Source organism: Hordeum vulgare, chromosome 6H, assembly GCF_904849725.1.
Source record: "Hordeum vulgare subsp. vulgare chromosome 6H, MorexV3_pseudomolecules_assembly, whole genome shotgun sequence".
Taxonomy (NCBI): Eukaryota; Viridiplantae; Streptophyta; class Magnoliopsida; order Poales; family Poaceae; genus Hordeum; species Hordeum vulgare.
In genome coordinates this window covers 445,886,936-445,959,024 of record NC_058523.1, presented here as the reverse complement: position 1 = coordinate 445,959,024, position 72,089 = coordinate 445,886,936, and the positions used below count along the sequence as shown (strand labels likewise).

The following is a 72,089-nucleotide window of genomic DNA, read 5'->3' as shown; positions in this document are numbered from 1 at the left end:
ATATATATATATGAATGAAACTTAACACAGTTGATGGTAATAAAATAAAAATGTGAATATTGTTTACATACTTCAAGTTCTTTAAAAGATCTGCCTTTCTTAGAGATCGTCTGGTGAATCTACTAGCAAACGTAGTATCCACATAAATTATTTCCGGATCCCTGCCTCGAGATTACTTTATGAGAATAGATTTCAATTAAAACAATAATCAAGCATGATAATGGTATTGAAACTAGAATGAATGAGAGATGCGCGGAACTAGCCAGTACTACTTACTTTGCAGAAGAAAAATCGCAACTCCTTATTCCATTCACCCCTAGCGCTGTGGGTGAACTTTTTCCAAACCCTGCATGGCAAAGAAAATAATTACTTAATATCGGGGAATGATATAAAGTTACCGATATGGTGCGATAGTGATTGAACTTACTTCTAGAGCATTTTCATAGTCGGCCCTAACTCTGTAAGGTCTTTACGTAATGAGTCCAAGACAATTACTAGTCCCTCTTCAAGCCTAATGATTAGCAGAGCAAGTGAAACCTGCACATGCATAACTCATCAATTATACTTAACCTCGAGTAAGCGAAACAGAATGTGCAGAAGACAACTAGTAACACTCACCTGAAGTTGTAAGGAAACAATATTTTCCTTTTGTGATGTTGTCGAAGTGTCGCATTTAGCAACACTTTCTCTGTATCCACAGGGATCTTCAGTACTGTATGTGCATTAATGGTATTTGGGTTAATGAACCCAATATCGTATATTTGTCCTCTTTTGCATTAGAGGATCTTCAATCTGCATAATATAGTGAGGATAATTATACATGCAATGAATGAGCTGAGCTAGAGACTTAATTAAAGGAATAATACTTATAGACAATAGGAACTGACGAGCATTATGTCGAGGCCGTCTTGACTGTATAACTGAAAGAATTGTTCAAACTCAATGTACAGCGAGTCATCTCCATTGAAGTAGTGCTCATCTTTAATTCCCACGTATATACTGTTGGTCCAATCCTTGCAGGTTTTCAAGTACCAGTCATGTAGTCTTCTCATCATCATTGATAGTTTCGTCCACTGCTCAGGTTTGATGAGAGGCTTCCCGTGCTCGTATCCAAGGGCTATTGCCTCAGTAGTTTCGAACTATACATCATCGCTTAAGAAATCGCCAAGAGTGAAACCAAGGTTAGCGGCTCATGAAGAGTTGATGGATATACTTCTCGCCCCTCGTTGGTAACCCCAAGTGGAAGGTGGAGATGTAGTCAGCAGCAGATTTCCCTCAGGCGGAGACTGTAAGGTTTATAGAACTAGGAGGACTCCTAGGCTCAACAATTAGGTGTCTTCCACCCTGGCGCTAGCAGAAGACGTGGACCTGCACACACAACAAATAACTTTGCTCCCAACGAGTACAAAGAGGTTGTCAATCTCTCCGGCCTTGTAGTTTGCAAAGGATCAAAACACAAGCGGGAAAGTAATAGTGATTGCAACGGAAAAGTAAATGAAAGCGGTAAATGATGGAGGTGTAAACAATGATGGTGATATGGACCGGAGTCACATGATGTTCACTAGTGATGTCTCTCTCCCAAAATACGATAAACAACTATGATTGGGTAAACAAATCACAGTTGGGAAATTGACAGAATTATGACCGCACCGCAATGCTAATTATGCTACTTGATAGTTAGAGATTCAATAGTAATGGGCAGTATGCCAAGACAATTAGACCGTTTATTCATTAGCATCTACTTACTAATCATCCACCTTGAGATATCTATCCAGAACATCTCTCCGGTATTAAGTTGCGAGCCCCACGCAAAGTGTAAACTCAAAGCAACATACAACTACATTAACGACCTATGCGTAAGGTACACAATCCTTGCAACCGTGGTCACAAGCATCGTTGTTTTCTCGCTAGTGGCAACAAGCACAACCCCTAGTCTCATGTTTCTGTCACTCAAGATAGACATCGAGGGCCATGAACCCACAATCATGCATAACGCTCCCTCTTGAAGTTACAATATACTACTTGGCCAAAGCAATAAAAAGAAACAGAGAACATGCATGAATCACTAAGGAACATAATATAACAGGATAATCAAATATATAACTCATAACAATCTGAAAATAATCTCATAATCCATCGGATCCCAACAAACCAAGCATAGCAAGAGCAACATAATTACATAGATGCCTTGATCATGTAGGGCAGCTCACAAGGACTAACCATTGAAGCACAAGATTGGAGAGAAGACATCACATAGCTACTGGTCGTGGACTCATGGTCCAAGGAGGACTACTCACGACACGTCCGGGAAGCGTCCATGAAGGTGGAGAAGCTCCCGGAGGTCAATCCTCCCTCCGGGAGGGTGCCAGGAAGAAGTCTCCTGACGCTCCTGATCTCGGAAGCTCTGCGGCGGCGGAACGATGGAGAAATTCGTGATTCCAGATAGTCTACGAGGGTTTCCTCTCGGGACTCTAAATATAGGCCAAAGGAGGGCACCGGAGGAGGTGGGACCCACGCAGGCGACCTCCTGGCGCGGCCTAGAGCCTGGCCGCGCCAGCAGGCCACCTGGGAGGCCCCTAGCCCCCCTATGGCCCTCCTTCGGTGATCCGGAAGCTTCTGTTTCGCTGATTTTTATATATTTTTTCTGGATTTTTTGGGCTTCAGAAAATTGGGTAAAAGCCCGTGCAAAATAGACATCAGCAGACAGAAACTGGCACTGGGTGCACTGAGTTAGTAGGTTAGTCCAAATATGTGTAAAATGATATAGAACTTTAGCAAAACATATAACAATGTCACCCAAAAGATCATGGAACAAGCATAAATTATAGATACATTTGGGACGTATCAACATCCCTAAGCTTAATTTCTGCTCGTCCTCGAGTAGATAAATGATAACACAATAATATGTGCTGACATGCTAACACACATATAAGAACTTCAAAGTGAAGCAAGTGAGATATGAAATTAAAGTTAAGACAATAACAAGCAAGAGTCTATATCTAGTATTGAATTTAGCAAAGTAAGAATATAAAGGTGCAAGAGCTCTCGCTGTCCATGACTCGAATGTCTCCAAATGGTGTTTGCGTGCAAGAAGTGGGAGATGGGTTGAGATCATGAAATATTTTTTTAATTGAGAAATCAATCTACTAAACCTCACACTTAGTCTCCTTTGGAATCTTATTTTGACTCATCCCCAGACCACTAGTCAGGCACAAGTCAAAATGATCCTCTCCCTTTCGACTTTGAGCACTCATGCAATGGATGAGCGTAATCAAGATATGTTGGCACTTAGGATGGCAAATAGAATAATGATGGGGAAGGAAGACAAAAAGGTGTGAAAGGCTCACATCAATGAGGACAACCATAGGCGAGAGAAAGCCAAATGGTAGATATGATGTGAGGAGTAGGGATTTCCATGTAACGGATGCACATATGAGCTAAGGTAAGCTCTACAATGGAACTAATGGGGGTGCATCCAACTTGTTTGCTCATGAAGACCTAGAGCTCATTTGAGGAGGATCATCATTGGAATATGCAAACCAAGTTCTATAGTGTAAGGATCCCCACATAGTTATGCATGAATGATAATCTCTATGTAGTACAAATATAGCAATGGAGTACGAGTGTGGATCTTTCAAAGGAATAGTAGTGTTGCCCCTTCTCTTTTTTTCTCTTTCCTTTTTATTTTTTGTGGCCTCTTTGGCTCTTTCTTTTTATCTCTCATTTGTCCTCTTTGGTATCTTTTGTTTTGTCCACTTTGGGATCTTTTCCTCTCTTCAGGGCAACACTCTATGTTTTACATGAATAAAAAGAAAAATCATCACACTTTATAAGAAGTACTCAACATAAAGACAAGTGAAAACTATCATGATGTATGCAAATGTATGCCTCTGCCAGTGTAGTAGGATATGCAATGATACTAGCGCGTCATGTAGCAGTAATAAGGGCAAGGCCCAACTAGCATGCGGCTCTATGATCAAGCAAAAGCATGTATGACATGAATATCAAGTCATGAGATGGTGGATGTTGCATGGCAATGTATCTCGAAAAGGCTATGAAAATGCCTTAATAGGTAGGTATGGTGGCTGTTTTGAGGAAAGATATAATGAGGCTTATGTATGACAGAGCGTATCATGTCATGGGATTGGATGCACCGGCGGAGTTTGCACCAACACTAAGTGTGAGAAAGGGCAATGCACGGTACCGAATAGGCTAGCAAAATATGGATGGCGGAAGTGCCAACAATCGAATACTCACATTACTCCGAAGAACTCATACACTTATTATCAGTAACTCTCTATCTAGTTAGGAGGTTCACAAAGAGACAAGTACCCCGAGGAGGAGTGTTTGGGGGTTTGGTTATCCTTGAGCATCCTCGACTCATGGTAACATGAGGGTACTCTATATATTCCAACCCCTCTAGAGGTTAGCGATCAATTTAGTAGCTAGAGTTCTCAACTAATTTTTAGTTTTTGAAAAACACATAGTTTTCCCAAAATACGACACCTATCACTAATAGGCTCAAGTCTTGGCACCAATAGTCCAAACATTACTCAAATCAATACCTCAAAACTATTGCAAGTTACTACTATACTTAAATAGCAACCTCAATTACCTACTCATGCAAGACACACAACTCAGTGCAACGAGCCAACTTTCTAAACAGGATAAGCATGATAATTCAAGAGAGATCCAGAAGCAACCTAAATAATAGCTCTTAAAAAGATAAGCATGAAAACTAAGAGCTAATCATGATAGTAGCTATGAAAGGATAGAGAACACACAAAAAGATAAGCATGAAAACCTATGTTGTGTTCTAGAGTGGAATGGAGCGTGTCTCTCTCCGAAACAAGGTAGGCTAGGTTCCGACTTGTTATGAACATCAAGCAAAACTAAAAAAACTAAAAATTAAAGAGCAAGACGCTCCAAGCATAGCACATATCATATGAAGTGATGAAAATATAGCATGGAGATGGATGAACTAATGATTGTTGATAGAGAAGGAGATGCACGGGGGAATCCCCAAGCTTAGACGCTTGAGTCTCCTTGAATATTTCTTGGGGTGAATGGGGGCATCCCCAAGCTTGAGCGCATGACACTCCTGTATCTTCTTTCATCATCTCTCCCATCGCATACTTGAAAACTCCCTTCATACGAAACTCATCATAAGCTAATTAGAGTGGTTAGTACCCTTAATAAAATAATTCAATACCTTATGGGAATAAAGATTTTCATGAAAATCTACTGCTTATAATGATTTCCAAAAGATTTTTGCAAATAAAAAGCAAGCTTAGGATTCGCAAAACAATGAAAACACAAAACATGGCAGAATCTGTGAAAAACAGAACAACAGGTAGTAAATAGTTTATTAGGGGCACTTATGCAACTCAAATCAAAAACCTCAGAACATATTATAGAAAGGAAATTATATAGATCATGCTGTAAAAAAAATTAGATCAAAAAGATGATCTGGTGATTTTTGGCGAATTTTTCCGTCAAGCAGATTGAATCTGTTTCTGGACATCATGTCACAATTTTTGAACTTTCTTGCAATCGGAAGCTATAACTTAACACAAAGCTTAAAAATAAAAATACAATGATGTTTATACAGTAGTAACAAGCATCAAGACCACTAAAACATAAAGTAAAAACAAATTGGGTTGCCTCCCAATGAGCGCTTTCTTTTATGCCTTTGAGCTAGGCATAATGCAAGAAGATCAAGTGTTATCAACTCCAAAAGAATAACTTCCCCAAGTAACAGACTCATAAGGTAACTTAATCTTCTTTCTAGGGAAGTGTTCCATTCCCTTTTTAAGAGGAAATTGTAATTTAATAATTCCCTCTTTCATGTCAATGATAGCACCAACGGTGCGAAGAAAAGGACGTCCCAAAATAATTGGACATGAAGGATCACATTCAATGTCCATAAGAAGAAAATCAACGGGCACATAATTATCATTGACAACAATAAGTGATACGTCTCCATCGTATCTACTTTTCCAAACTCTTTTTCCCTTTTTTTGGTCTCTAATTTGCATGATTTGAATGGAACTAACCCGGACTAACGCTGTTTTCAGCAGAATTGCCATCGTGTTGTTTTTGCGCAGAAATAAAAGTTCTCGGAATGACCTGGAAATCTACGAGGATTTTTTGTGGAATATATAAAAAATACTGGCGCAAGAATCAACTGGAGGGACGAAGCGAGGAGCTCAGAAGCCCACCAGGCCCGGCCCCCCTGGCCGGGCCTGGCAGGCTTGTGAGCCACTCGGGCCTTCGCCGCCTGCAATTCCAGCTCTATATATCCTCCTTTGACCGAAAAAATCAGAGAGAAGAGTTCATCGCGTTTTACGATATGGAGGCGCCGCCAGCACCTGTTCTTCCTCCGGAGGGCAGATCTGGAGTCCGTTCTGGGCTCCGGAGAGGGGAGATCATCGCCATCATCATCACCAACCATCCTTCATCGCCAATTCCGTGATGCACTTCACCGTTCGTGAGTAATCTCATCGTAGGCTTGCTGGACGGTGATGGGTTGGATGAGATCTATCATGTAATCGAGTTAGTTTTGATGGGGATTGATCCCTAGTATCCGCTATGTTCTGAGATTGATGTTGCTACTACTTTGCTATGCTTAATGCTTGTCACTAGGGCCCGAGTGCCATGATTTTAGATCCAAACCTATTATGTTATCGTCAATATATGTGTGTTCTTGATCCTATCTTGCAAGTTGTAGTCACCTACTCTGTGTTATGACCCGGAAACCCCGGAGTGACAATAGCCGGAACCACTCCCGGAGATGACCATAGTATGAGGAGTTCATGTATTCACTAAGTGCTAATGCTTTGTTCTGGTTCTCTATTAAAATGAGAACCTTAATATCCCTTAGTTTCCATTAGGACCCCGCTGCCATGGGAGGGATGGACAAGAGATGTCATGCAAGTTCTTTTCTATAAGCACGTATGACTATATACAGAATGCATGCCTACATTACATTGACGAACTGGAGCTAGTTACATATCTCCCCATGTTATAACTGTTGCATGATGAATGTCATCCGACATAATTATCCATCACCGATCCAATGCCTACGAGCTTTATCCTACTGGTCCTTGCTATGTTACTTTGCCGCTACTGCTGTCACTTCTGCTACTGTTACCGCTACTGTTGTCACTGCTGCTACTGTTACCGTTGCTACCGTTGCTATCACACTACTCTGCTACTGAAACTTCGCTGCAGATACTAAGTCTTTCAGGTGTGGTTGAATTAACAACTCAACTGCTAATACCCGAGAATATTGTTTGGCTTCCCGTTGTGTCGAATTAACAAATTTGGGTTGAATACTCTACCCTCGAAAACTGTTGTGATCCCCTATACTTGTGGGTTATCAATAAGAACATCATCAATTCTCCCTAAAGGTTTCTTTATGGAAGAATCAACAAGACGAACACCAAAAGAACATGGATCATAAAGTTTCCAATCAAGCATATCATACATTCTTTTGGGCACAACGGAGGCACTAGCTCCAACATCACACAATGCAAATCAAGAGATATTATTCAATTTAATCTTGACCATAGGATCCCAACCATCTTCTAGTTTCCTAGGAATAGAAGTCTCTAGCTTGAGATTCTCATCCCTAGCTTTGATAAGAGCATTGGTAATATGCTCGGTGAAGGCAATATTGAGTGTACTAGTGTGGGAGTCTTTAGCCATTCTTTGCAAAAGGTGATAACTTTAGAGAGACTACAATTGTGAAAATCAATAATATTGCTATTAAGTAAAATTGTAGTGTCATCCTCTATGTTTGATTTGCTCTCTATTATAAGAGTTTGGACGTTTTCCCAAGTTTGGGGACGTTTAGGAGCAACTTCAAACCAAAGATCTTGTGTCTTCCCAACGCAACCATGCCAAGGGCCTAATTCTCCATAATGACTAGTATAGTCACATGGTTTACTAGTAAAAAGACCCTTAGTGGTAACTGTAGCAATAAATGAGAAGGTATAATCATTGTTGTTGTGACTAGTGGAGTCACCCAACATGGTGTTCTCAGCGGAACCCATAGCAACGGCAACAAGCAAGAACAAAGCAACTAATTTTTTTGTGGTTTTTGGTATAAGACTCTAAAGCAAAAAAACTAAAAACCAAACTAACAAGACTAAAAAGCAAAGGTAAAAGATAGCGTGCAACTCCCCTATCTTGAAGACTGGAGTCCCCAGCAACGGCGCCAGAAATTTGCTTGATGATGAGTTGATGGATATACTTCTCGCCCCTTGTTAGTTACCCCAACTGGAAGGTGGACATGTAGTCAGCAGCAGATTTCCCTTACGCAGAGACTGTAAGGTTTATCAAACCAGGAGGACTCCTAGGCTCAACAAGTAGGTGTCTTCCACCCTGGCGCTAGCAGGAGACGTGGACCTGCACACACAACAAATAACTTTGCTCCCAGCGAGTACAGAGAGGTTGTCAATTTCTCCGGCCTTGTAGTTTGCAAAGGATCAAAACACAAGCGGGAAAGTAATAGTGATTGCAATGGAAAAGTAAATGAAAGCGGTAAATTATGGAGGTGTAAATAATGATGGTGATATGGACCGGATTCACATGATGTTCACTAGTGATGTCTCTCTCCCAAACGGCGATAAGAAACTATGCTTGGGTAAACAAATCACAGTTGGGCAATTGACAGAATTATGATCGCACTGCAATGCTAATTATGCTACTTGATAGTTAGAGGTTCAATAGTAATGGGCAGTACACCAAGACAAGTAGACCGTTTATTCATCAGCATCTACTTACTAATCATCCACATTGATATATTTATCCAGACCATCTCTCCGGTATTAAGTTACGAGCCCCACCCAAAGTGTAAACTCAAAGCAATGGACAACTGCATTAACGAATTATGCATAAGGTAAACAATCCTTCCAACCGTGGTCACAAGCACCGTTATTTTCTACTTGGTGGCAACAAGCACATCCCCTAGTCTCATGTTTCTATCACTCGAGATAGACATCGAGGGGCATGAACCCACAATCATGCATAACGCTCCCTCTTGGAGTTACAATCTACTACTTGGAAAAAGCAATGGAGAACATGCATGAATCACCAAGGAACATAATATAAAAGGATAATCAAATATATAACTCATAACAACCTGAACATAATATCATAATCCATCGGATCCCAACAAACCGAGCATAGAAAGAGCAAGAGAATTACTTAGATGCCTTCATCATGTAGGGCAGCTCACAAGGACTAACCATTGAAGCACAAGATTGGAGAGAAGACATCACATAGCTACTGGTCATGGACTCATGGTCCATGGAGGACTACTCACGGCACGTCCGGGAAGCGTCCATGGCGGTGGAGAAGCTCCCAGAGGTCAATCCTCCCTCCGGCAGGGTGCCGGGAAGAGGTCTCCTAACGCTCCCGATCTCGGAAGCGCTGCGACGGCGGAACGATGGAGAAATTCACGATTACATATAGTCTGCGAGGGTTTCCTCTCGGGACTCTAAATATAGGCAAAAGGAAGGCACCAGAGGAGGTGAGAGCCACCCAGGCGACCTCCTGGCACGGCCTAGGGCCTGGCCGCGCCAACAGGCCGCCTGGGAAGCCGCTGGCCCCCCTCCGGCCCTCCTTCGGTTAGTCCAAATATGTGTAAAATGATATAAAAATTTAGCAAAACATATAACAATGTCACTCAAAAGATCATGGAACAAGTAGAAATTATAGATACGTTTGGGACGTATCAGCGGCTGATACGTCTCAAACGTATCTATAATTTTTGATGGTTTCATGCTGTTATCTTGTCAACTTTGGATGTTTCATGTACCTTTTATATCTTTTTTGGGACTAACTTATTAATTTAGTGCCAAGTGCCAGTTCCTGTTTTTTTGTGTGTTTTTGACTCTTTTCAGATCTGATTTTGGAACGGAGTCAAAACGGAGTAAAATCCCCGAAATAAATTTTTCAGAACCGAAGAAGATCACGGGACTTGAGGGCCTAGGAAGGAGAGCCACAGGGGGCCCACAAGCCCTGTAGCTGCCACCAGGGGGGTGGCTACCAGGCTTGTGGCCTCCCTGGCGCCCCCTGACCTAGCTCCTTCGCCTATATATTCCCTAAAATGCAGAAAAATAGGGGAATCCACGAAAACACTTTTCCGCCGCCGCAAGCTTCCGTTTCCGCAAGATCTCATCTGGAGACCCTTCCCGGTGCCCTACCGGAGGGGACTTTGGAGTTGGAGGGCTTCTACATCGACATCATCGCCCCTCCAATGACTCGTGAGTAGTTCACTTCAGACCTACGGGTCCGTAGTTAGTAGCTAGATGGCTTCTTCTCTCTCTTGGATCTTCAATACAAAGTTCTCCATGATCTTCATGGAGATCTATCCTATGTAATCCTCTTTGGCGGTGTGTTTGTCGAGATCTGATGAATTGTGGATTTGTGATCAGATTATCTATTATATATATTTGAGTCATTGCTGATTTCTTATATGCATGATTTGATATCCTTGTAAGTCTCTCCGAGTGTTGGGTTTTGTTTGGCCAACTAGATCTATGATTCTGCAATGGGAGAAGTGCTTGGTTTTGGGTTCATACCGTGTGGTGACCTTTCCCAGTGACAGAAGGGGCACCAACGCACGCATAGTGTTGTTTCCATCAAGGGTAACAAGATGGGCTTTTATCATAGATATGAGATTGTCCATCTACATCATGTCATCTTGCTTAAGGCGTTACTCTGTTCTTTTGGACTTAATACACTAGATGCATGCTGGATAGCGGTCGACGTGTGGAGTAATAGTAGTAGATGCAGAAAGTATCGGTCTACTTGTTTTGGACGTGATGCCTATAGATATAATCATTGCCATAGATAACATCATGACTTTGCGCAGTTCTATCAATTGCTTGACATTAATTCGTTCACCCACCGTCTACTTGCTTTCCTGAGAGAAGCCACTAGTGAACACTACGGCCCCCGGGTCTATTCACATCTATCGTTTCCACTTTCACTTTTACTTTGATTTGTTTGTTTTTGCTTTCAGTTCTCACTTGGCAAATAATCTATAAGGGATTGACAACCCCTTCATAGCGTTGGGTGCAAGCTCTTTGTGTTTGTGCAGGTACTTGTGACAATCCTTCACTGGATCGATACCTTGGTTCTCAAAACTGAGGGAAATACTTACTGCCGCTGTGCTACATCACCCTTTCCGCTTCGAGGGAACACCAACGCAAGGCTCCAAGGCCACGGGGGAATCCTTTGGATATTTGCCAAGGAAGTCCCTAAAGGCGTAGTCGTAGTAGAAAGATTCCTGGTGCCGTTGCTGAGGAGTATCAAGACAAGAATATTCTCCCGTCAGCACGCTTGTTTCTGGCGCCGTTGGAAGGTCTTTTGTTGGAGTAGCAGAAGTATTTCTGGCGCCGTTGCCGGGGAAGGAGAGATCTATCCAAGTAGATCTCACAAACTCATCTCTTGCATTTACCTTTTTTGCCAGTTGCCTCTCGTTTTCCTCTCCCCCACTTCACATTTGCTGTTTTCATTTGCCTTTCTCCTTTGCCGTTTTCTTTTGCCTTTTGCCTTTTTGCCGTTTTCCTGTGCCGGTTTTCTTGCTTGCTTGTGTGCTTGTTTGTTTGTTGAAGTCATCGTGGCTGAAAACACCAAACTTTGTGACTTCTCGAGTACCAATAATAATGATTTTATTAGTACTCCGATTGCTCCCGCCACTAGTGTGGTATCGTATGAAATCAACGCAGCATTGCTGAATCTTGTTATGAAAGAGCAATTCTCTGGCCTTCCTAGTGAAGATGCCGCATCCCATATCAATACCTTCATTGAGCTTTGCGATATGCAAAAGAAAAGAGATGTGGATAATGACGTGATTAAGTTGAAGCTTTTTCCTTTCTCGTTGCGAGATCGCGCAAAAACTTGGTTTTCTTCTTTGCCTAAAAATAGTATCGATTCTTGGGATAAGTGCAAAGATGCTTACATATCCAAGTATTTTCCGCCAGCTAAGATTATCTCCTTACGTAACGATATCATGAATTTCAAGCAACTTGATCGTGAACACGTTGCACAATCTTGGGAGAGGATGAAGTTAATGATTAGAAATTGTCCCGCTCATGGCTTGAGTTTGTGGATGATTATACAAATCTTTTACGCTGGCTTGAATTTTGCCTCTCGCAATATCTTGGACTCCGCCTCAGGTGGAACGTTCATGGAAATCGCGTTAGGAGACGCTACAAAACTCCTAGACAATATCATGACCAACTACTCTCACTCGCACACTGAAAGGTCACCTGCTAGCAAAAAGGTACACGCTATAGAAGAAATTAACTCGCTTAGTGCTAAGATGGACGAGTTGATGAATTTGGTTGCTAGTAGAAATTCTCCTTTATATCCTAATGACATTCCACTATCTTCCTTGATTGAGAGTAGCAACGCTAGTTTGGACGTTAATTTTGTTGGTAGGAACAATTTTGGCAACAACAATGCTTTTAGAGGAAACTATGTTCCTAGGCCTTTTCCTAGTAACTCCTCTAACAATTATGGCAATCCCTACAACAACACTTATGGAAATCACAAAAAATTACCCTCTGATTTAGAGAGTAATATCAAAGAGTTCATCAACTCTCAAAAGATTTTCAATGCGTCCATAGAGGAAAAACTACTCAAAATTGACGATTTGGCTAAGATCGTTGATAGGATGTCTTGTGATATTGATGCTTTGAAAGTTAGATGTGCTCCTCCCAAGGTCAACTTGGATGAAACTTTAAAAGCTATGCGTGTCTCCATGAATGAGAGCAAAGAAAGAACCGCCCAAATTCGTGCTAGGCATGAATGGTTTAAAAGGGTGCGTTCTAGTGATGTAAATCACGAAGATCTTAAAGTGCTTGGTGTGACTCCTCTTGAATCTTTGTTTTCGCGTGTCAAACCCATTGATGAAGGGGCTGGATATGAATCCACTTTGGTTGAAAAACACCCCAATGATTCGGAGTCCACCTATCTTGATGATAAAGGTGTGGAGAGTGGAGTAGAAGAAATCAAAATTTTGGGTAGTAATGAAACTCCCACTTTGGATTTCAAGGAATTCAATTATGATAGTTGCTCCTTGTTTGAATGCATTTCTTTGATGCAATCCATTGCGAACTCTCCACATGCTTATAGCCAAAGCAAAGCCTTTACCGCGCATATCGTAGATGCTATGACGAAATCTCTTGAAGAGAAGCTCGAACTAGAAGTTTCTATACCTAGAAAACTTTATGATGAGTGGGAACCTACTATCAAAATAGAGATAAAAAACTATGAATGCAATGCTTTGTGTGATTTGGGTGCTAGTGTTTCCGCGATTCCAAAGTCTTTATGTGATATTCTTGGTTTTCATGAGATTGAAGAATGTTCTCTTAATTTGCATCTTGCGGATTCTACTGTCAAGAAACCCATGGGAAGGATCGATGATGTTCTTATTGTTGCAAATAAGAACTATGTAACCGTGTATTTCATTGTACTTGACATAGATTGCAATCCTTCATGTCCCATTATCCTTGGTAGACCTTTCCTAAGGACTATTGGTGCTATCATCGATATGAAGGAAGGGAATATTAGATTTCAATTTCCTCTAAATAATGGCATGGAGCACTTCCCTAGAAAGAAAATAAGCTTGCCTTATGAATCTATGATGAGGGCTACTTATGGTTTGAGCACCAAAGATGACTATACGTGATTCCATCACCTTTTGCCTAGCTAAGGGCGTTAAACAATAGCGCTTGTTGGGAGGCAACCCAACGAATCTATCCTTTTTCTTTCTGTTTTGTGTTTTCCACACTTTCATAATTCTGTTATGATTGTGTTTTTTGTGTTTCTTGTTGCGTTTGTGCCAAGCAAAACCGTTATGGTTAGTCTTGGGGATGATCGTTTGGTCATGCTGGAAAAGACAGAAACTTTCTGCTCACAAAAAGAATTTTAATTTTTTTTCTGTAATAGATTTTGAGTTGATTCTTTTTTCTGCTGCTTGCTACGCAAATTCTTCAGACTGTCGTAATTTTTCACAATTTTTGAAGTACCAGAAGTATACAGAGTATACAGATTGCTACAGACTGGTCTGCTATTAACAGATTCTGTTTTTGTTGAGTTGGTTGCTTATTTTGATGAAACTATGGATAGTATCGGGGGGTATTATCCATGGAAGATTGAAAATAGAGTAACCCAAAATCAACATAAGTAGAATTTAAGTTTTCTACAGTACCAACGAAAGTGGTGGTTTGCTTTCTTATACTAATGTTATCACGAGTTTCTGTTTAAGTTTCGTGTTGTGAAGTTTTCAAGTTTTGGGTGAAGTTCTTATGGACAAAGAGATAAAGAGTGACAAGAGCTCAAGCTTGGGGATGCCCAAGGCACCCCAAGATGATTCAAGGATGCCGTAAAAGCCTAAGCTTGGGGATGCCCCAGGAAGGCATCCCCTCTTTCGTCTTCAATCCATCGGTAACGTTACTTGGGGCTATATTTTTATTCACCACATGTTATGTGTTTTGCTTGGAGCGTCTTGTATCATAGGAGTCTTTTATTTTTGTTGTGTCACAATCATCCTTGCTGCACACCTAGAGAGAGAGACATGCACTCACCGTGATTTTGTCGAGCTTCACTTATATCCTTTGGTAGACAATTAAGCTCACATGTGCTTCACTTATATCTTTTGAGCTAGTTGATTTTGCTCTATGTGCTTCACTTATATCTTTTAGAGCATGGTGGTGCGTGGCTTGGCAGTTGATCTATGCTTTGAAAGTGGTCTAAAAAGGGGTAGTTATCCAAAGGGATATGAAAACTTCCACCTTCATGTGCATTGAATAGTTAGAGAAGTTTAATTCATTTCAATTAGTTTTGAGTTGTGGTTGTGGTAATATTTAAGTTATGCTAGTAAGGTGTTGTGGATCTAGAAATACTTGTGTTTAAGTTAGTGATTCCCGTAGCATGCACGTATGGTGAACCGCTATGTGATGAAGTCTGAGCATGATTAGTCTATTGATTGTCATCCTTTGTGTGGCGGTCGGGATCATGCGATGGTTTATACCTACCAACCCTTCCCCTAGGAGTATGCGTTGAATGCTTTGTTTCGATTACTACTAAATTTTTTTGCAACAAGTATATGAGTTCTTCATGATTAATGTTGAGTTCATGGTTTAGATGCACTTTCACCTTCCACCATCACTATCTTCTTAGTGTCGTGCAACTTTCGCCGGTGCACAAAACCCACCATTAGCCTTCCTCAAAACAGCCAGCATACCTACCTACTATGGCTTTTTCAAAGTCATTCCGAGATATATTGCCATGCAACTACCATCATGACATGTGCCACCACGTCTACATTGCCATTGCATGATCGTAAGGTAGCTAGCATGATGTTTCCATTGATGTCCATGCCATGCTAGATCATTGTCACGGTACACTACCGAAGGCATTCCATATAGAGTCATCATTGTTCTAAGTTTTGAGTTGTAAGTGTGATGATCATAATTGATGGAGCATTGTCCCATGTGTGGAAATAAAAGAGGCCAGCGAAGCCCATATACAAAAAGAGGCCAAAGATGCCCACCAAAATAAAAATATAATAAAAAAAAGAGAGGCCGAAGAGCCCACCAAAAAAATGAGAGAAAAGAGAGAAGGGACAATGCTACTATCCTTCCACACTTGTGCATATTAAGCACCATGATCTTCATGATTGAGAGTCTCTCGTTTTGTCACCACCATATAGCTAGTAGGAAATTTTCATTATATAACTTGGCTTGTATATTCCAATGATAGGCTTCCTCAAATTTGCCTTAGGTCTTCGTGAGCAAGCAAGTTGGATGCACACCCACTAGTTTTCTTTAAGAGCTTTCACATACTCTTAGTTGTAATGCATCATTTGTATGGCAATCCCTACTCATTCACATTGATACCTATTGATGAGCATCTCCACAGCTCATTGATATGCCTAGTTAATGTGACCATCTTCTCCTTGTTTGTCTTGCAACCTCCACCACACTCCACACCACTTATAGTGCTAAAACCATGGCTCACGCTCATGTATTGCGTGAGAGTTGAAAAGGTTTGAGAAAGTAAAAGTGTGCAAAAAATTACTTGGCCAATACCGGGGTTGTGCATGATTTAAATTTGTTGTGCAAGGATGATAGAGCATAGCCAGACTATATGCTTTTGTAGGGATAACTTTCTTTTGGCCTTGTTATTTTGAAAGTTCATGATTACCTTGCTAGTTTGCTTGAAGTATTATTGTTTCCACGTCAATAGCAAACTATTGTTTTGAATCTAATGGATTTGAACATTCACGTCACATACGAGGAGTTACAAAGGACATCTATGCTAGGTAGCATGAAAGCATCAAATATTCATTCTTTATCACTTCCCGGCTCGAGGACGAGCAGGAGTTAAGCTTGGGGATGCTTGATATGTCTCAAACGTATCTATAATTTTTGATGGTTTCATGCTGTTATCTTGTCAACTTTGGATGTTTTATGTACCTTTTATATCTTTTTTGGGACTAACTTATTAATTCGGTGCCATGTGCGAGTTCTTGTTTTTTCTGTGTTTTTGACTCTTTTTAGATCTGATTTTGGAACGGAGTCCAAACGGAATAAAATCCACGAAATAAATTTTTCCAGAACGGAAGAAGATCAGGGGACTTGAGGGCCAAGGCACGAGAGCCACAGGGGGCCCACAAGCCCTGTAGCTGCCACCAGGGGGGTGGCGGCTACCAGGCTTGTGGCCTACCTAGCGCCCCCCCGACCTAGCTACTTCGCCTATATATTCCCTAAAATACAGAAAAAATAGGGGAATCCACGTAAACACTTTTCCACCGCCGCAAGCTTCCGTTTCCGCGAGATCTCATCTGGAGACCCTTCCCGGTGCCCTGCCGGACGGGACTTTGGAGTTGGAGGGCTTCTATATCAACATCATCGCCCCTCCAATGACTCGTGAGTAGTTCACTTCAGACCTACGGGTCCATAGTTAGTAGCTAGATGGCTTCTTCTCTCTCTTGGATCTTCAATACAAAGTTCTCCATGATCTTCATGGAGATCTATCCGATGTAATCCTCTTTGGCGGTGTGTTTGTCGAGATCCGATGAATTGTGGATTTGTGATCAGATTATCTATGATATATATTTGAGTCTTTGATGAGTTCTTATATGCATGATTTGATATCCTTGTAAGTCTCTCCGAGTCTTGGGTTTTGTTTGGCCAACTAGATCTATGATTCTTGCAATGGGAGAAGTGCTTGGTTTTGGGTTCATACCGTGTGGTGACCTTTCCCAGTGACAGAAGGGGCAGCAAGGCACTCATCATGTTGTTGCCATCAAGGGTAACAAGATGGGATTTTATCGTAGATATGAGATTGTCCATCTACATCATGTCATCTTGCTTAAGGCGTTACTCTGTTCTTTTGGACTTAATACACTAGATGCATGCTGGATATCGGTCGACGTGTGGAGTAATAGTAGTAGATGCAGAAAGTATCGGTCTACTTTTTTTGGACGTGATGCCTATAGATATAATCATTGCCATAGATAACGTGACGACTTTGCACGGTTCTATCAATTGCTCGACAGTAATTCGTGCACCCACCGTCTACTTGCTTTCACGAGAGAAGCCACTAGTGAACACTACGACCCCCAGGTCTATTCACACCTATCGTTTCCACTTTCGCTTTTACTTTGATTTGTTTGTTTTTTCTTTCAGTTCTCACTTGGCAAATAATCTATAAGGGATTGACAACCCCTTCATAGCGTTGGGTGCAAGCTCTTTGTGTTTGTGCAGGTACTTGTGACAATCCTTCACTGGATCGATACCTTGGTTCTCAAAACTGAGGGAAATACTTACCGCCGCTGTGCTACATCACTCTTTCCGCTTCGAGGGAACACCAACGCAAGGCTCCAAGGCCACGGGGGAGTCCTTTGCATATTTGCCAAGGAAGTCCCTAAAGGCGTAGCCGTAACAGAAAGATTCCTGGTGCCATTGCTGAGGAGTATCAAGACAAGAATAATCTCCCGTCAGCACGCTTGTTTCTGGCGTCGTTGGAAGGTATTTTGTTGCAGTAGCAGCGGGCACTACCTCCGGACTAATATTAGCGACATCGGTAAACACCTTGAGCAGGGGACACGATTGCTTCTCGTGTTCGCCGAGCTGGGGAATTGTTTTCCCACTTCTTGCACAACTGGTACTTAAGCTTCCCGACTGCTTCGCTTGAACATATGTCTTTTGAATAGTTCGCTCATAGTGTGATAGAAGCGGACGTGGTGGTGGTCGCTTAAGGGCATTGAGATAGCGTGTCGCTTTTACCGGATCAGTTTTCTCCTTTGGAGGTGGACGTTTTGGTGCAAAATGAGCCTTATTATAGGCATCCATGATTTCCGTGTTTTCCTCATTAGTCATGTTATAGGGCTCTTGGGAAGAGGCTTCTGTACTCTTGGGAGTGCTTTGTATTTGTTTGTTTGTGTACTGCTAGCTGCGGAAGCGGCGACGGGTCTCTTCCGTCGTTGCTAATGAGGTGGAGTCAGCTCACGCCGTGGAGGAGGTGGAGTCTGCTGTCGCGGCGGAGGAGGCGGAGTTCGCTAACACGGCAGAGACAACTCAAGTAGAGGAGGATTCTGTTGAGGGGCCTCCTCTGGTTTGGTCTGTTGACGCGGCGGAGACAGCCGAGGGGCCTCCTCCGCCTGAGTGTGCTGACGAGATGGAGATAGTTGAGGGGCCTCCTTCGGGTGAGTCTGCTGACGCGGCGGAGACAATTGAGGGGCCTCCTCCGGCTGAGTCTGCTGATGCGGCAGAGAGAGCCGAGGGGCCTCCTCCGCGTGAGTTTGCTGAGGCGGCGTCCATTTTGGAAGCAGGATGTTTTCCTTTCTCCATAGACAGGTAGTCCTTAAGGTATTTTCCAGATGAATCTCCCCTTCACCTATAGGGGATTCAAGCTCCAACCCCTCAAATCCGCTCATCACTTCATCCACCCCGACAACAGCAAAGCCATCTGGAATCAGATTGAAATGGAAAGTTCGATCAGGCCGATGAGGTAAGGCATAGCCGATCGCTACCTTCAATGTTAGGTTTTGGCATTTCGCAATTAGCTCGCAATGTTCCCTATCCGTGATACAATCCATGGGGTAGCGAGGAGCCATGATACCAGGTTGAATGAGCTGAGTGGAAACCATGCTGCTTTTTCGGTGAGATGGTGGTGTAGCTTCATGGGCAGTATTGAATGAAGGAGCTTCGTGTTGTTGAGAAGCTCGTTGACTGGTATATGCCTCTAATTTCTTCTCCTGCAGCAGCGATAATCTTTCTTCCATCTTCTGCATCTGGTGTGCTTCCTATTTCTTCTTTCTCCTCGACTTCTACAATCAGTGCTCGCCAAAAACCCATACTTCGACGAAACGAAGCCTGATGTGACTCATGTTCGCCGAGGGTGTTCAGGATTCCCAAGGGCATTTGACAGCTCTTCCTTCTCTCTGTCGGGATGGAACCTCCCTTTCTCCGCGTCCTTGATTGCTTCGATAATCTTTAAGACAGGTGTTTCCAGTTAAGCTTTCGTGAAAACACACTTCCCTGCTTCTGGGTTCAAAGCTCCCCCATGCTCGAAGAACCAAGTCCTTGACCTACCGGGCCAGTGCAATGTCGTTGGCTAGACCCCTTTATCAAGTAGGTCGTTCTCAGCTTTGTCCCATGTAGTCTGGGCAACCTGGTAGCCACCCGACCCCGTAACATGGTGATACTTCTTTTTTGTAGTATTTTCCTTATTTACCTGTGACCTTTGCTTAGCTTTATCCAATTTCTTGTACGCCACAAATGCGGCTGAGTGATGTTTTATCTTCGCATATTGACTGGTGAATTCTGGAGTCTGGTCTTTCTCGACAAATTCGTTCAATATTTTCTTCCAGTTCTTGAATAGTTTTGCCATCTTCTTAAGAGCGAACGCCTTGACTTGTTGCTGTATAACTGGGTTATTTGGATCCTCGTCTGGCGGTAGGCTAAATTTTTTCATCAGTGAGTTCCAAAGCTCATCTTTCTTTCTATCATCGACATAAGAAAGTTCACCGTCCTTCCTCTTATTTCATTCTTGGATGCTGATTGGGACGCTCTCCCTAACAATAACTCTGCACTAATATATAAATTTCTTCCATCATGAACCGTTCATCCCAGCCCAACCTTTTCTTCGGGCCTCGTCTCCTAAGAGAAGTTTGGTTCGATTCGGAGGGCTAAAAGAAGAAAGAAGTGTTAATTTATGCACATACAAAACGACTAATGCATCTAGTCAGCACAGGCTTTATATATATATACACACACACACACACACACACACACACACACACACCTCGCTGGACTTTGCAACAGTTAAGGCTCCAACATCAGCGGATCCGTCACCTCATCCCTCCTCCATTCAATCACCGGAGCCGTCATATCCTGCCTCCTCCATTCGATCGATGTCGTTGATATACGACAAGGTGATATCATCATCAGCTCCGTCGCAGATTATATCCCCCAACAACTCTTCTTTTTCTAAGTCTCTGTCCATAGTTTCTACAAATATTACAACATGGCCATATACAACCATGAGAGATAGATTAGTGGCAAAATAGACCTAATCACAACAAAGGAATCATATGCATATGAGCAATGGATAGTGGCAAACATCATGCGAAGTTGACAAGTTTTATAATAGTCAGTTTCACACGATTGTCGAGGACTCCTCCCCCCTCGTGCGTGATGAATCATCCTATCTTTCGGGAGAGGATACTTTGCGGATCGCATCTCTCATGCGTGTCCGACATGCAAATCATGTTTTCATATGCCTCAAAATCAAAGTTATCGGGGTTATATTTTAACAACCCCCTCATGTCAAAGTTATCGAGGTTATGTTTAACGACTCCCTCTCTCATGTTTTCATATGGCTCAAAATCAAAGTTATCGGGGTTATGTTTTAACAACAAGATGAATACAAGATTTGTACACAAGATGAATACAAGATTTATACACATGGATGAATACACAACTGAACACATGAACCAACCATCATCCTGTGAAAAAAACTCAACATACAACAAATGGACACCTTTTGTCGAACAACGGAGGGACGATCTGGGACCAACTCCACGGAGATGCAACACCACAACCTGTAATTTCACCGATTGAAAAAAATTTAGGCAAAACCCAAGTATAGTAGTGCTTGCATCGCAGAAAAACTTGACAGAAACTTGACAAAAACTTGACAAAAATTGCATTGGAACTTGTCCATGATCTCAACGATCTTGAACGGAGTAGAGTATATGCTAGTCCCGTCAACTCGCAGCAACCACCTCGATCAATAATTCTTGATCCATGATTTGCGAATGATGCCATGAATAAAATTATTAATAAAGAAATTATAAATATCCCATCAGAAAAAGATAAGGTAGTGCCTACTAGTAGCTGATTGCTAACACTTCTTCAAAAATATATTTCAAACGGCTTGTACACATAGCAAAGACAAAGATTGCTTTGACATCAAAACACAACAGATTGTGAGATAATTTCCTTGAAGAAATAATCTTTCGTCCTTGTAAGCACGATAACCAGTTTATTAACGTATACAATGTGCGCTAATATTCGTTGATACCATTCATTGCACCATACAAACATTCAAATTGGAAAATTAAAGGGTATATGTGGTGCTTTAGGGTATTCAGTCCTTCGCTCTACGCGGTATGTGAAGATAACTTCTTGTCTTTTTAATTGCCAATGTCGCACCGTAGTGAACCAACATGGGAGAAAAAAGAGAACCTCGGTAATTGGATGTGTGTGCTCTCGTTCAAGACGCCAATCTAGCCCATTTTATATTCTCAGGGCCAACCAGTAGTATTTGTTCCCTTATTTTCATTGGCAAAATATCTTTGACATGCGAAATTGCTACTCAATTATATATTTCCATTACAATTTACTCACAAAAAGTTTGTTGTCGACCCAGTGCCTTATACGGCCCTAAAAGATGGATGTGTGGTGTCTCTTTAAATATTCCGGCCACAACTGTTCAGCCGCTATAAGTTTACTAGTCATTACCACCGGCCAGGTTAATTAGCCTCGTTCATATTTTGTACTAAACTTTAACCTTAGATTTTATTAGCAAAATATAAGTTTGTAAATGCATCTAGTGCCCTTAGTGATTTTTCTGGTTTGAAGACTTATAGGTTAAGAGACTAATGTGTTTGTAAGTGTACACATGCTCTATAAGTCGCTGAGGAGTTTGAGTTATACGATGAACATCGAACCCTAAAAGTGTATGTCTTCGGCTCAAGACTTTGGTCTTAACCTTGAAGACTTTGATCGCGAAGAAATTGCAATGAAATTGATATTCCTCATGAAGATATTGAAGATGAGGAATTCGGTGTGTCCTGAAGAAAAACAGTCTGAAGACTTTGAAGCGTGAAGATTTATTCTTTCTGTTTCATTTTCTTTACTCTTGAGTCATAGGAACATTGTACTGTTAAAGGGGGTCGAAGTAATACTACATAATAAATTTCCTCATGATGCTCGACCAAAGCCTAAACCTACCAAAGCCTCAAAGTGAGGAATATGAGAAACATGAGGACTTTCACAGTTGAATGTTCCGACTGTTGCCGCGACACGCGCCACCTCATTGGTCTTATCCACCCAACGGTCACATTATTTAAGGGCATTTATGTCAAATCATGTCGGGATGCTCCTAGGCTATAAATAGCCCCCCCCCCCACAACCACTAGCTGGTTGGCTGCTCCGAGAGAATCTCACACTTGTCATTTAGAGCAACCCAAATTCCTTAGAGTCTTCGAGAGAAAATCATCAAGTGAGGAAATAGTCCAAACACCAAGCCCCAAACCAAAAACCAAGTGATTGAGCATCACTTAAGAATTTGGTCCTGTGTGGAGCTGAAGCCTTTTACCTTTGAGGACTGTGCATCCTCCATACGGTTAGGCGTCATGGTCTAGAGCATCCAGCAGTCAATTGTGGATCGCCGGGCGATCGAGTTTGTGAGGGTTTGGAAGTCTACCCTAAAGACTTACCACACGTGTTGGGCGAGGATTGTGTGTCCTTAGCTCAAGGAGAATACGATAGGGACTGTGTGTCCCGGGACTGTGTGTCCTTTGGTTTCAATACCAAGCCGCTCCAAACCACACGTACGACTGTCACATCAGTTGGAACTAGGTCATCAACAACTGTCTTCATCGTGATACAGGTTCTATTTCTTCAACTCTTTCATTTACTTAGAATTTTATGTTGAGGACTTTCATCTGTGCTGTTTGAAGAATTTGTCTGAAGACTTTCTCTGAATTTCCTCAACCTCAAATTCTTCATTCGAGTTAATCTTCACCTGCTTTCTATGTACCTGCGTACTGTGCAAACCGATTCAAATAATCTTCATCAAGAAACTATTGTAGTAGTCTTTGCACTTCCGATCCTGCGCTATTTCCGCTACACGTAATTTATCATTGAGGAATTTCCTCAGCGACGAAATTCTAAAAATCACCTATTCACCCCCCTCTAGTCGATATAACACACTTTTAATTGGTATCTGAGAAAGGTACTCCCTTGTTCTGTGTGATTTTGTTTTAACCACCTGGAGTTTTAGTTATGTCGACTGCAGGTATGATCAAGGTTACTGCATGATGTCTTACCTTCGAAGGAAAGGACTTTCCCTACTAGAAGAACAAGATGCAGATGCATCTTCTGGCTATTGACAATGATCTCTGGTACATTGTGGAACATGGTATTCCCTCCATCACTGCTACTATCTATGTCCCTGATGTGAAGAAATTCAAGCAACTTGATTCTCAAGCGAAGAATATCATCTGTGGCCATCTGAGCAAAGGTCTGTATGGGAGAGTGAGTGCTTTGGGCACAACTAAGCTTATCTGGGATAGGCTGTCCAAAGTCAATGAAGGAATTTCAACTCAGCATGACTCTCGTGTTGATGTTCTTCGCAATCTCTTCAATCGTTTCAAGAGGCTTGACAATGAAAGATGCCAAGATACCTTTGATCGCCTCACTGACATCTCAAATGAACTACAAGCATGGGGAGCTCGAGACATCACTGGCCATGAAGTTGTGAAGAAACTGGTAAGATCTCTTGATCCATCATTTCATACACTGGTTCTTATGATTCAAGAAAGAGGAGACTATAAGATGCTTGATCCTACTGATATACCTGAAAGACTCAATACTCATAAATTCCAACAGGAAGAAAAGAGAGATCTATATGGACCAAGCTACTTAAGACCTCGTGCGATGAAGGCTAAAGAAATTTCCTCATCTGAAGAAGAAGACTCAGATGGTAGCATTGCTAATCCTGAAGACCTTGGAGAGGAGCTTGCAATGCTCGTGAGGAAATTCCAGAAGTTTACAAGGCATGGCTAGTTTGGTAACTCTTCAAGAGGAAATCAAAATCTTCATCTGAGGACTACAAGAAAAGAACCTGTCACAAATGTAAGAAATCTGGTCATTACATAGCTGACTGTCCTTGCTGGGTGAAAGAATCAAAGAAGAAGAAATACAAGGATGAAAGTTCTGATGACTCAAAGAAAAAGAAGAAATCTTGAAAGTCCTCATCCTGAAAGTCATCATCGCACAAGAAGACTAGTTTCAGAAAGGCTCGGGCACTCGCTCATTCACTAGTAGAAAATGGCCCATTTGTCCCGGTTCCAGAGGCCCATTAGCCCCGGTTCTTGAACCGGGACTAAATGGTTGGGACTAAAGAGCATAACCTTTTGTCCCAGTTCCCTTACTAACCGGCACCAAAGGGTCTCCACGTGGCCTCTACGGGTAGCCCGGGCAGGAGGTTGTTTAGTCTCGGTTGGTCACACCAACCGGGACAACATGACATCCACGTGTCAGCATCTGGTCGGAGTTGGATTTTTTTTAAATGGGGAGGGGGTGGGGGGGTTGGAGCGTTAATTCAGTGGTTTCATATTGTGTTCGCTAGCTAATAGAGAGAAGTGTCCTCTGTTTCTCCATGCTTGGTCGAACAACAAGTTCTCGTATATCTATCCGACGCTATTACATATATACAATATAACATATTTTACAATTTATCCAAAACATCATCTAATTAAGATCCAATGACAAATCCACATGGCATTCTCCGTCTTTAGGTATGACGTGGTCAACAAAGAATCCCGCCAATTCCTCTTGAATTGCTCGTATGCGATCATATGATAGGAGTTGATCCCGCATCTCGTAGATCTAATTTAAAGAAGAGGGTCAATACATGCATATATATGAATAAAACTCAACACTATTGTGAATATTATTTACGTGCTTGAAATTTTTTCTCACAGAAGACCCGCTCAGAGATCGAGTGGCGAATGAACTCGCATACGTAGTATGCACATAAAACAGTGCCTTCTTTCTGGTACATACACTTTACGAGAATAGAGTTCAATCAAACTGATAAGCAAGCATGGTAATGATATATTGATGAAAATTTCAATCAATTAGAGATGCGCAGAACTAGCTAGTACTACTTACTTTGGGGTGCGTAAATCGCAACTCTTTGTTTAGATCGGGAACCATATTGGTGAAATTCGTCAAAACCCTGCGAGGCAAAGAAAATGATTACTTGATATCAGGAAATTAACGAAAGTTGCATGCTGATATGGTCTTGGTATGTTGACTGAACTTACTTCTTGAGCATTGAAGTAATGTCCTCATAATCCTCTTTGGATTTATGTCTCGAGTCTAAGACATTTACTACTGCCCTGCCAACGTCAATGGATAGCAGAAGTGGTCTCTGCGCACGCATATATAAGTCATCAATTACATTACTTAATTAAACTCGAGTAAGCGAAACCAAGTTTATAGAGAAGACAACAACACTCACTTGAAGTTGTAACGAAAGATCATTACCTCTTTTTTATGTATAAGGAACGAGTTTAGCAAGTTCTCCTCGGTCTCTCTGATTGAGTTTCATACCGTCAATTCATTTACGGCATTTGGGCTAATGAACCCAACGTCGACGATTCCTACTTTTTTAATTCGACGATCTTCAATCTACATAATATATATATAGTGAGGATAATTATATATACATGCAATGAATGAGCTGAGCTAGAGACTTAACTATAGAAGTAATACTTATAGACAGTAGGAAGCCATGAGTTGTTTCTCGAGGGCCAGTTGATTGTATGACTGAAATAACTCCTCAAATTGAATAGTAATCATGGGAAGTCCAATGAATTCGTGCTCTGGTTTCACTACCACATACATAGTTTTTTTCTCAGACTCCCTGCAGGTTTTCATGTACCACTCATGCAATATGTGCATCATCGTTGTTAGAGCAGGATGACCAGGTTTGACAAGAGGCTTCCCGTGCATGTATTTATATTGTTCTTTTGTTACATCATCCCCCAAGTAATCATCAGGATTGGTACCAGCACCATCTCCGGATGATTAGCGACGACGATATCGAGCCCGGGAATTGTTTTCCCACTTCTTCGTTCTGCTAACCTTGCATCACTAGAAGTAGTTCCCAACCACATCGCTTGTCCATATGTCTTTTTAAGAATGCGGTCATAGTTTAAATCCGGCGGAGGCGATGGTGGACCCTGCAGTTGATTAATAGTGCGCTCCACTCTCACCGGATCTAGCTTCTCATTCGAAGGTGGAGTTTTCTTTGCAAAATGGGCCCTCAATTCGGGACGACATATCTCCTCATTTTCCTCCTTGGTCCTCTCATATGGTAACTTTTCCAGAGGCTTCAGAGATGGACCGAATTTCCCGCCTCTGCTTGTACTACTAGCCGCCGGAGAGAAGGAGACGTATCTCTTCTGCTTGAGAGAAGGAGGCGGACTGCTCTGACGCGTTAGACGAGCCGGAGCGGCGACGTTTGTCTTCCGACATTGTCGACGAGGCGAAGGAGGAGGCGGACTACTCTGACGCGCCGGAGTAGGCGAAGGAGGAGGCGAAGTGCCCTCATGCGTCGGAGGAGCTCGAGAAGGAGGCGGAGTGCCTTGATCACTCGCCGGAGGAGGAGGAGGAGGAGGAGTGGGAGGAGGCGGAGTGCCCTGACTAGTCAGAGGAGGAGGAGGAGGAGGAGGCGGAGGCGTCCAGTTTGGAAGCTTGATGAACTCCTTCTTCCATAGACATGTACTCCCCACAACATGAACCAGCTGAATCTCCCCTTGACCTGTAGGGTGGTCAAGCTCGAGCTGCTCAAAATTCTCCATTACTTGATCCACCATGACAACAACATAGCCATGTGGAATCGGAAGGCAGTGAAAAGTTCCGCTGGGTTGAGGAGGTTCAACAGAGTCGACAACCGCCATGAAAGTGAGGTTCCGACATTTCATCATAAGATTGCAACGTTGAGCCTTCGTCATAGTATCCACGGGGTAGCTAGGAGCCGTGAAGTCATGCTGAACGGGGTCCGTGGAAGCCACGCTGCTTCTCCACTGAGATGGTGCGGTACCTTCTAGGATAGCTTCGTGCCGCTGAGATGGTTGGCCGAGAGCTCGCTTGCTCTCAAGTTCCTCTAGCTTTTGCAGTCTTGCCTTGATCTGCTGCATGTCGCTCAGCTCCACTTTCTTCTTTCTCTCCCGGCTTCTGTAACCGCTTACGTTAGGAAACCCAAACTTCCACAGAATGGAGCCTGGTGTGCCTCGTGTTCATCCAGGATGCTCAGCATTCCCTAGGGCCTCAGTCAACTCGTCATTCTCTCTATCTGGAATGAACGTCCCTTCGTGCGCTGCGGCGATACACTTCTGAAGCTTGATCATGGGTATTGAAAGTTGCTCGTCCGTCCAACGACACTTCCCTGTTTCAGGGTCCAAAGTTCCCCCAACCCTGAAGAACCAAGTACTTGAACGCTCTGGCCAGTTCAATGTCTGTGGTTGGACCCCTTTAGCAATCAGGTCATTCTCAGCTTTCTTCCAGAACGGCTGTGCTTTGAGGTAGCCATTTGACCCCGTGTGATGGTGATACTGCTTCTTTGTGGCATTGTTCTTGATTGTCTCTGACATTTTCTTATTCTTCTCCGATGACTTGTAGGCCACAAATGCGGGCCAGTGATCTCTTATCTTCTCAAATCGGCCGTCGAATTCTAGAGTCTTCCCTCTGTCGACAAACATTGATTTCAAATCATTCTTCCACTTCCCGAATAGATGTGCCATCTTCTTAAGAGCACACGCCTTGACAAGTGGCTCTATAACTGGCTTATTCGGATCTTCCTCTGGCGGTAGGGTGAAATTTGCCTTCAACGCGGTCCAAAGATCATCTTTATGCCTATTGGTGATATAATCACCTTCAGGGACGTCGTCGCCCTTAGGATTTTTCCATTGCTTGACGCTGATCAAGATGTTGTCCCTAACAATAGCTCCGCACTGAGCAGAAAATGCATCCTTGGTTAGCTTGGGTTCAATCGGTAGGCCATCGGCCGCGATTGCTGTGATTGTGAACTTTTCATCCATGCGCAACCTTCTCTTCGGGCCTCGTCACTGTACCAAAGTTTGGCTCGATCCGGAGGGCTATAAAAGAAGAAGAATGAAGTGTTAATTGATAAACCACAAGTATAGGGGATCACAACAGTTTTCGAGGGTAGAGTATTCAACCCAAATTTGTTGATTCGACACAAGGGGAAGCAAAAGAATATTCTCGAGTATTAGCAGTTGAGTTTTTAATTCAACCACACCTGAAAGACTTAGTACCTGCAGGAAAGTTTCAATAGCAATGTAGTGTGATAGCAACAGTAGCAACGGTAACAGTAGCAGCAGTGACAGCAGTAGCGGTAACAGTAGCAGAAGTGACAACAGTAGCGGCAAAGTAACGTAGCAAGGACCAGTAGGAAAAACTCGTAGGCATTGGATCGGTGATGGATAATTATGCCGGATGACATTCATCGTGTAACAGTTATAACATGGGGAGATATGTAACTAGCTCCAGTTTGTCAATGTAATGTAGGCATGTATTCCGTATATAGTTATACGTGCTTATGGAAAAGAACTTGCATGACATCTATTGTCCATCCCTCCCGTGGCAGCGGGGTCCTAATGGAAACTAAGGGATATTAAGGTTCTCCTATTAATAGAGAACCGGATCAAAGCATTAGCACTTAGTGAATACATGAACTCCTCATACTATGGTCATCTCCGGGAGTGGTACCGGCTGTTGTCATTCCGGGGTTGCCGGGTCATAACACATAGTAGGTGACTACAACTTGCAAGATAGGATCAAGAACACACATATATTGATGAAAACATAATAGGTTCAGATCGAAAATCATGGCACTCGGGCCCTAGGGACAAGCATTAAGCATGGCAAATTAGTAGCAACATCAATCTCAGAATATAGTGGATACTAGGGATCGATCCCCATCAAAACTAACTCGACTACATGTTAGATCTCATCCAACCCATCACCGTCCAGCAAGCCTACGATGGGATTACTCACGAACGGTGAAGAGCATCATGGAATTGGCGATGAAGGATGGTTGGTGATGACGAAGGCGTCGATTCCCCCTCTCCGGAGCCCAGAACGGACTCTAGATCTTCCCTCAAGAGGAAGAATAGGTGGTCGCGGCGGCTCCGTATCGTAAAACGCGATGAACTCTTCTCCTTGATTTTTCCGGTCGAAAGAGAATATATAGAGCTGGAATTGGAGGTTCCGGAGCCACGAGGGGCTCACAAGCCTGCCAGGCCCGACCAGGGGGGGGGGCCTGGTGGGCTTGTGAGCTCCTGGCTCCGTCCCTCCAGGTGATTCTTGCGCCAGTATTTTTTATATATTCCACAAAAAGTCCTCGTAAATTTCCAGGTCATTCCAAGAACTTTTATTTCTGCGCAAAAACAACACCATGGCAATTCTGCTGAAAACAATGTCAGTCCATGTTAGTTCCATTCAAATCATGCAAATTAGAGACCAAAACAAGGGCAAAAGAGTTTGGAAAAGTAGATACGATGGAGACGTATCAACTCCCTCAAGCTTAAAGCGTTGCTTGTCCTCAAGAAATTCAGTTGACAAACTGAAAGAGACAAAAGAAAAACTTTTACGAACTCTGTTTGATCTTGTTGTTGTGATTATGTCTAACTCATATTCAGATTTTCAGCAAGATCATAAGCTAACCACATAAGCAATGACATTTAGGTCTCAAGATGTACTCATATCACTCGCATAATCAACTAGCGAGCAATAATAATAAGTTACAAACGTCAACACTTCATTCAAAAAAATCATGAAGCAATATGAACATGTGGTATCTTGCTAGCTCTTTCTGAGACCGCAAAACATAAATGCAGAGCACCTTCAAAGACCAAGGGCTGACTGAACATTGTAATTCATGGCAAAGAAGATCCAGTCACAGTCATACTCAATATCAATTAATAGCAAAGCATGAAAATGACAGAGGTGCTCTCTAATTGGTGCCTTTTATAAGAAGAAGATGACTCAACAGAAACGTAAATAGATAGGCCCTTCGTAGAGGGAAGCATTGTTTTGCAGAGGTGCCATAGCTCAAGCTTTTTAAAACAGAGATAAATAATTTTGGGTGGTATGCTTTCATTGTCAACGCAATGACCTAGAGTTTTCACCATCTTCCATGCTACACACACTATAGGTGGTTCCCAAACAGAAAAGTAAAGTTTTGACTCCCCCACCACCGATCAATCACACTCCACGACTAGCCGAATCCTCGGGTGCCGTCCATACGAACAACAATCCAGGGGGAGTTTTGTTTGGAATTATATTTTTGATTTGAGCATGGAGCTGGGCATTCCGATTACCGGCCCCTTTCTCGTGAGTGATAGTGAATAAACACGTATCGAGGATAACACGCCTAGGATGGAAGATACTGACCGCCCCTTGTCACCACATGAGCGGTTCGGGCATACAAAACAGATTATTACTTGAAGGTTTAGAGAGTGGCACATGCAAATTTACTTGGAATGACCGGTAGATACCGCATATAGGTAGGTATGGTGGACTCATATGGAACAACTTTGGGTTTGTGGAAGTGGAAGCACAAGCAGTATTCCCGCTTAGTACAGGTGAAGGCTAGCAAAAGACTGGGAAGCGACCAACTAGAGAGCGACAGCAGTCATCAATATGCATTTAAATTAACCAACATTGAGTGCAAGCATGAGTAGGATATAAATCACCATGAACATGAATATCATAGAGGCTATGTCGATTTTGTTTCAACTACATGCGTGAACATGTGCCAAGTCAAGCAACTTGAATCACTCAAAGGAGGATACCATCCTATCATACTACATCATAATCATCCTGAAATTCATGTTGGCATCCAATACAAACCATTATAAGCTCCTAGATTATTAAGCATGGGATTAGAAACTATGATCTCTAAGTTGTCATTGTAAAAATGTTTCTCTCATAACAATGCTGAATTAGGAACGATGAGCTAGTCATATTTACAAAAACAAAATAGGTCGAGTTCATACCAGCTTTTCCAGGCTCAGTCACTTCATCATATATCATCATTATTTCCTTTCACTTGCACGATAGAATGATGTGAATCATAATGAGAGTGTTCGTGCATTGTACTAAACTGGAATCTGCAAGCAAACACAGAGGAGAAGACAAAGTAATATGGCTCTTTGACGGATAAACAGATATGCATGTGAGAGCCACTAAATATTTTAACAATGGTCTTCTACCTTGACCCAAACAAAAAGAAAACTATTTACACGGGAAAGCTCCCAACAAGCAAACGAAGAAAGGGAAATCTTTTTGGGTTTTCTCTCTAAAAACCACTAAGCAAGCTGGAAAGCAAACTTACAACTAATTTTTTTGTTTTTCTCAAATCAAACAGACACACGAGAAGAAAGAGAGAAAAAGAAATAAGCTAGCATGGATGATACAATGGCAAGGTGTGAACACCGACTAACAAAGTGAAAGTGTAAGCAAGAATGTAAAGTCGGTGAGAAACACGTACTCCCCCAAGCTTAGGCTTTTGGCCTAAGTTGGTTTAATCCCACGGCTGGTCCGGGCGATATCCAAAATCATGATGGGGGTTGTACGGGATCGCGGCAGCTACCGCCTGAATAGCTGCCTCACGGAGGCGACTAGCCTTCGCCTCCCTCTCATACTCCTCTGCCTCTGCTCTGGTTATGTAATATCTTTGTTTTACCTGAAAGTCAAAGAAGGCAGGAGCAGGAAGGGTAATATGGAAAACGCACTGTCAGTTAAATATTAACCGGTATAGGAGGGATTCATTATCCCTCTCAAGGAACTCATATCGTGTCATAGCGACGCGATCAAGGAAAGCTGTATGGAGTGAGGGATCTCCTTCACGGATGGGTACTCCAAGAAAATTTGCTATGCGAGTGGCATAGATCCCACCAAAGAAATCCCCTTCATTAGCATTATTATTTAGCCTCCTCGCGATTATAGCTCCCATGTTGAAACTTCTATTACCCGTTACTGCGCTCTTAAGAATACTAAGGTTAGGTGCGCAGAGGTGACAATGATCAATCTTGCCGTTAATGCATCTACCTATGAAGAGGGTAAAATAATGTAAGGTAGGGAATTGAATGCTCCCCAAGGTAGCCTGCGTAATATCTCTAGTTTCTCCAACAGTTATACTAGAAAAGAAATCTCTAACCTAATACTTAGGAGGATCATTGGGACTACCCCAATTAGGTATGTTGCGAATTCTATTAAAATCCTCTAAATCCATGGTATACGATTTGTCATAAAGATCAAACAGTATGGATGAGTCACGGCCAACTGAAAATCTTAACCTACGAACAAAACAGGCAGTGAACATAGTATACTGTTCGCATTTGTTGGAGATGAATTTTTCGAGCCCGGCGTTATGAACAAATGTATCAAACTTGTCTTTGAAACCTGCATCAATCATGAATTCATCTGAAGGCCATTCACATGGTTGTACCTGTGCGTTCCTCGGTTGATAAGAGTCGGGCTCCCGAATCAAGAGACGGGGACCCCTTTTGCTTGAGGAACCACCACGATAGTTTCTCCTGAACATCTTCTTTTTTTCTGAAATTTTTAGTGACTCAGAAAAAAGTGAACGAGGCTCAACAAAACTCATAGGCACTACTCCTTCAAGTGCCTAGAGGCCATATCATGCATCAAAACTACTTGGGACCAACTAAAATGAACATGCAAAGCTCAAGAACAGGGTCACCAAGGCAACAAAATACGCAACAAATAAAGCACTAGAGCAAAAACTAATTGGACCAATGGAGGAGTCACATACCAAGGAACAACTGCCCAAAACAGTTTGGTGAATGGGGCTTTGCACAAGGAGATCGAATAATGCAGCAAGAGGAGCAAGAACACGGGTTTGAGCTGTGGAATGATTTTTTCTCGAGGTAGGAGAAGGAGATGGGAGCTAGAATAAGTGGAGGGGGCCACTTGGGGCCCACAAGCCTGCCAGGCCTGGCCAGGGGGGGTGGCCGGGCCTCCTGAGCTTGTGGCCCACTGGCGCATCCCCCTGACTAGCTCTCTATCTGAAATTTTTTCAAAAATTCCAGAAAAAATCATACTTTCTTTTCAGGGCATTTGGAGAACTTTTATTTTCGGGACACTTTTCTAAGGGACGGAGAAGGCAGAAAACAGGAAAAACTAAAGCTAAATCTATCATTTTTCTTCTAAGCAACAAAAAGTCAAAGTTGGGAACAGAGGGTTGTGACTCCTAGATTCATCCATCTCATGTTCATCAAAAGAAATGCGTCAATGAGGTTGATCAAGTCTTCTTGACAAACTTTTTTCGAATCACATAGAACCGGAGAATTTTCGAATAATCACTAGGTTACCTCAACGGGGATGTGCATATCCCCAACAAGTAAATCATACTTCATCTTGACAGTAGGTATAGGGCATTCAAAGCTCCGAGTAAGAATTGATGAAGTTTTTTCAATAGCATTGATGCAATGTACTCGATATTGTTTCTTCGGAAAGTGCACCGTGTGCTTATTACCGTTAACATGGAAAGTGACATTGCCTTTGTTCCAATCAATAATAGCCCCTACAGTGCTTAAAAAGGGTCTTCCAAGGATGACCGCCATGGCATGATCCTCGGGAATATCCAGAATAACAAAGTCCGTTAATATAGCAACGTTAGCAACTACAACAGACACATCCTCACAAATGCCGATAGGGAAAGCAGTTGATTTGTCAGCGATTTGCAAGGAGATTTCAGTGGGTGTCAACTTATCCAATTCAAGTCTACGATAAAGAGATCGAGGCATAACACTAACACCGGCTCCAATATCGCATAAAGCAGTTCTAACGTAGTTTCCTTTAATGGAGCAAGGTATAGTGGGCACTCCGGGATCACCTAGTTTCTTAGGAGTTCCACCCTTGAAGGTGTAGCTGGCAAGCATGGTGGAAATCTCAACCTCAGGTATCTTCCTTTTATTGGTCACAATATCTTTCATGTACTTAGCATAAGGAGACATTTTGAGCATATCTGTCAAACGCATTTGCAGAAAGACATGTCTAATCATTTCAACAAAGCGCTCAAAATCCTCATCATCCTTTTTCTTGGATGGTTTGGGAGGAAAGGGCATGGGTTTCTAAACCCATGGTTCTCTTTCTTTACCATGCTTCCTAGCAATGAAGTCGTTCTTATCGTATCTCCTATTCTTAGGTTGTGGGTTATCAAGATCAACAGGTTCAATCTCCACATCCTTATAATTGCTAGGTTGAGCATCAACATGAACACCAATATCGATATTATCTCTAGGCTCATGTTCATCACCAGATTGTGTTTCGGCATCAGAAACAGAGATATCGTTTGGATTCTCAAGTATAACAGCAACATCTTTGCTAGCATGCAAGTTCCTATCATTTTTATTTTTCTTTCTATTACCAGGATGACTAGATGCATCAGTGCTAACTCCTTGAGAATCTTGTTCAGTTCTCTTAGGATGGCCCTCAGGCTACAAAGGTTCGTGAGTCATTCTACCACCTCTAGTGACGACTCTAACGGAATTGTCATTCAACTCATTGAGCAAATCATTTTGAGCCTTAAGTACTTGTTCTACTTGAGTAGTGACCATAGAGGCATGTCTACTCAAAAGCTTAAGATCATTGACATTTCTATCCACACAAGCACTTAAATGACTAAGCATACGAGCATTATGTTCCAATTGTCTGGTAACCTAATCATTGAAACTTTGTTGTTTAACAACAAAGTTATCGAATTCATCTAAGCATAAGCTATCAGGTTTATCAAAAGGAATATCACTCTCATTGAATCTACGAAGAGAATTTACCTCTACTACCTGTGTCGTGTTATCAAGACCATTTGTTACTTCGATAGGTGGTAGATTCTTGACATCTTCAGATTTAATGCCTTTCTCTTGCATAGATTTCTTAGCTTCTTACATATCTTCAGGATTGAGGAATAGAATACCTCTTTTCTTCAGAGTTGGCTTCGGAGGTGGTTCGGGATCCAAGCATTATCATTGCTCAAGATATTATTCAATAGAATTTCAGCTTGTTCCATAGTTTGTTCCCTGAAAACACAACCAGCACAACTATCTAGGTGGTCCCTAGAAGCATCGGTTAGTCCATTATAAAAGATATCAAGTATTTCATTCTTCTCAAGAGGGTGATCAGGCAAAGCATTCAGTAACTGGACAAGCCTCCCCCAAGCTTGTGGGAGACTCTCGTCTTCAACTTGCACAAAGTTATATATATCCTGCAAGGCAGCTTGTTTCTTATGGGCAGGAAAATATTTCTAATAGAAGTAGTATATCATATCCTGGGGACTACGCACACAACCAGGAGCAAGAGAAGTAAACCAAGCATTAGTGTCATCCTTTAGCGAGAAATGAAACAACTTAAGGATATAGTAATGTCGAATCTTTTCCTCACTTGTGAATAGGGTGGCTATATCATTCAGCTTGATAAGATGTGCTACAACCGTTTCAGACTCATAACCATGAAAAGGATTAGATTCGACCAAAGTGATTAACTCAGGATCGACAGAGAATTCAGAATCCTTATCGGTCACAAAGATGGGTGAAGTAGCAAACTTAGGATCATATTTCATTCTAGCGTTCAGGGATTTTTCCTTCCACTTGTGCAGTAAATTCTCAAGATCATAGCTATCCTTACAAGCAAGAAAGTCCTCAGCTACCTATCCCTCCATAACATAACCCTCAAGTATATCTAGGAGAGCTTGTTCTAACAAGTGAAATAGCAGGTTCTACTTCAATAATTTCAGCAGTTTCAGAAGTATCATCACATTCAGCAGCAACTCTAGCAATTTGTGCATCAAGGAATGCACCCAGTGGCAAAGCAGTATCAAGCAAAGTATCATGGATAGCGGAAGCATCATCATCAAGCAAAGGCGACATATCAGAATTTCTAGCAGGAGGTGGTGTCGCAAACTTACTCATAACTGAAGGTGAATCGAGTGCAGAGCTAGATGGCAGTTCCTTACCTGTCCTCGTAGTTGAGGGCAAGACTTTAGTTTTTGGATCTCTGGGATTCCTCATAGTGATCAACAAACATAAATCCCAAGTGACTCAGAGAATAGAGCTAGGCCTCCCCGGCAACGGCGCCAGAAAATAGTCTTGATAACCCACAAGTATAGGGGATCGCAATAGTTTTCAAGGGTAGAGTATTCAACCCAGATTTGTTGATTCGACACAAGGGGAAGCAAAAGAATATTCTCGAGTATTAGCAGTTGAGTTGTCAATTCAACCACACCTGAAAGACTTAGTATCTGCAGCAAAGTTTCAGTAGCAATGTAGTGTGATAGCAAAAGTAGCAACGGTAACAGTAGCAGCAGTGACAACAGTAGCGGTAACAGTAGCAGCAGTGACAACATTAGCGGTAAAGTAACGTAGCAAGGACTAGTAGGAAAAACTCGTAGGCATTGGATCGGTGATGGATAATTATGCCGGATGACATTCATCATGTAACAGTTATAACATGGGGAGATATGTAACTAGCTCCAGTTCGTCAATGTAATGTAGGCATGTATTCCGTATATAGTCATACGTGCTTATGGAAAAGAACTTGCATGACATCTATTGTCCATCCCTCCCGTGGCAGTAGGGTCCTAATGGAAACTAAGGGATATTAAGGTTATCCTTTTAATAGAGAACCGGAACAAAGCATTAGCACTTAGTGAATACATGAACTCCTCATACTATGGTCATCTCCGGGAGTGGTACCGACTATTGTTACTCCGGGGTTGCCGGGTCATAACACATAGTAGGTGACTACAAGTTGCAAGATAGGATCAAGAACACACATATATTGATGAAAACATAATAGGTTCAGATCTGAAATCATGGCACTCGGGCCCTAGTGACAAGCATTAAGCATGGCAAAGTAGTAGCAACATGAATCTCAGAACATAGTGGATACTAGGGATCAATCCCCATCAAAACTAACTCGATTACATGATAGATCTCATCCAACCCATCACCGTCCAGCAAGCCTACAATGAGATTACTCACGAACGGTGAAGAGCATCATGGAATTGGCGATGAAGGATGGCTGGTGATGACGAAGGCGTCGATTCCCCCTCTCCGGAGCCCAGAACGGACTCCAGATCTGCCCTCCAGAGGAAGAACAGGTGGTGGCGGCAGCTCCGTATCGTAAAGCGCAATGAACTCTTCTCCTTGATTTTTTCCGGTCGAAAGAGAATATATAGAGCTGGAATTGGAGGCTGCGGAGCTACGAGGGGCTCAAAAGCCTGCCAGGCCCGGCCAGGGGTGGTGGCAGGCCTGGTGGTCTTGTGAGCTCCTGGCTCCGTCGCTCTAGGTGATTCTTGCACTAGTATTTTTTATATATTCCACAAAAAATCCTAGGAAATTTCCAGGTCATTCCAAGAACTTTTATTTCTGTGCAAAAACAATACCATGACAATTCTGTTGAAAACAACGTCAGTCCGGGTTAGTTCCATTCAAATCATGCAAATTAAAGACCAAAACAAGGGCAAAAGAGTTTGGAAAAGTAGATACGATGGAGACGTATCATTAATATATGTACATACCTTAGGGCTTAATTAATATATATACCTCGCCGGACTTTGCAACATCTCTCTCCTCCATTCGGTCACCGGAGCCGTCATCATGGTCTCCTTCTTCCTCCGGCCTTCGGTCATCGGAGCCGTCATCATGGTCTCCTTCTTCCTCCGGCCTTCGGTCACCGGAGCCATCATGATCATGTCCTTCCTCCTCCATTGTTCGATCATCTGATCCATCATCCTCTCCTTCCAGACCATCGGTGTCGTTGAGACACGACAAATAATCACCGACCATTATCTCCCCCAACAACTGTTCTCTTTGATCCATATAGTTTCTGCAAATAATCATCGAGCATTATCTCCCCCAAAAACTTTTTATCAGTATAATGAAATTTTATATAATAAGATTTTGTTAAATCTCAGGTACCTCATATATTTCAAAGCTAGCAACATACAGATATGAAAGAACACCGGTCGATCTGGCGAGCTACATTAAAATAGATAATTTGTCTCTTTCTTATATTATCCGTGTAGTGCTACATGACTAGAATAGATAACTTTTTCTCTTTTCACCTACAAAAATGTCGTTTAAAAATGCCGTTTGATATGTATTTTTTCTAGCCTTTGGCATATGCCTCCCTGGCGCTGGATGACATTGTTTGGATGCAGCACCATTGGGAACTTGTGTCGAACCGACGAATCTTGCTTTATACTTTGCTACAGTTGCACGTTACAAGATATTATTATTGTTCTCCTCTCTCGTTGCAACGCACGGGCATGCTTACTAGTGATATATAATGCAATAGATCTCAAGAGGAAAAAAGGTTTTCTTTCAGTTAGAACCAATAATCAACTTAATACATCTCGAATTTAATCTCGAATACATCTCTAGTATAATCTATATATGAATAAAATTTGTATGAACTAGAATATGCACGAGCGGCGGCGGCAACAAGCAGAGCACGCGCAGAGGAGGAGCTTACTAGGGACGATGGGCTCGGGGCGGCGAAGACGACGGGCTCGGGGCGACGGAGACGGGCTTGGGGGGCGGCGACGACGACGTGCTCGGGAATCGACGGCGGCGAGGAGGACTAGATCGGGGGCGGCGGCGACGGCGACGGGCTCGGCGACGGCGAGAAGGACTAGATCAGGGGCGGCGACAACGAGGACTAGCTCGGGGGCGGCGGCGAGCAATGGGAGAGTTTTGGGGGAAATTTCGACAACTCCCACCTATATGCGAAAACCTTCTGTCCCGGTTGGTGGCCCGAACGGGCACCAATACCACCCATTCGTCTCGGTTGACTCAGCAAACTGGGACTAAAGGTCAATTTTTAGTTGCCAAATGGTGGGAAAGAAGATACCTTTACTCCCGGTTTGCGGAACGAACCGGGACGAAAGGGTGCCATTTGTCCCGGTTTGTTCCACCAACCAACAATAAAGTCCTTTTCTGGTCCCGGTTTGGTCCCGGTTTGTGCCACAAACCGACATGTAAGTCCTGTGCCTAGCACAGCCGCAGTGCAGTTAGATGTTTAGTCCCACCTCACTAGCCGAGTGAGAAGTTTGGTAGTTTATAAGCGCTTGTGCGCACGCTGTCTCGAGCTCCTCTCATATGCAGGCTTCCGGGCCTAAACTGTCACTAACTGTTGGGCTTTCTGCGGGCCTTAATCCTAGCCCAACTGTCTAGTTAGGTTTCTAGTCGTATTCACGCCGTGGTGGCCCATTAGTTGACATTTTTTAAAAGAATATAGTTTTTTGTTCCTACTTACTGTTTTTCAATGATTCTTTCATTTTTTTGGAGTTATGTGAACTCCACACCTTTTGTGTGTTCAAAATGTACCATTCAAAGCCACATCATCAATTTTCAACTATTTCTCACTTCATTTGGTATTTTTCATGCATTTATTGATTTTTTGAGCTAAATGACCAAGAAATTGAAAAGCACTACAAATGAACTATGGAAATGTTGAAAGTTGGCATGGTATCATCATTTCACCCACATAGCATGTGCTAAAAAAATGAGATGGTTGCGGCAAAAACTAGACGCACTTCGTGTACAAATCGGACAATCTCTTTCGAAGTATCAGGGTTTCATACGAACACTCATCTGTTACAAAAGGGATTTCATTTTTTGGAATTATTTGAACTCGAGACATTTTGTGTGTTCAAAATGCACCATTCAAAGCCACGTCATCAATTTTCAACTATTTCTGTCTTCATTTGGTATTTTTCATGCATTTATTGATTTTTTTGAGCTAAATGACCGAGAATTTGAAAAGCACTACAAATGAACTCTGAAAATGTTGAAAGTTGGCATGGTATCATCATTTCACCCACATAACATGTGCTAAAAAGTTGAGAGGGTTGCTGCAAAAACTGGACGCACTTCGTGTACAAATCGGACAATCTCTTTTGAAGTATCACAATTTCATATGAAATCTCATCTGTTACAAAAGGGATTTCATTTTTTGGAAAATTTTGAACTCCACACCTTTTGTGTGTTCAAAATGCACCATTCAAAGCCACATCATCAATTTTCAACTTTTTCTGACTTCATTTGGCATTTTTCATGCACTTAATGATTTTCTGAGCTAAATGACCCAGAAATTGAAAAGCACTACAAATGAACTCTGAAAATGTTGAAAGTTGGTATGGTATCATCATTTCACCCACATAGCATGTGCTAAAAAGTTGAGAGGGTTGCGGCAAAAACTGGACGCACTTTGTGTACAAATCGGACAATCTCTTTCGAAGTATGAGGGTTTCATATGAAAACTCATCTATTACAGAAGGGATTTCATTTTTTGGAATTATTTGAACTCCAGACCTTTTGTGTGTTCAAAATGCACCATTCAAAGCCACATCATCAATTTTCAACTATTTCTGTCTTCATTTGGTATTTTTCATGCATTTGTTGATTTTTTTGAGCTAAATGATCCAGAAATTGAAAACCACTACAAATGAACTCTGAAAATGTTGAAAGTTGGCATGGTATCATCATTGCACCCACATAGCATGTGCTAAAAAGTTGAGAGGGTTGCGGCAAAGACTAGACGCACTTCGTGTACAAATCGGACAATCTCTTTCGAAGTATGAGGGTTTCATACGAAAACTCATGTGTTACAAAACTGATTTCATTTTTTGGAATTATTTGAACTCCAGACCTTTTGTGTGTTCAAAATGCACCATTCAAGGCCACATCATTAATTTTTAACTATTTCTGACTTTATTTGGTATTTTTCATGCATGTATTGATTTTTTGAGCTAAATGACCCAGAAATTGAAAAGCACTACAAATGAACTCTGAATAGGTTGAAAGTTGGCATGGTATCATCATTGCACCCACATAGCATGTGCTAAAAATTTCAGAGGGTTGCGGGAAAAACTGGACGCACTTTGTGTACAAATCGTACAATCTCTTTCGAAGTATGAGGGTTTCATACGAAAACTCATGTGTTACAAAAGGGATTTCATTTTTTGGAATTATTTGAACTCTAGACCTTTTGTGTGTTCAAAATGCACCATTCAAAGCCACATCATCAATTATCAACTATTTTTGACTTCATTTGGTATTTTCGATGCATTTACTGATTTTTTTAGCTAATTGACTGAGAATTTAAAAGCACTACAAATGAACTCTGAATAGGTTGAAAGTTGGCATGGTATCATCATTTCACCCACATAGCATGTGCTAGAAAGTTGAGAGGGTTGCGGCAAAAACTAGACGCACTTCGTGTACATATCGGACAATCTCTTTCGAAGTATGAGCGTTTCAGACAAAAACTCATCTCTTACAAAAGAGTTTTCATTTTTTGGAATTATTTGAACTCCAGACCTTTTGTGTGTTCAAAATGCACCATTCGAAGCCACATCATCAATTTCAACTATTTCTCACTTCATTTGGTATTTTTCATGCATTTATTGATTTTTTGAGCCAAATGACCCAGAATGTGAAAAGCACTACAAATGAACTCTGAATAGGTTGAAAGTTGCCATGGTATCATCATTTCGCACGCATAGCATGTGCTAAAAAGTTGAGAGGGTTGCGGCAAAAAATGGACGCACTTCGTGTACAAATCAGACAATCTCTTTCGAAGTATCAGGGTTTCATACAAAAACTCATCTGTTACAAAAGGGATTTCATGTTTTGGAATTATTTGAACTCCAGACCTTTTGTGTGTTCAAAATGCACCATTCTAGGCCACATCATCAATTTTCAACTATTTCTGACTTCATTTGGTATTTTGCATGCATTTACTGATTTTTTTGAGCTATATGACCCAGAAATTGAAAAGTACTACAAATGAACTCTGAATAGGTTGAAATTCGGCATGGTATCATCATTTCACCCATATGGCATTTTGTGTTTGCGCCAACTAAGACCTTTGGGAGGGTCTACGGTGTTTCAATTTAATTTTGCTGAAAAATAGAAACTTTCGACCTCAGTCCAGGAATTTTTTAAATTCACTGGAACGTGCTTTTGATCTCAATTTTTTACACAAGATTCCTATACAATTTACCGAGATTGTCTTATTTTTTCATAATTTTTGGAGTTAAGTATTCGAATTATACAGATTACTTCCAACTATTCTGTATTTGACAAATTCTGTTTTGTCTTTGTGTTGTTTGCTTATATCGATGTATCTATGGGTTGTATCGGGGGGTACGAACCATGGAGAAGTTTGAATACAGTAAATATTACACCAATATGAATAAATAATTAGTTCACAACAGTACCTAAAGTGGTGATCAATAAAGAAAGGGCTAAATTACCATTCAAATTTGGAAACTCTATATAATGGCAAAAACAGAAACTAGATATATATATAAATTGGTCCAAGCAGTACATAATAATACATGCAAGCAGTACATAATAATAGCTAGCATACATATATATACAAGTGTTTGCCTTTCTGAACACTACTCGTCTGAATCTGAATCAGAATCAGAATGTCCCAAAGCTGGTTCTTCGAGGTGACGCTCGCCATATCTCACGGTACTAATCTTGCGGCACAACTCGTATGAAACGTATGCATCTTTTCCTGCATACTCAAGGTTGATAGGGTCAAGTGGGGTATTCCCCAACTTCTTGTGTTGAGCCTTTGGGAAAGCGTTCTTCATATCATGGTACTCCTCGTCGATCAAGGTGACTGCCATATCAACCATGAAAGTCCTCGGATAATCAAGCTAGAATAGGCCTTGGAGATCAATGTGGCACGCAACTGGTATCTCAATTCCAAAGCTGCGCCTCATATTCGTCCTGTCATTCGTTATGTCAACGCTAGTGAAACGTATGCCGCTGCGAAGGAAGTCCATGAGTTCTGGACATTGCTTGTCACTACTGCAACATCAACAAATTAAAATGAAACAAATGTTACATACTGCTGCAACAAGGAAAAATATTTCAATACAACTTAAGAAAATTTATCATAACGATTCAAATGGAACATATTGCTATTCTATGCAATTTTCATATCCTATGAATTGATCTTTATAGGATTCCAATATTGTAACATATTGCTATCTGATGCAATTTTCATATCCTTGGATCAAAGAAATCCTATGTTGTTATATATCCAATGGAACCTAGGGAGATCAATATATGCTATCCAATGGAACCTAGGGAGATCAATATATCCAATGTTGTAACACATATTGCTCTCCTATGCAATTTTCATATTGCTATCAAATGGAACATATAAAGAAACTCCATATTGCTATCAAATGGAACCTAGAGAAGATCGATACATGCCATTTTCATAACCTTGGATCAAAGAAAGCTTATGTTGTAATATATCCAATGGAACCTAGGGAGATCAATATATGCTATCCAATGGAACCCAGGGAGATCAATATATCCAATGTTGTAACACATATTGCTATCCTATGCAATTTTCATATTGCTATCAAATGGAAGATATAAAGAAACTCCATATTGCTATCGAATGGAACCTAGAGAAGATCAATACATGCAATTTTCATAACCTTGGATCAAAGAAAGACACAAAACTTATCTCGCCCATTGGAAGATCAAGACATGCTGTTTGAAACACAACTGGATGACGGCAACACCTTGATGGTTGGCCGTGAACTCCAGATCAAGCCCCAAGAACGTCTCATGCTCCGGCCCAGCGTTAACCCTCTCCCGGAACCGTGACAAAAAATTGGCACCACCCTGCTCTCGTTCGTGTACCCGACCGCGAGCTAGGTTGTGCCATGTGCGAGCACCTCTCGGTTAGATATGTCATGGTGGAATAAGAACGGAAGAAGAGAGGGGAAGAAGAGAGGAATAAGAAGAACAGAGGAGAGGAGAAGAACAAAGAATGGCGAGAGACTCTGCTTTGGTTGCAGTTTTCATCGCTGTAAACGAAGCGGGAGGGCGAACCGTTTGGACCTTTAGTCCCGGATTGGACGACAAACCGGCACTAAAGGTGTGGTTCAAAGGGCCGCCACCCCGGTTTGATCCACCAACAGGAACTAAAGGAGGATACGAACGGTTGTACGAACGCCCGCTACCAAACCTTAGTCCCGGTTTGATCCACCAACCGAGACTAAAGGGGATACGAACGGTTGCCGGCCTATTAGTCCTGGTTCTTGACTGGAACCGAGACAAAAGGGGTGAGACGAACCGGGAGCAATGTCCCATGATGCCCGGCCGGTGCCCTGGCCTCATGAACCGGGACCAATGTCACCATAGGTCCCGGTTCGTATGTGAACCAGGACTAATAGGATTTCAGGACCTCGACCAAAGCCCTCTTTTCTACTAGGGATTGGCAAAGAAATGGATTGTGAAGAAGAATCTGAGGAATGTGATGAAGAGTAAGGATCTGAAGAAGATTCAGAGTCTGCTGTGGCAAGTCTTGCAATTGCTACCACATTCGTCAACAAGTCAATCTTCAACCTTGAAGAAAATGACAACGCTATCTGCACTGATGAATATGTTGATGACTTCGCTCCAACCTATTGCTTCATGGCAAAAGGTTCAAAGGTATCGAATGACACTACCTCCTCTGACTCAAGTGTCTGTGAACCTGATTATTATAAAAAAACCCAGCTACAGTAAACTTGCCAACATTGCAACTAAACAACAAAGTGCCATTGAAAAGCTTCAAAATCTGCTAGAAAGAAGCGATGATCTGTTGAATGATGAAATGAATCATACTCAAGTCCTCACTGAAGATGTGAAAAGTCTTCAGTCTAGATTTGATAGTCTTCAAGTTCGTTATTACACACTCTTGGCTGATCATGAAAAACTTTCCTATGAATTTCTTCAAAGGAAACATGATCTTGAGAATTTAAAGATGTCTCATGATGATCTTCGAATGGAAAACGATTCATTGCTTGCTCAACAGATCAGTGCTGCTCAGGTTGAATTTACTCCACCATGTCTCAAATGCATTCAACGTGAAACTGCTAATTCTTCACCAGAATCATCAAATGCTTCTATTGCTACATATTCTTCAACTGTTCCTGTGGTATCAAATTCTTCACTTGAGGAAACCACAAATGCTACTGACAAAAATGCAGGGCTGAAGGAATTGTATGTGACATGCATATACAAAAGTCTCAAAGGGCATCAAACCCTTTGTGATGTGCTGAAAAAGCAGATTTTGAATAGGAACCCGAGGAAAGAAGGAATTGCCTTCGAGAGGAAATTGAATGCTGATGGATCATACTGGAAACCTGAGCAATATCCCGAAACCTCATGGGTTTCTGCTAAAGGTCCTCCTGTCGATCCATCCTCTCTAACAGGCTTTGCATGTGATTTATCCTATTCCTCAGAAGAGTCATTTGACTCCAACTATAAACTGTTCAAAAATCAATCTGGTGAACTATTTGCTCGATATGTTGGAACTATCTGCAGGAGTGGACCTCCCCCGAGGAAAATCTGGGTCCCCAAAATTTGCTTGGAAAATCTTCAAGTGAATGTCCTCATGACACCCCCGATGAAGAACCTGAACCCCAGATCAAATTCCTCAGGTGGACCAAAGTCTTCAAGAGGATCAAAATCCTCAAATGGTCAATACTATACTCGTACTCGTGCTAATGCTTCTGATATGCAGGGAAATTACAAGGGATATGAATATGAGCATTATTCCTCAAATCATTATGTTCATAAATCCTCAAAGAACTTCTCTACCTATTCATTTGAGTACTCTAACCCCCTACTGTGAAACGAAGTGCATTAGCTTCAATGCCCCGTTTCTCATATGGTGCCCGCAGGATAATGAACTCTTTGCCACCCCTTCAAATGTGGGTGGTGAAGAAATTGAACTAATCACTTCTGGAGGATAGGTCTCTAGATGAAAATCACCATCTGAAGAATTTGCTGGAGACCTCAGGAAAATGCTTGATTGGACGCAAGCTAAAATTGATGAAATGATAACATTTCACATGTCCTCAAATTTACTATTTATGATGAAATTCATATATGATGAAATTGAAATCATATTCTTCAAGTCTGAAGCATATGAGATGGTAAGATGTACTAATTCGTCTGTAGGATGGAAAACCCAAGAACACTGAGTGGGTTCTTGACAGTGGCTGCACAAACCACAAGACTGGTGATAAAAGTTTAATGATGAACATGCCACTAACTCCATCACCAATAAAGAAATCACTTATGCTGACAAAGGTAAAAGCAAGGTATTGGGACTTGGCAAAGTGGCTATTTCCAAGGACAGGCACATGGCCAAAGTCATGCTTGTCGAATCCGTTGGGTTTAACCTCATGTCAGTCTCAATGCTTTGTGATCTTGATATGGTTGTTAACTTTGGAAAATACATATGTGTAGTCATCATGGAATCTGAAAGATCCAAAGTCTTCGAAGGCTTTAAGAGAGGAGATTTGTACATTGTTGATTTTTCCACAGATCCTCAACCAGCCACGTCCTTACTAGCAAAAACCTCAGAAGGCTGGCTATGGCATTGAAGACTTGGTCATGCACGCATGAGGAATTTGCACACGCTGGCGAAGAAGAAGCATGTCATAGGCATCGAATCAGTCAAATTCCTCAAGGACCACCTCTGCGGTGCTTATGAGTTTGGAAAAATGACCAGATCCAAACACCCCCCGACGACTATCATGACTACTGCTCGTTCGTTTGAATTGCTCCACATGGATCTATTTGGACCTACTCATTATGCTACTCTAACCAATGCATCATCTTTATATGGCTTTGTCATCATTGATGACTATTCTCGATACACTTGGGTACATATCATTCTGTATAAAAGTGAAGTGCAGGAAGTCTTCAAATGATTTTCCTCAAGGGCCTCGACGAACTTCCGCATCAAGATCAAACACATCAGGAGTGACAATGGGACAAAATTCAAAAACACTAGTCTTGATGATTATCTTGATGAACTTGGTATTACTCACGAATTATCTGCTCCTTATACTCCTCAATAGAATGGCGTCGTTGAACGCAAGAATATGACTCTGGTTGAAATGGCATAGACTATGCTTGAAGAATATCAGATTCCTCATCGTTTCTGGCCTGAAGCAATCAACACTGCTTCCCACATCATCAACAGGGTATATCTCCACAAATTCCTCAAGAAAACCTCATATGAACTCCTCACTGACAAGAAACCCAATGTAAGTTATTTCAAAGTCTTCGGTGCAAAATGCTAGATTAGAGATCCTCGCCATAGCGCAAAATTTGCACATAAAGCATATGAGGGTTTTATGCTTGGTTATGGAAAGGACTCGCACACCTACAGAGTCTTCAACACCCATCACAACAAGGTTGTTGAAACTGTAGTTGTGCGGTTTGATGAAACTAATGGCTCCCAAAGAGAGCAATTGCCTCCCGTGCCACACAAATTATCTCCTGAGGAAGCTATCAAGTTCAAAGCTACTGAAGGCATCGTTCCTACTAAGGAACTTGCTAAAGAAATCATCCCCAGGATTGATGAAATTCAAGAAGGTGCACCTGAGGAAATTGCTCCAGATCAAATTCCTCAGCCCAGAGAAAATCTTCAACCAGCCCATCCGAGAATTGCAAATGAAGTGGAACTTGACAAAATCCTCGATGTCATCAATGCGCTAGGTCCTCTCACAAACTCAAAAGCTTCACACTTAGTTAACTTTCGTGGGCATTCCTCTTTTATGTCTATCACAGAACCCTCAAAAGTTGCTGAAGCCTTCATGGAACCTGAATGGATTCAAGACATGCAAGATGAACTTCTTAAATTCAAGCTAAATGATGTGTGGGAACTCGCCAAACGACCAGATCCTCGCAAGCACAATATCACCGGCATCAAGTGGATTTTACGAAACAAGCAAGATGAGTATGGTCAAGTGGTGAGGAATAAGGCACGACTTATAGCCCAAGGCTACACACAAGTTGAAGGAATTGGTTTCGATGAAACTTTTGCACCTCTTGCTAGACTTGAAGCTATTTGAATTCTACTTGCTTATGCTAATCATAATAACATTATTCTATATCAAATGGATGTGAAAAGTGCATTCCTCAATGTTAAGATTGAGGAAGAGGTATATGTTGCTCAGCCCCCAGGTTTTGAGAATCCGAAGCATCTAGACAAAGTCTTCAGACTCAAAAAGGCACTCTATGGCCTCAAGCAAGCCCCTCGGGGGTGGTATAATACATTGAAGGGATTCCTCGTGAAGAAAGGCTTCAAACCTGGTTCACTCGATCCAACTCTTTTCACAAAATCTTATGACAATGAACTATTTTTGTGCCAATATATGTCGACGACATTATCTTTGGTTGTGCTGACAAACGTTATAGTGATGAATTTGCTTGCATGACGAGTGAAGAATATCAGATGTCTATGGTGGGGGAGCTGAAATTCTTCTTACGTCTTCAAATTCGTCAACAACGCAATGGCATCTTCATATCTCAAGAGAAATACCTCAAGGATGTTCTAAGGAAATTCGACATGCATCAATGCAAAGGCGTCAAGATTCCTATGCCTACCAACGGCCACCTCTGCACTCACAAAAATAGTAAAGATTTCGATCAGCAGGTATATCGCTCTATGATTGGCTCTTTATTGTATCTATGTGCATCTAGGCCAGATATAATGCTTAGTGTTTGCATGTTTGCTCGTTTTCAAGCAAAACCGAAGGAATCACACCATAAGGCCGTGAACCATATTCTTCGATACTTAGCTCACACACCAACACTAGGATTATGGTACCCCAAGGGCTCAAATCTTCACCTTGTTGGATATTCTGATTCTGGTTATGTTGGTGATCGCAAGTCAACATCAGGCACTTGCCATTTCCTTGGAAGATCATTAGTCTGCTGGTCCTCAAAGAAGCAGAACTGTGTTTCTCTCTCCGCTGCCGAAGCTGAGTACATTGCTGTTGGATCCTGCTGTGCTCAACTGCTATGCATGAAGCAAACCATCAGAGACTACGACATCAACATGAAGAATGTGCCCCTCTACCGCGACAATGAGAGTGCAATCAAGATCGCCTACAACCTAGTACAACACTCGAAGACTAAGCACATCCAGATTCGTCATCATTTTCTTCGGGACCACGTCCTCAAGGGCAATATCATCATTGATCATGTGAAGACTGACGGTCAGCTAGCAGATATTTTCACTAAGCCCTTGGATGAGTGAAGGTTTTGCAAGTTGAGGTCTGAGCTAAATATCCTAGAATCTTCAAAAATTTTGTGAAAACATGCACATATCCTAACACTTATGCAAAATTGATGACTTAGATGTGCAACACACGAAGAATCGATTTTCTTCAATCAATGAAGAATATCACTCTTAGTGTGAGAAAATCAATGAAGAATTTGGTTCTCAGGGCCATACGACAATTGTACGCGGCGCCTGAAATCATCATTCTTATACGGTGGGTCATGCCACCACCCAACTTTGAAATTCCTCAAGCTGTTTTCTTCAAAGTTGAAATTCATCAATCTGACACTTTGTCACAAAATCCTCAAGTTTTTCAAAATATTCAAAACGTTTGATGTTTTTCATTTGCATATATATATATATATATATATATATATATATATATATATATATATATATATATATATATATTGTAACATCCCAATTTTCCTAATTGGGAATGTTTTACATTGTAGCTAAGCATCTATGCATATTGATTGAAATAAAGTTGGCATTTGAATTCTTTCGACTTTTGATTTTGCATTTCCATTTTTCCTCACACGAGAAATGCCGGGAAAATACTCTCTTGCACGCAAGAGAGAGAGAGAGAGGAGGAAAATGACCCTCCAAAGTGCGGGGCATTTCTGAAATATTTGGAGCAAAGAAATCCAAAGTTTTATCGTGAGAATATTTGCAAAAAGAAATAAAGCGTTTAGGGGATTTTCTGAAAAAAAACATTTTTTAAAAGTTTTTATTTTTGCTTTGAAAAAATGTTAATCGAGTAGTGGATATTTTTTTTTTGGTATATAATACCCCATATTAAATATTTTATTTGTTTTCTTTTTATTCCTTTTTAATTTCTGTTTCGGAAAAAGACTAAAATTAGGAAAGGTTTTTTTTTAAAAGGAAACCGCAGCCAGCGCATCTTAGCCGTGGGCCGAATCCCACGAGACCCGTGATCCCGATCCCCTTAAGAATCGGCCGACTGCCCCAGTCACCCCAGCCCCCTCTCCCTGCCAGCGGCCCCCCCTGGCCGAAACCCACCCCTGCTCGGCCATCTCCTTCCTCCTCTCGCCTCTCCCCTTTCCAAAAAAATCGAGCCCGAGCCCGAGCCTCCCAGGATCGCCGGGATCTCCCCGGATCCCCTACTCTTTCCCTCCCTGAGCTCCTCTCTCCCCCTATAAGTACTGCCCCGGCCGCCCGCACTCCGTTCCCCATCGCCACGTCGTCCCGCCGCCCCCAAGCCGCCTTGCCGCAGCCCTCGCCGGAGCACCGAAGCTCGGCCACCTTCGGCCACCCGAGGCACCGCCTCCGGCCGCCCCGACCCCTCCCCGACGCCACCATCGCGCTCGCCTCCCTCGCCCGCACCCTCTGGAGCTCTCGCCGTCACCGGACACCCTCTGCAGCGCCGTCCCCATCCTCGCCCGAGCCGCCGTCGCCGTCAAGACCTCGCCGGAGCAGAGCAGCCCACGATGAGCACCCCCACCCCTCCTCCACCGTTGGATCCTACACGTACGTGCTAGATTAGAAGTAGTTACCCTTTCGGTTTAGCTAAGAAAACCGCTCGGGTTTTATTTACTTAACTATTAGCCGAAGCGGGTTCTTGTTAGGCTTCGGCCGTTTGCTCCTAACACCAGCAACACACACCCCCGCAGCCATTCACAAAGCGCCACGTGTACCCCCTGTCCGTTAGCAGTTGTTTTCTTTTTCTGTCTAGTTCCAAAAACAGAATAGTTTCAGTTTTGTTTTGACCATAGCTTTTGATCCCGAAGTCCAATGATGTTGATTCTTGTTCCAGTAGATCCCAATTGTTATGTAGTTTGTAAAAACATATAATTTCTCTATGTTTGAAATTTTAAAATATAAATTAGATCAGATTTAGTTTAAACCTTGTTTTGCCTATTCCAGGAGTTTAAAAAATGATTTTGAGTTGATTCTTTTTGCTACTGCTTCCTAGTGATTATATCTTACTGTGGTAGAAGTGTAATTTTTTTTAAACATTTTTACTTGGGTTTTTAACAGAAACAAGTTTCTGCCTTAGTAACGTGTATTGAATTCTTTCACTTAGGCCATAGCAAATTTTTACTTGTGATGCTATTTTTATTTTGTTGCTTGATTGTAGTGCTTATGGTGTGTATTTTTTTGTATCGGTAGATCACCCGGAGTGCGAAGCTTGTTACTTAGACGCGCTCGATCAAGACAACTATCATCAAGGCAAGTCATTTTGATCATGCTATTTTCCTATGTTTTTCGATGCATAGTAGTTTCACCTTTCTTTGCCCAATTGCATGCTGCTTAGGTACTTGGAAATTTTAGTGTAGTTTGTAGTATCATGTGGTAGGCACACAACAACCCCGATACTTGGCCCCGGTACGACAAATTTCTTATTGCTATGCTTGAGTAGACGGGTTTTCGGTTGAGTGCATAACACGAGAGATGCGAGGTTGATTAAATAATCAAGACCGGTTAAGACAAGATTTTCAAGACCTTGCACGCAATGCAACTCTGGGTGAAGGACGGTTGATCGGCTCCCTGGAGAACCCAGTGGATGACACGGGATGCTGGAGAGGCCATGACATCTTGCGGAAAGCTTCACCCAGGATCGAAGGGATGGACGGAGACTTCAAGACCCAAGGCTTACCTGCACAGCCACAAGTCATTATGGGCTCTGGCTTGGTTGGACAACGCGGCGACTCTGGACAGGCGGTGCTAGCAGATGTAGAAGAACGGTAGGATTCGATGGGCACCGACAGGGATTCAGAGGGACCCGTTGAAAGACCATGTTTTGATCATCCGGTCTTCAAACACCCTGAAGTGCGAGGACATACACGGAGGCGATCAAATCTTGTGGGGAACGTGTGCAAAAACTCTGCAGAGTACTCAAACCTAATCGATTAGCCGTGTCCACGGTCATGGACAACTTGAGCCGAAGGCATTGAAATTCCCTTGAACTCTCGACACAACTTAATAATGATGTGGGTGTTAACAACTATTCGGGTACGAGAATTAGTTGGCGGAACCATCTCGTTAACAACAAACAATGTAGTAATATTTTGCTTCCAGCCCCTCTTGTTGTAGGATAAAATTGGCTTTATGCAAAACTTATAGTCCCACCTGCCAAATATGCATGTAGAGATAGTTGATTATTATTTTTACTCCTCTCTTTGATGGCTTGCCGGCATATTCCATATGCTGACCTACACGGCTGCAATGTGTCATGTTGCAGAGTACTTTTCCGACCAGGAGTGAGGCTACGATCTACGCTCAGCGACATGCCCTGGAGTTGGATGGACTCGTCTACCTGATGCTTCCGCTAGTCTTCGTTAGTTATCTCATGAGATGGCCTTCAACCACTTTATTGTAATCCTTTATTGTAATAAAGTACTCTTTATGAGATTTCGATTAATAAAGCTGTGTGATTGAACTCTTGAATATATACATTATGTACTGAGTGTGTACCAGCATGATCTTGGGATGGTACGGAAACACCAGAGGCTTGACTCGTCTTGAGCCAGGTCGTTACAGAATTGGTATTCAGAGCACACGCTGACCGTGGGACGTAACCTCTAGGAATGGAAAAGCCTTAGGAAGAAAACTATTTTCTTATGTCTACAAATCTTCTATTTTCTCTTCTGATCATTTCTGACTTCTCTCCGATTTTCCAATGTTTTAGATGGCCACCTTCATCCCTGTTAAGTTCACGGAGTTTTGCCAGCCCGACGCCACTATGCCTTTCGGAAAGGAGCTGGTACAGATCACCAAGGACTTGAGGATTGCTCTGCCGACGATCACAGGGAAGCCAACTTCGTCTTACCCGGAGGATTCACGCTACAGGATCGAGGTGCACGTTCCCGGAAGGACATTCGAGCCGCACACTGAGCCGGTGGATTTCAAGTTCATCACACCCAACTGGATTCTCGGAAGGGACATGGCGGTCCACTGTGCACTCAGACGTATCAAGGAAGAGTACAAAGGATGCCCTATTTCACCAGACCTATTCACGGTATCCCGGAGAAGCCAAGACGGAGAAATCATCTCAAGCAAGACCAAGGACGCTCTCCTGTCTTATGCCCAGACCTTGGAAAAACACAGCGGGACTCTGGAGCATCGTGTGATCAAGGACGCCAGGAAGATCAAGAAACTGTCACTCCGCGAACTCGAACTCAAAGAAGCAGCCCGGGAAGCCCACTATGAGCACGAACTGCAAGTGAAGGACTTTCTGGAGAGGATCGAGAAGCTGAAGACTCGAGTTGCATACCTGGAGGAGGAACTGGACATGGGCGAGAACCTTCATCCCGAAGGTGACGTAGCCCCCTTGATCAGCAATGATGAGGACTATGAAGAAAGCTCCACCGAAGGACCCATCACCATGCTTTTCTGAGGAGGACACTTAGACTAGACCACCAAATTTACTTTATCGTTAAACGCTTAGGCCGATGTTTAGGATTATCGAATTTTGTATCCTCGTGTGAACCTTTGTGATGGTATTGAATAATAATGTGTGGTGTGATACTTGTTTGTTGCATTTCATATGGGTAGTGTAATTACTCTTAGACCATTGTTCTATGCTAAACTCACCCCTCTACAAACATCAGGTGCCTCCGAGACGCGCCCCTGAGTCCAACTTTCTGACGGAACTCACCCAGTTGATCCAGCAACAAAACACCCTGATGCAGCTGATCATCCAGAACCAGAACAATAACAACAACCATCATCGACCCCAGGCCGACAATCTCACCCGTTTCCTGAGGTTGAACCCTCCGACTTTCTCCAGCAGCATTGAGCCCATTGTGGCAGATGATTTGCTCCGCAAGATGGAGCGTGAACTTATCACTACTGGTTGTACTGAAGCTGAAAAGGTACGCTTTGCCGCGCATCAACTTGAAGGCCCTGCAGCTGCATGGTGGGAGAACTACACCACCACATACCCCATTGCTGGAGTCACTTGGGAGCAGTTCAAGCAAGCCTTCCGTACCGCACATGTCTCAGCTGGTGCAATGAGTCTGAAGAAGCGTGAGTTTCGCAACTTACGCCAGGGGAATCGCTCTGTAGCTCAGTATGTCGATGAATTCAGCATACTCACCCGTTATGCACCGGGAGATGTGGCCGATGATGTGGCCAAGTAGGAAAAGTTCTTGGAGGGACTCAATGATGAGCTGAGCATTCAGCTGACTGTAGCCACCTTCAACAACTACCAGGAGCTGGTGGATAAGGCCCTCATCCTGGAGGGGAAACACCAGCAGATGGAGAACCGCAAGCGAAAGTATGGGATTGGAAAGTTCAACTCCGGCACTCAGCAGAAGCCTCGCTACACCCCCTATTCAGGGAAAGTCGGGACTGGATCCGGTAAGTTTGGAGGACACGTCCAGCATAACCACCCAGTGCACAACCATGGAGGCCACAACCATGGAGGAAATGGGAACCACCGCAACGACATCAACTTCAAGAATGGTGGTACTGGCACTCAGCAGCATTCAGCTCCAGCTCAGAAGGATCTGAATCACATCACCTGCTTCAAGTGTCAGAAGACGGGACACTATGCCACTGAATGTCCCTAGAACAAGCAGGGAAATGGGAACGGCAACGGCAACTCTGCAGCAAAGAAGCCCAATCCTTTTCCTCGAGCTCAGGTGAATCACATTGATGTCGAAGAGGTCTATGATCACCCCGATACCGTGGTTGGTAAGTTTTTGCTAAATTCACATCCAGTATTGGTACTTTTTCATTCTGGTGCAACGCATTCATTCATATCAAGGGTAGTTGTGGAAAAGTATAGTTTGCCAACTAGAACCCTCAGCCAGCCTATTAAGGTCAGTTCCCCAGGAGGCATGATGACAGCCGGGATAGGATGCCATGCTTTGAGTCTCAACATCGGGAACCATAATTTTCCCACCGACCTCATCGTATTAGAGTCCCAGGGATTGGATGTAATCCTAGGCATGGATTGGTTGGCCAAGTATGAAGGGAATATTGATTGTGCCCTTAAGTCTATTTTGCTCACCACCCCCGAGCAGAAGCGGATTAAGTACGTGTCTCAGCGCCCGACACGGAGTAAGCGAGTAAACTCTCTCACGGGAGTAGTACAGGAGGAAGTACTGATTGTACAGGAGTACCCAGATGTATTTCCGGAGGAATTGCCGGGCATGCCACCCGATAGAGAGATTGAGTTCTTGATTGAGCTATTACCCGGAACAGCCCCGATATCTAAGAGACCTTATCGGATGCCCGCAAATGACTTGATAGAAATCAAGAAGCAAATTAAGGAGTTGTTGGACAAAGGGTATATTCGCCCAAGTTCTTCACCTTGGGGAGCCCCAGTGCTCTTGGTTGAAAAGAAGGACAAGTCCTTAAGAATGGTTGTCGATTATCGTGCATTGAACGATGTGACCATCAAGAACAAGTACCCCTTGCCGATGATCAGTGATCTGTTTGACCAGTTAGTTGGAGCCCGAATATTCTCCAAGATCGATCTTCGATCCGGGTATCATCAGTTGAAGATTCGCGAACAGGATATACCCAAGACAGCCTTCACCACTCGGTACGGCTTGTATGAGTACACGGTCATGTCATTTGGACTGACTAATGCTCCGGCATATTTTATGAATCTGATGAACGAGTTATTTATGGAATACTTGGACAAGTTTGTCGTGGTGTTCATCGATGACATACTGATATTCTCCAAGAACGAAGAGGAACACAAGGAACATCTGCGTCTAGTTCTGGAGAAACTTCGAGAGCATAAGCTGTATGCAAAGGTTAGCAAATGTGAGTTTTGGTTGAAGGAAGTCGGATTCCTCGGACATGTCATCTCAGGAGAAGGAATAGCAGTGGACCCTGCCAAGGTCCTAGCAGTCACCGAATGGGTAGCACCCACTTCAGTCAAGGAGATCCGCAGTTTCCTCGGACTTGCCGGATATTACCGGAGGTTCATTGAGAATTTCTCAAAGATCGCCAAGCCCATGAAAGAGTTATTGAAGAAGGAATCCAAGTATGTTTGGACTGAGGAATGTGAAATCAGCTTTCAAGAGTTGAAGAAACGTCTGGTTACAGCCCCAGTGCTGATATTGCCGGACATTCGGAAGGATTTCCAGGTTTACTGTGACGCTTCTCGTCAAGGACTCGGAGGAATGCTCATGCAAGAAGGTAAAGTTGTAGCCTATGCATCCAGACAGCTGAGACCCCATGAGTTGAATTATGCCACGCATGACTTGGAACTAGCAGCCGTAGTGCACGCTCTTAAGACCTGGAGACATTTCCTAATCGGAAATAGTTGTGATGTTTACGCTGATCACAAGAGCCTGAAATATATCTTCACGCATAAGGAGTTGAACCTCAGACAGAGGCGATGGCTAGAGTTGATCAAGGACTATGACATGAGATTGCATTATCACCCAGGCAAGGCAAATGTTGTAGCCGATGCGTTGAGCCGTAAGAGCTATGTGAACACGCTCATAGCAGGAGGATTACCCCAGGAGTTAGCCGATGACCTCCGAGAGCTCAAATTGGAAATAGTTCCAAGAGGATTGGTTGCCACACTAGAAATTCAGTCCACTTTGACAGAAAAGATCCGCGAGGCACAGAAATCAGACAAGGAGATAGCTGAGATTAAGCAGAAAATGAAAGACGGGAAGGCTAAAGGTTTTCGTGAGGATGAACACGGAACTTTATGGTTTGAGGATCGCATCTATGTGCCCAATGATCCCGAACTCAGGAAGTTGATACTTCAGGAGGCCCATGATTCCCCGTACTCGATACACCCCGGCAACACCAAGATGTATTTGGATCTGAAAGAAAGTTTCTGGTGGACAGGAATGAAGAAAGACATTGCCGAGTTCGTAGCAATATGCGATGTTTGTCGGTGAGTAAAAGCCGAGCATCAGAAGCCAGCAGGTTTGCTCCAACCTCTGCCGATACCCGAGTGGAAATGGGAAAAGCTTGGTATGGACTTCATCACAGGATTACCCAGGACCCGTTCTGGCAATGATTCTATTTGGGTTGTGGTCGATCGTTTGACCAAGGTAGCTCACTTCATTCCTGTGAAGACTACTTACACGAGTGCCAAGCTGGCCAAGATATATATGACCGGGATCGTATGTCTGCACGGAGTACCGAAGAGTATTGTGTCAGATAGAGGGACTCAGTTCACATCCAAATTTTGGCACCAACTGCATGAAACCTTGGGAACGAGATTGGAGTTCAGTACAACTTTTCACCCACAGACAGATGGACAGACCGAGAGAGTCAATCAGATTCTGGAGGACATGTTGAGAGTTTGCGCACTAGACTATGGGTCTAGTTGGGATGACAATTTGCCTTATGCCGAGTTCTCATAAAACAACAGCTACCAGACCAGTCTGAAGATGGCCCCTTTCGAAGCCCTATACGGAAGGAGGTGCAGAACACCGTTGATGTGGGATGGAGTTGGAGACCGACAACTTTTTGGTCCCGACCTTATCCGAGATTCGGAAGAGAAGGTCAAGCTAATTCGTGACCGACTCAAGATAGCTCAGTCCAGGCAGAAAAGTTATGCTGACAGCAAACGCAAGAAAGTAACATACGAAGTGGGAGACCGAGCATATCTTCGGGTGTCTCCACTTCGAGGAATCAAGAGATTTGGTGTGAAAGGAAAGTTAGCACCCCGTTTCATTGGCCCCTACAAAATTCATGAACGTAGAGGCGAAGTTGCATATAAACTGGAACTGCCGGAAGGATTGTGTGGAGTTCATGATGTTTTCCATGTTTCCCAGTTGAAGAAATGCCACGCTGAGATGGCCGATGTTCCTTTGAGAGATACAGTGCCCCTAGAGGCCATACAGCTTGACAGTGATTTGACATATGAGGAGAAACCCGTCAGGATTCTCTAGACTGCCAACAGAGTTACCCACAGCAAGATCATCAAGTTCTGCAAGGTGTTGTGGAGCCATCACACCGAGGAAGAAGCCACATGGGAACGAGAAGAGGATCTTCGTCGAGACCACCCGCACCTATTTTCTAGCCAACCCGAATCTCGAGGGCGAGATTCATCTTAAGGTGGGTAGGTTTGTAACATCCCAATTTTCCTAATTGGGAATGTTTTACATTGTAGCTAAGCATCTATGCATATTGATTGAAATAAAGTTGGCATTTGAATTCTTTCGACTTCTGATTTTGCATTTCCATTTTTCCTCACACGAGAAATGCCGGGAAAATACTCTCTTGCACGCAAGAGAGAGAGAGAGAGCAGGAAAATGACCCTCCAAAGTGCGGGGCATTTCTGAAATATTTGGAGCCAAGAAATCCAAAGTTTTATAAGGAGAATATTTGCAAAAAGAAATAAAGCATTTAGAGGATTTTCTGAAAATAACATTTTTTAAAAGTTTTTATTTTTGCTTTGAAAAAATGTTAATCGAGTAGAGGATATTTTTCTGCTTTTTTGGGTATATAATACCCCATATTAAATATTTTATTTGTTTTCTTTTTATTCCTTTTCAATTTCTGTTTCGGAAAAAGACTAAAATTAGGAAAGGTTTTTTTTTAAAAGGAAACCGCAGCCAGCGCATCTTAGCCGTGGGCCGAATCCCACCAAACCCGGGATCCCGATCCCCTTAAGGATCGGCCGACCGCCCCCAGTCACCCCAGCCCCCTCTCCCTGCCAGCGGGCCCCCCTGGCCGAAACCCACCCCACCTCGGCCATCTCCCTCCTCCTCTCGCCTCTCCCGTTTCCAAAAAAATCGAGCCCGAGCCCGAGCCTCCCAGGACCGCCGGGATCTCCCCGGATCCCCTGCTCTTTCCCTCCCCGAGCTCCTCTCTCCCCTTATAAGTACTGCCCCGGCCGCCCGCACCCCGTTCCCCATCGCCACGCCGTCCCGCCGCCCCGAAGCCACCCTGCCACAGCCCTCGCCGTAGCACTGAAGCTCGGCCACCTTCGGCCACGCGAGGCACCGCCTCCGGCCGCCCCGACCCCTCCCCGACGCCACCATCGCGCTCGCCGCCCTCGCCCGCACCCTCTGGAGCTCTCGTCGTCCCCGGAGACCCTCTGCAGCACCGTCCCCATCCTCGCCCGAGCCGCCGCCGCCGTCAAGACCTCGCCGGAGCAGAGCAGCCCACGGTGAGCACCCCCACCCCTCCTCCACCGTTGGATACTACATATACGTGCTAGATTAGAAGTAGTTTCCCTTTCGGTTTAGCTAAGAAAACCGCTCGGGTTTTATTTACTTAACTATTAGCCGAAGCGGGTTCTTGTTAGGCTTCGGCCGTTTGCTCCTAACACCAGCAACACACACCCCCACAACCATTCACAGAGTGCCATGTGTACCCCTTGTCCGTTAGCAGTTGTTTTCTTTTTCTATCTAGTTCCAAAAACAGAATAGTTTCAGTTTTGTTTTGACCATAGCTTTTGAGCCCGAAGTCCCATGATGTTGATTCTTGTTCCAGTAGATCCCAATTGTTCTGTAGTTTTTAAAAACATATAATTTGTCTATGTTTGAAATGCGAGGTTGATTAAATAATCAAGACCGGTTCAGACAAGATTTTCAAGACGTCGGACGCAAATGCAACTCTGGGTGAAGGACGGTTGATCGGCTCCCTGGAGAACCTAGTGGATGACCCGGGATGCTGGAGAGGCCATGACATCCTGCGAAAAGCTTCACCCAGGCTCGAAGGGACGGACGGAGACTTCAAGACCCAAGGCTTACCTGCACAGCCACAAGTCATTATGGGCTTTGGCTTGGTTGGACAAGCGGTGACTCTGGACAGGCGGTGCTAGCAGATGTAGAAGAACGGTAGGATTCGATGGGCACCGACAGGGATTCAGAGGGACCCGTTGAAAGACCATGTTTTGATCATCCGGTCTTCAAACACCCTAAAGTGCGAGGACATACACGGAGGCGATCAAATCTTGTAGGGAACGTGTGCAAAAACTCTGCAGAGTACTCAAACCTAATCGATTAGCCGTGTCCACGGTCATGGACAACTTGAGCCGAAGGCTTTGAAATTCCCCTGAACTCTCGACACAACTTAATAATGATGTGGGTGTTAACAACTATTCGGGTACGAGAATTGGTTGGCGGAACCATCTCGTTAACAACAAACAATGTAGTAATATTTTGCTTCCAGCCCCTCTTGTTGTAGGATAAAATTGGCTTTATGCAAAACTTATAGTCCCACCTGCCAAATATGCATGTAGAGATAGTTGATTATTATTTTTACTCCTCTCTTTGATGGCTTGCCGGCATATTCCATATGCTGACCTACACGGCTGCAACGTATCATGTTGCAGAGTACTTTTCCGACCAGGAGTGAGGCTACGATCTACGCTTAGCGACATGCCCTGGAGTCGGATGGACTCGTCTACCAGATGCTTCCGCTAGTCTTCATTAGTTATCTCATGAGATGGCCTTCAGCCACTTTATTGTAATCCTTTATTGTGATAAAGTACTCTTTATGAGATTTCGATTAATAAAGCTGTGTGATTGAACTCTTGAATATATACATTATGTACTGAGTGTGTACCAGCATGATCTTGGGATGGTACGGAAACACTAGAGGCTTGACTCGTCCTGAGCCAGGTCTATATATATATATATATATATATATATATATATATATATATATATAGACTGAGATTTCAATGTCCTCAATATCATTCACTTATAGCTCAGTCCTCAATTTGATATTTCATCTAAGTGAATATGATCGGACCCGACTCCCCTCTATGCTAACCTCAACCCAGTCTATTCATTTCTTCATATGCGTTCTACTTGACACTTGTTCAAAATCCTCACTTTGTCCTTGTCAGCTGAGGACTTTGCAACAAAATCCTCAGAAAATCAAAAATCATTTTTATAACTTTACACACTAACTGGACCCACTTCTCACGATCGGATAACCACGAACTCCACCGCTTCAGTCGTGGGCTCCATGTGTCATGCGGAGACGAATGGGCAAGGGAAGTTTGGTACAAAAGTTTTGGCCGACAGTTTTTCACCTAAGCTATAAATAGGCCCTTACCCCCCTCAGTCAAAACTCTTCGTCCTCTCGTCTGCTCCGCTCGAGCTCAAACTTAGCACCACCGCTAGCAATCTTGTCGCTGGTGAGGAAAAGCTTTGCTGCATTGGCCTCGCCATCGCCGGACTCACGCCGACTGCGGAAAGTTGTCTTCCACTGCCGCTGTAGCTGATTTCAGTTGCCAAGTTAGGGCACTGAAGATCTGAACCGAGGAACTTCCCTCTTTTACTGCTCCAGTTCTTCGTATTCTTCGCACAGGGTAAATAAAATCATATTTTACTGCCTCTATTGATCTTTTAATTCACTTGGGACTTGCGAAATCTGTTTTTCCTCAGAGTGTTTGTTAGCCATGCACACTCATTCCTCAAACACTTGATAAATTTTACTAAGCCACTAAATTTTTTCATGAGATTCCTCAATTGTGTAAATTCTCAAATCTGCACAACTCTGGAACCCAAGATGAGAATGCTTAGTCAAATTCCTCAACCCACTGGTCAAATTCATCAACTTCTAATTTTTTTCAATTTCTTCAAATCTGAGGACGCATATGACCTCTCCAAATTCTTCGCACATATACTCTGTTCACAGTTACAAAAATGTCAGCTGATGAATCTCTAGGTTCTCATCAACTTAACTCATTTGCAGCATTCCTTGAAGAAACTTTACCTATGTCATCAGAATCATCAAGAGTTCAGATTCCTCAGCAAAAGCCTTAGTTGAAGAAAATGGAGGATGACCGAGAGCAGAAGGGAGGAAAGAAGCTTGAACAGAGCACAACATTTGAAATACCTGAAGACATATATGGTGACTATTGCACTCCGGATGAGGAAATTCATGGTAAAGAGACCACAGTGAAGCGCAAGATAAGGCTTCAGAAGATTGAACATAGGTGTGCTAAGGAGTGGAAGGAGTATAGATATGTGACTCCAAAATATGGGAAGAAATTCGCCCTCAAGCCACCTTGCAAGAGGCCTTCACAGGGTGATCAACAAGCTGCTCATCCCTCAAGGGTTGAAACTATTAAGGATTACCCAGATGAAAAAGACAAGTATTTGTCTAAGTTACAGAAGAAGGCAGAAGCAGTTGTGAAGAAATTCAAGGAGGATTCTGCAGCTGCTACCACTGCTGCCACTTCTTCAGCTGCTGAGGCCTCTGCTACAACAATTCGTAGGAAGAAGACTTTGCTGAAGAAACCCAAAGCCTCAGTGCCAAAAGAGCAATTGCCTCAGAAGGCTGCAACGGCAGCAAAATCTTGAACAGCACCAGAGTCTTCACCCCCACAATAGAAGCAACTAATTAAGCATCAACCTGCTCAATGAAGTTCCTCAATGCCGTCTGCCACTAGCTCTGCTGCAAAGTCTTCACCCAAACTATTGAAGACTAAAATGACTGCTGGAAGAGGCATCAGGCCAAGTCCTAGCAAAGTCATCAACGTTCCTTCTGCATCAGAAGGAAGTGAAGAATTTGATGAGGAAACACTCCAAGCAATCATCAGGAACAAACAGGAACGGGTTGCACAAGCCTCCGACAGCTCCATTCCTCTAGCCATGAATCTGAAGGTCTTGCTGGATTTTATCGACCTCTGGTATGAAGATCAAAACACATCAGTTGATGACTTAAATCTTCCCTTTGGTGTCAGCCATGTGGTGGCCACTTTCATCAATGAGGCAAAGTGGAAAGAGCAGCAAGCCAAGCAAGCAAAGGCTGCCAAAGTCAAGAAGGAGGAATTCCTCAAGCAGAATCTCCTCATGTTGACGCCTGAAGCACTTGTATCAACTCAGACTGAACTTAAAACCCTAACAGACAAGTATACAAGTCTTCACTCTGATCGTCAAGGCGTCAAGGTGAATTTCGTCAACGCTGCAACAGCTGCAGTTGATGAATACAACAAGATAACTGCCCCTCCAAAGCAGCAAGCAACACCTCAGTCAAGCTACAGTGTTCAGCTGCCTCAGGAAGATGAAACTAATGGACCAGCTGTTGAGGAAATTGCTCAAGATATTCCAGCCGAAGAAAATGCTCCAGCTAAAGAAACAACCAGGCCTGACACTGCACCAGTGCGTGATGAAATAGTTTCTTCACCTCAACCCTCAAAGGTGAAGAAAGTGGCTCCGTTTGCGATAGACGTGAAGAAGACTAAAGCGGCTGAGAAAGAAGCCAAAAAGAGAAAATCTTCAATGGCCTTAGAAACCTCAGAGGCCAAACGCGTGAAGGTTACTCAGTCAGAGTCTTCACCAGGCCCGGTGGACGCTACTCCTGTGAATGTAACGCCATCATACATGCTCGTTCCCTTCGGAGTTGACTATGTCATTCCTGAAGAAGATGATGAAATAGATGATGCTGAAGATGAAGAAATAATGGATGAGGAAATACAAATAGATGATATTCCTTAGTCCACCATTCCTCCAAAGACCACTAAAGAACAAGTGGGTGATGATGGCACTAGGTGCAACACTCCAGTAATTCATGATGATTTCTAGGAAGAAACTCATCCTCGCTCAGCAAGGTCAACTCAAATTCCTCTGACTCCTGGTACAACTGAGATCCTCATAGGCTCTAATGGGAAAAGCATTCGTGAGGAGCCTGCTCAAGAATCAGTTGCATCAGCTGAAGACAATGCAGCGACGAATACTGCAACTGCCTCCTCCAACAAGCAAATTCCTCAAGCTGAGGAAACTCCTCAAATAGAGGAAAATGCTCAGACTGAAGAAAATGCTACTGTGCCCAACACTGAAACTGCTATTGTTGTGGTAAACACAGAAACAACAATGTTAGTGGCTACTCCTAAAGAACAACAGCATAATCTTCAACCGCAGCAAAACCAGCCTTTCTCCAAAAGGCCAAAGTTTCAGAAAGAGGCATTCTATGAAGAAAGCATGTACTTCACTGGAAAAAATCCATATGACAAGGTTCGCATCAGACACAGGAGGTTTTGGACAAGAAGTCAGCTTAACTATTATGCTTTTGTGCTGTGTGGGAGGAACAAGATATTTCAGCATACTCATATTCCTCATTGTGATATGGAGGAAATACCTTGCTTTGCTCCAGTCCTCAACGTTGTTCACGAAGCTAGATTACTACCTTTCTATACTGACATCAGAGATTGTAACACTGGCATCATTCTTCAATTCTACGCCGCATTGCACATCTCTCGCGACCCAAAGGATGTCAACACTTGGATTTTGGATTAGATGACTCCGCACATGCACTACGCAGCGCCTGCCACTGAATTGCTTCGAGCTCTTCCAATCTTAGTTCCCTCGGAGGATGCAGTTCTGATGTATGATGAACGTGAACTGCCCAACAAGCTGATGCAAGTCCTCATGAAGCCTTTGGCCAAGCACCAACCTCCAAGGACTCGATTTCTGGTACAGGACTTGAAGTATGAACCAAGAATAGTGTACAGAATCTAGTCATATGCCATTGCTCCTATCAAAGGGAATGATGATGAAGAATATGTCGTAGGCATCATGAAGAATATTTTATTCAATGTCATCCATGGCATACCTATGAACCTTCATGATTTCTTCTTGAGGACTTTGGCTAACAATGCCCTGTCACCATTTGAATTGAAGATTTATGCACCGTGGATTATGAGATTCATTAGAAATAGGTCAGTCATCAACTACCAAGCTGATTTTCAGAATCACCTCGGATATCTGCCACCGATCAAAGTCATCAAGAAATGATTTGAGCCTCTTGAAGGAAAGGCAAGTCTGTAATTGATGAAGGAAATCGGCCCTTGATGGCCAATTTCGCAAGGTAGATTCTTATTCTTCATATGATGACACCGCTACCCAAGATCCTCTAAGCCCAACTTCCCCCAGAGTGATGAATAACAGAGAGCTACTCCTCAGTCTTCATCAGAAGTTCGATCGCAATCACAAGTGGGTGAAACGCCAGTTTGGTGCCATTGTGAAAGCCCTCAACGAGACTCAGAATGCAGTGAAGAAAAATCACTATTATCTTCATGAGGTGTTTATCCAACCTGGGCCACATTGGCTCATCTGAAGACTCAAGAGGAACTTGAGGAATTGGAGTTTACACAAGACTTTGACTGGTCGTGGCCTCCAAAGAAGAAATTCAAGCCAATTCCAGTTCCTGACATGCAGGACAGTTCATTTTCTTCATTTCGCACAGTTGAATCAGATGAAGAACCAGAAGATACTACGACTGGTCCAAGGGAGAAGCGTGTCTCCAAGAATCCTCATGCCTCTACATCAACCAAGAAGTGAATTTCTTCAAAGGGCGTTAGTCCTCAGTTTTGTCCCTTTTCGTCACTTCATGACAAAGGGGGAGAAATCTGAGAGTTAGTCTTCAAGCAGGATCTATTTTGGGGATTATAAACTTCATTAAGTTACAAACTCTTGGTTCTTCTGAAGTGTTTTGATGTAATGAGTTGTAACTTAAGTCCGATGGTGCTCTGACTCTTTTGAACATTTTTCTTTGTATGCTTATTCCTCAAAGTCTATTAATGCAAGCATGCTGAAATTCATCAGACACCATTATTCTTCATGCATTTTCAAATTCCTTATAGTATATTAAAAATGTATGCATGATTTACAAGATACACGGGGAGATCTCCATGATATAAATCATCAATGTGCATCTGCTGTACAAAGCAAATTCCTCAAAATATGCACATCTTCACGGGGAGTCTCTCGGTATCTTGATTTCAAATACCTCAAACTCAGTACTTACATTTCATATTTTTTATCCCCATTGAAAACTTAACCTAATTGTCATCAACCACGAAAAAGGGGCAGATTGTAAGTGCATCTAGTTCCCTTAGTGATTTTGGTGGTTTGAAAACTTATAGGTTAAGAGACTAATGTGTTTGTAAGTGTACACCTGCTCTATAAGTCGCTGAGGAGTTTGAGTTATACGATGAATATTGACCCCTCAAAATGTATGTCTTCGGCTGAAGACTTTTGTCTTACCTTGAAGACTTTGATCGCGAAGAAATTGCGATGAAATTGATATTCCTCATGAAGATATTCAAGATGAGGAATTCAGTGGTTCCTGAAGAAAAACTGTGTGAAGACATTGAAGCGTGAAGATTTATTCTTTCTGTTTCATTTTCTTTACTCTTGAGTCATAGGAACACCGTACTGTTAAAGGGGGTCGAAGTAATACTACAAAATGAATTTCCTCATGATGCTCAACCCAAGCCTAAACCTACCAAATCCTCAAAGTGAGGAATATGAGAAACATGATGACTTTCAAAGTTGAAAGTTCCGACCGTTGCCGCGACAGGCGCCACCTCACTGATCTTATCCACCCAACGGTCACATTATTTAAGGGCATTTATGTCAAATCATGTTTGGATGATCCCAGGCTATAAATAGACGCCCCCACAACCACTAGCTGGTTGGCTGCTCCGAGAGAAACTGACACTTGTCATTTAGAGCAACCCAAATTCCTCAGAGTCTTCGAGAGAAAATCATCAAGTGAGGAAATACCCCAAACACCAAACCCCAAACCAAAAACCAAGTGATTGAGCATCACTTAAGAATTTGTTCCTGTGTGGAGCTGAAGCCTTTTACCTTTGAGGACTGTGCATCCTCCAGACGGTTAGGCGTCATGGTCTAGAGCATCCAACATCCAATTGTGGATCGTCGGGTGATCGAGTTTGTGAGGGTTTGGAAGTGTGCCCTGAAGACTTACCACGAGTGTTGGGCGAGGACTGTGTGTCCTTAGCTCAAGGATAACACGGTAGGGACTGTGTGTCCTTTGGTTTCAATACCAAGCCGCTCCAAACCAGACGTACGACTGTCACAACCGTTGGAACTGGGTCATCAACAATTGTCTTCATCATGATACATGTTCTATTTCTTCAACTCTTTCATTTCCTCAGAATTGTATGTTGAAGACTTTCACATGTGCTGTTTGAAGAATTTGTCTGAAGACTTTCTCTGAATTTCCTCAACCTCAAATTCTTCATTCGAGTTAATCTTCACCTACTTTCTGTGTACCTGCGTACTGTGCAAACCGATTCTAATAATCTTCACCAAGTAATCTGTTGTAGTAGTCTTTGCACTTCTGATCCTGCGCTATTTCTGCTGCACGTAATTAATCATTGAGGAATTTCCTCACCGATGAAATTCTAAATACCACCTATTCACCCCCCTCTAGTCGATATAACACACTTTCAAAGTTGTATGCCACACAATTTATATTAGCAGATTTCTGTTTGAACGAAGTTTCCAATGATATCATTTTTGTTACAAATAAATTATAGTTTTTTAGTTAAATCTATGGTCAAACATTGATCCAAAATAAGACCAATAAACTGCATAGAGGTAGTAGGTTCTTGAAAATTGATATGATATCAAGGAATGGATCCTAGTAGAAAACAGAGTTAGCACCGATTATGGAACAAAAGGGAGGAGAGGGGTGGGAGGGGGGAGGGAGTATACGTGGATGGGTGTGGAACGGCGGCGGCAGCGCAGGGCATAGTGGCGTCGGGGTAGGGCAGGGGCGCGGGGAACAACAGCATCAGGGCAGGGCAGGGGCGTGGGGAGCGGCGGCGTCGGGGCATGACAGGGGCGTGGGGAGTGGCGACGTCGCGGTAGGGCATGCGTCGGGGCACAGTTCCGGCAGCCTGGCGGCGTCGAGGTGGTCGTCGATGCCATCGAGGGTGAGGAGGATCAGAGAAACTGGATCGGTGAGGAGGAGAGCCGGCGGCCTAGTGGCTTATATACCCAGGCATTTAGTCCCGATTGGTGGCTCCAACCTGGACTAAAGGTAACCTTTAGTCCCGGTTGGAGCCACCAACTGCGACTAAAGGCTTGGGCTCCCACCCTTTTGGCTCGCAAAATTTCGCATTTAGTCATATCATGAATTTTCAACCCTTTTCTAACTTCATTTGCTATTTTTCATTCATTGAATCATTGTTTTAGAGCTAAGTGACCCACATAGCATTGAATCATTGAAACTGAAAACACTGCAATTGAAATCTAAGAAGGTTGAAACTTGGCACGATATCATTATTTCACCCACATAGCATGTTTTAAAAAGTTGAGAGGGGTTGTGACAAACACTGGACGCACTTCATGTACAAACTGGATAATCTCTTTCGAAGTATGAGGGTTTCGAACAAAAACTCATCTATTACAAAGGGATTTCATTTTTTCAATATATTTTAACTTGAGACATTTTGTGAGGTCAATATGCATCTTTGAAACACACATCATCAATTTTTAACCCTTTTCTGACTTCACTTGCTATTTTTTATTCATTCAATCATTTTTTAAACTAAATGACCATGGCATTGAAAAGCACTACAAATGAACTGTGAAAAGGTTGAAACTTGGCATGGTATCATAATTTCACCACATAGCATGTGCTAAAAAGTTGAGAGGGTTATGACAAACACTCAAAACAATTTGTGTACAAACTCGACAATCTCTTTCGAGGTTTGAGGATTTCAGATGAAAATGCTTCCAAACTATTAGGGTTTCAGACAAAAACTCATTTATTTAATTAAGTATATAAAAAACTATTACAGAACATCATGAATAGAGAAGTGACCAAATTAATAGAAGTTCATCACCAAATCTTATTACGGAAAAAATAAATACATAAAGTCCATACATAAAGCCCTCATAGAACAACACACATCTCTCTAGAGTATCTAATTAAAACAGACATTGAAACTAACATACAACTACGTAAAACATTTAAATGCAACAACAAATGTGACCAAAATCGCAACTAAGGTAACAATTGATCCAAAAACATAATGATACCAAGCCTCATTATCAATGGCATATTTTCTAATCTTTATAATCTTCAAGGGTGTCACATCCGTGATCTCTATTAGGTTTAGTAAGATGTGCTCATGTTTTCTTTCAATGCATCGAAGGAAATGAAATGAAAACCCAAAAGCAAAGCAAGAAAACCAAAGCAAAACCCTAGCAACCCCTCATTCAAAAGCATTTCAAAATTGATGTCAAATCAATGAACCCAAAATGGCCTTAAGAAAAGTTCACCTTTTCTGATAAATATTGAAAACAAAATATCAGAGATGAAACTTATTTTCAAACTACTTTTGGCTTTTTAAAATTAAGTTAAAACCTACTGAAATCAATTATATATTTTATTTCAAATAATTCAAAGTTTCCAAAAATGTTGAAAACTTTATGAGTGGTTGGAAATATTCCAACTAACCACCTAGTATTTTTCAAACTATTTTAGGAATAGTTTGGAGCCAAAATAAAATAAAACAAATGTCACAAAGAATAAACAGAAAACAGAAAGGAAAGAAAATGGAAAAATCCTATCTATCGCTTACGTGAGGCCCATCCCACCTTAGCCTGTCGTCTTCCTCCTGCCAGTCGGAGCAAGGGGTGGCCGCCGCGTTCCCCGGCGCGCCCACACAGTTGCGTGCCTGCCTGTCCGCCGCGTCGCGCTGGCGCGAACGGGGATAAGCTCCCCGAGGCCTCCCCGAGCTCATCCCCTCCCCATTCGCTCTGTTCTCTCTCCCCCTCTCGGCCGCTAGGACCGCAAGCTCAAGCTTGAGCTCGCCGTCGCTCCTATCCCTCTCCCTCTCACCTGAGCCACGCAACGGATTCGCCTTCGCTCCCTGAAGCTCCCCAGCTACTCGCGTGACGCCAAGCACCCCTTAGACGCCGTGAAGCCGACGTCTCTTCCTCGGGTCACTCGAGCTTCGCCGCCGTTGTTCTCCCTCCTTAGGCCATCCCCGTGCCCACTCTCGACGCCTCTGCACTCCCCGTGAGCTCAGGGTTCTTTCCCCTAAGTTTTTCCCCTCGATCCCTTCCTCTAGGCCTCGATTCCACCGGAGCCCAACGAGATCCGCCGCGGGACCTCGTCGCCGGTAGCTCTCCGGTGATCGGCTAGTCATTCTGAGGCCAGCAATGGCTTTAGTACGTCGCGTAGATGCTGTAGGAGCCCAGCCCCGCGCGTGATGCCCTCTGTTTCGATGACCCCGATGATGCCTGAGCTTCGGCCGCAGCCAAGCTCGTCTCTAGCGTCATCTCCGGCCATCTTAGCTTCGGGTCTTTGCAGAAATGGAACCGCGGCTGTGCGCTGGTTCGTTTGGTTCTCTCCACCGTGCGTTTGGTCATCGGAGATGCATTTCCGAGCTCCTCCACCGTTCTGGTGGTCGCCGGAGGCTCACCGCCGGCGAGATCGACCATGCCGCCGGTGGATCTGACCACCGTTAGCCTATGACAGGTGGGGCCAGCCCTTGGCTAATTAAGTTTAGTAATAATGAGAAATAACTTATTTAATTAGCTTAAACAGACACTGACACGTGGGTCCTCCTCCGTTAATTAACTAATTAAGTTAAATCTAAATTAAAACTGGCCAGAGTCATTGACCAGTGGGTCCCACTGGTCAGGTTTGACTTCCAACGGCCAGTTGGACCTGCTGATGTCATACTGATGCAATAAAGGCTTTTCTGTTTAAAAATAATTCCAGAATAAGTTCAAAACTTTGGAAATTCATAGAAATTAAATATAACTCCAAATTTGACATATAATATATGTAAATGGATCAGAAAAATTCAAGGAATCCAATGGTGCTATTTTATGCATGAAAAACAAAGTTATGAAACAGCATCAGGTCAAATAAATTAAAAGAATGTAATAAATTATAATTCAAATGATATTTGAATTATGATTTCAAATCAAGATCACCCCAAAGGGTTCTGTTGGTCATCTCAAACCATGCTACATTGCATTTCATGCATCATTTTGTTGCATATGTTTGATATTGATTGATTGTTGTTATTCCGGTAGGCTCCGCCCCTTCGGATACGACTGATTATCCGACTAACGGATATCACCCCTGTGCTGAGCAACAAGGCAAGCAACCATTTTGATCATCCCGATAAATCCCATGTTCTCGCTCCTGCTCTTATTTATTGCATTAGGATAAAATGCTTTAAGTGCTTTTGCCACCTTAGTTGAACCCACTTCCTTTGCATGACCTGTCCTTGTCACAGTAAATAGCTGAACCTTGCAACCTAGCATACCTGGTAGACGCTTGAGCCATGATGTGCCTTATCCTGCTATGCATGCTATGCGTAGAGTTGTGTATGGTCTGTCATCTGGGTGATGAACAGGATCGTGAGAATGTGTTCAATTGTTAAAGGTCGTGTGTTGAACCTGATTTGGTAAAGGTACCGGTGAAAGGCTATGTAGGAGTACATGGCGGGTTGTTTCATTGGAACCGTCCTTAGGAACCGAGTTCCGTTTATGTAATCCAAGACTAGATACTACCACACGCTGGGATACTTAACTGACCCTCTCGACTTATTAATCGCTTAGTATTCGGTCCAGGAGTTGGAAGTAGTTTCTGGTGTTTATAGTCATGCTGGAGGCCGTGCGTAGCGCTGAACTTAGAGGTGGGCTATGATGCGGTAGGCAGTGGCACGGTGTACCAAGTGGCACCCGGATGGTGGGCTTGGGAACCCTGCGCACATTGTTTGGGGCCGTGGCGGAAACCTTGGCCGGACTTTCGTGCGGGTTACCCTCAGATAGGCGATAGACCTGGACTAAGTATTAGCATGGATAACGGTCGTGGCCGACTCCCTCGCTGGAC

At 42.9% G+C, this 72,089-nt stretch overlaps 1 pseudogene; it reads right to left on the bottom strand.

Moving 5' to 3' along the window:
- Positions 1-27,169: 27,169 nt before the first annotated feature.
- Positions 27,170-50,879, bottom strand: LOC123405579 (annotated as a pseudogene).
- Between the last annotated feature and the right edge of the window lie 21,210 nt (positions 50,880-72,089).